This window comes from Sminthopsis crassicaudata, chromosome 2, assembly GCF_048593235.1.
Source record: "Sminthopsis crassicaudata isolate SCR6 chromosome 2, ASM4859323v1, whole genome shotgun sequence".
NCBI classification, from domain to species: Eukaryota; Metazoa; Chordata; class Mammalia; order Dasyuromorphia; family Dasyuridae; genus Sminthopsis; species Sminthopsis crassicaudata.
In genome coordinates this window covers 10647342-10719430 of record NC_133618.1, presented here as the reverse complement: position 1 = coordinate 10719430, position 72089 = coordinate 10647342, and the positions used below count along the sequence as shown (strand labels likewise).

The 72089-nt window shown below is 36.2% G+C and overlaps 1 long non-coding RNA gene across 1 annotated transcript; it reads right to left on the bottom strand.

Annotated features, from left to right (window-relative positions):
• Positions 1-35943: 35943 nt before the first annotated feature.
• On the bottom strand, positions 35944-55944 carry LOC141553103 (uncharacterized). The gene is made up of 4 exons (XR_012485282.1): positions 55763-55944; positions 52432-52485; positions 36486-36581; positions 35944-36302 (listed from the first exon to the last, which is right to left on the bottom strand). It is a non-coding gene; the product is annotated as an uncharacterized LOC141553103 (long non-coding RNA).
• Between the last annotated feature and the right edge of the window lie 16145 nt (positions 55945-72089).

The following is a 72089-nucleotide window of genomic DNA, read 5'->3' as shown; positions in this document are numbered from 1 at the left end:
ATGTTACAGCAGCTATTAGAAGATAGGTCCCATGGTGCATTATTTATTGGTAGCTCTGGTGTAGTACTGCATCTTTGTAAATTAATTTGCAGTTATGCAAACAAAGTGACTAGAATTGACCCAAGGACCCAAAGATTCCATTACTCAGATTATACTCCAAGGAAGTCTCTGACAAGAAGAAAATTTTCATAGACACCAAAATATTTATAGTCTTATTTTTATAACAAACAACTGGAAACAGTAGCTGCCCATTAGTGAATGATTAAGAAATATGATAAATGACTGTAATGGAAAACTATTATGCATGAAGAAATGATGAATGTACTGAATAAAGAGAAATATGGAAAGTTCTACATGAAGAAATGCAAAGTGAAGTAAACTGAGCCAAAGAAAATGGCCTACTCAATGATCATAATGAAAGAATGACCACATACACACATAAAATGAATGTTGCAAAATTAGAAAGAATAATCATGGTTTGAGAGAAGAGATATGAGAAGACTTCTCATCAATACTGTTGTAAAGGTGGGAGGTCTACAAGTATCAGACTTTTGTGTCTGTTTTCAATGTATTTAGCATTTACACAGAATTTTCTTCCTTTTTTTCTTCTTTTCCTTTTGTCTTTAAAAATACAGTTTGTTATATGGTATGAGGGAGAGAAACTACGGGAGACTTCAGCAATACACAAAAAAATCACTGCAAATTTACTTTTAAAAAAGAAATTATAATCATGACATTAAAATGGTCAACCAAGGAACATCATGATGGCCCAGATACAATATAGCCTATTGTGCAGAAATATATTATCTGCAGAAAGTGGCAAATAATTCATAAACTTAGATAAGAGGCTAGGAGCTCAGATTTCTCTCTCATTATTATTTCTTAGTCAGATGAAGTATAATTTTATTAGAAAACTTGAGGTAACTGAGCTTATATCCCAAAGAGATCCTAAAGGAGAGAAAGGAACCCACATGTGCAAAGATGCTTGTGGCAGCTCTTTGTGTAGTAGCAAGAAACTGGAAACTGAGTGGATGCCCATCAATTGGAGAATGGCTGAATAAATTATAGTATAGGCATATTATGGAAGAAGATTGTTCTGTAAGAAAGAACCAGCAGGATGATTTCTGAGAGGGCTGGAGAGACTTACATGAACTGATGCTGAGTGAAATGAGCAGAACCAGGAGATCTTTATATATGGCAACAACAAAATTATATGATGATCAATTCTGACGGATGTGGCACTCTTCAACAATGAGATGATTCAAACCAGTTCCAATTGTTCAGTGATGAATAGAGCCGTCTACAACCAGAGAGAGGACTGTGGGAACTGAGCATGGTTCACAACATAGCATTTTTCACTCTTTTTGTTGTTGTTTGCTTGAATTTTACTTTGCTTCTCTTTTTCTGACCTGTTTGATTTGATTTTTCTTGTATGACAATTGTATAAATATATATATATATATGCATATATTAGATATAACATATATTTCTACCATGTTTAACATATATTGGGCTACTTGCTATCTAGGGGAGGGCATAGGGCAAGGAAGAGAAAATTGGAACACAAGGTTGTGCAAGGGCTAATGATGAAGAATTGTCCATGCATATGTTTTGAATAATAAAAAGCTTTATTAAAAATGAATTGACAAAATAGAAGGAAAATTTAAGGTATCCCATATAGATATGAATTTAAGCAGAGCTGTGATCAGGAATGTTTATCCATAGGAAGCCAAGTAATACAGTGATAGAGTACTAGGCTTGGAGTCAGAAAGACCTGAGTTGAAATATGGCTTCATACACTTACTGTGTGACTCTGAATAAGTCACTTAATTTTGTTAGCCTCAGGATTTTCATCTGTAAAATGATCTAGAGAAGAAAAAGGCAAACCACTCCAATATCTTTGCCAAGAAAATTCCAAATGGGGTCATCAAGAGTCAGTCACGACTGAAATGACTGAACAGCAACTACTTTGGAAAAATGTCCAAAAAGCCGATGTTTAAGCACTTTTGGTAGTCTGCCATGATGCTGGCGGGAGCATGTGTATGAGGAGGTGTGTCCTGGAAGAGAACACAAAGGATAATATTACTGCAAGCCATCTTCTGAAGCCTCCCATTTTAATTAATTATTTTTCTCAATTCACTGTTCAGTTTCCAAGCTACCAAAAGACTGCAAATGCTATTAGCACCCTTTGAATTTTGATTTCCTGGAATGAGGTTGCCATAGCTGGGGACCCCAATCAAAGCTACTGCTTGCCATCTTTGGGATGGAAGGAAAGCTTTCTTTTTGAGTTAAGGAACTTGTATTATTATCAAGTAGGTAGAATATCTAAGTATAAGGGAATGGAGACCCTTTTTAGTTGCTGCCAAGATCACTTGATCTAGGAGAGAGCAGATATTCATTAGCAACAAAGCACTAGACCTTGTCAAGCCATTTGTGTGTCTTTGTTTCCTTAGCTATAAAATGTAGAGACTGGACTTGATAAATTCTAACATCTTTTTCAATTATCAATCACTGATCCTATTATCCTATGACATTCAAGTAGGCAAGATCCAAATTCAAAAATTTCTCCTGAAACTTTAGATCATGCCCAAATTCTTTAACTTATTGGAGCCTCAGTTTCCTTATCTCTAAATTGAGAACAACAATATTTTCACTACTATACATTTTTTTGGGGGGGAAACTTAAATGTGATAATATCTAGTTTAGAAAGACTGTTAGAGTAGTGTCTTATAGTAGTGTCACATGTCTTTTAGGAATTTTTTTTTAAATTTCTGCAAAATAAGGACTTGATTTACCATAATGATGTGAGTTATAAGATACCATAGTGCTAATAACCTTTGGACATAGAGAGTAACTGGTCAACAATGCATTCTGGCAGACCTTGCATTTTTTCTGCAGTAGGCCACTAAAATAATGTTCACATACAATTATTGTTGTTTGTAGTTATTTCATTATTGCTGATGGACTGCCTTAAATTATTGGATGTTGGAATATCGCAAAATAGTGAGACTTTCTTGATATTCAAATACACACAGTAGTGAGGCCCATTATTCCCATACTTATTTCCATGATGTTCATGATCTTCTGCAAATGACTTCCAGTTTCCAGTCTCTGTAACCATTCCCATATTATATATATACACATACACATATAAATATATAAATATATATATACATATATATAAATATATAAATATAAATATATATACACATATATAAATATAAATATATATACATATATACATATATGTATATATATTTATATACATATATATATATATATATATAAAGATACACACACAAAAAAAAAAAAACACACAATTCCCCTATGGCTTATTGTGGGCAGGATCTTTGGGACTTCAGGCTTTTCATTTCTAGAATCTCCTATAATATCAAGAAGCAGAGATTATTTTATGCATTATTAATCTGTATAGTCCTTTTAAGAAATATCCTCTTAAGACCCAAGACTGCTAGATAGTTAGATCCTCTCTAGAAGAGAGACCCTATGCCTTTGTTCAGAAGAATATGCAGTCTTTGTGAAGGGATTTATAGGATTGGTCATATTTGTATGAGATTTATAGAAACAATGTAATAAGAGTAGAAATTACACAAGAGCTGAAATCAGAATCCAACAGTCATATCTTCAGTAATTTAGACCTGGTAGACCTGGAAATAATCTAGTACAATTGCATTACTATGTAAATGAATGAACCGAGACCCAAAGACAGGTGTAAAGTAACTTGCCTCAACATTACATAGCTAATTAAGTGATAGGACAGGATTTGAACTTAGCTCACAAGTAGAATATAAGGTACTTGCCAACAAGATGTTTTGTTTTTGTCTTTCTATCCTCAGAACTGAGATTGATTTTGGTGCTAAATAAATACTTGTTCAATTGAAATATAGATAATTTTAAGTATTACATAGCAGTGAAAAATTGGAGGAGCACTTTGTGACATTATAAACAATAACACTATCTGGGATTTATATTACATTTTTAAGGTTTAGATAGGTTTTAAATATATTGTCTCATTTGATTTTTGCAATAGAATTTATATATTTTTAAGGTTCACAAATAGTTTAGACATAATATCTCCTTTGATCACCACAACAGTTATTGGTGTTATTATTATTATGCCCATTTTACAGATGAGCAAAGTGAAGTTGAATAAGGTTAAGTCCAAGGTCACACAGCCTTATATCCAAGGCTGATTCCAATTCAAACTCTTCTGATCCATTCCAATTACAAATAAACTAAGACTCATAAAAGAGAATGGCTTGTTCCAGGTCACATGGCTAATGTGTGGATGGGTGAAACTCCAACTCAGGACTTCCTACAGAAATTCAATGCTTTTTCCACTGCATCAAAGTAAGTCAAGATATATGTTAACACAAACTAAAGGATACTTTGGACTTAAACTGGTTATCTTAGTCCTACACCACTGGTTGAGGTCTAAGAGGTCTCTATCACTGGGTCCCTAGACATGGGGTTTAGAATCCCTTCAAATCTAAGGGCTTTCTCATGCTTCCTTCTTCTTTTGTCAATAGAATCTGCTTGTCTCTGAGGCAGACTCTACTCTGAGCAGATCTGAGATCTGCTTGAATATTTTCTGTTCAGCTTTGATACTGAATATTTTATACATTCTGTGAATGTTTGGCAGAGTCAGGATTTCAGCAATGATGAATGCATAGTGTGCTTGTTGGCAGCTGCCCTCAGCTGATTACTTCAATAAAGCAGTTGGGCAATTAGTGTTAGAAATCAGATTCCTAATAAAATCAACAAACAAACATGATTCGGAGCCAGCCAATAACTGAAGGTGGGCCTCCAGAGACAACCCTTCAGGGACATAATTAGGAAAAGAAAAGTTCCTACTAATACATCTAGGGGCTAAAGGGCCACTGAGTTCTGGCTTTCTGATTTTGAAAGATTCTTTTACTTACAAGGGAATAGAAAAGAAAATATAGTCAGGGAAGAAAGTGGCTGAAGAGGTAAATCATCAACCAGCAGGTATCTTTTCAACACTTGTTCTGGGTACTGTGGGAGGATCTAAGAGGTGTATTAGGAGTGGTTCCTCCCAGAAGGAGTTTCAAGAGACGAGACATATGGAAGCATACCAATTAGAGAACAAAAGACGGCAGCTTGTAAGTAGAGGCTAAACCACATGGTTCAACCTATGTGTGCCAGACTTCTGGAAACAAAGATGAACATTGGTTGGGACTGTCCCAGGAGCTTCCTAAAGGAGGCTGTGCTTGAACAAAAGGTGGGTATTGGGTATTAATGGGAGAAGAAAGGCAGGAGCATCCAGATACACACACACACACACACACACACACACACACACACAAACAAACACACAAAGATACACACACATCACTGGTCTCACTTATATTTAACTGTTTGATACATGTACCTAGTGCACAGACACCAGAAAATTCTTGGATATGGATTCCTATAATAGTGTTTGAAGTCTTGTCATTTTTCTTCCTCTTTTCTCTTTTCCTTTTTCCCTTCTCTATTTCCCTTGTAAAATTCCTCTTGGCTCTTTTTTTTTTTTTTTTGCTGGGTCCTTCCTCCCTTTTCTCTCCCTCTCCTTTGTGTCTTTCCCCTCTTCCTTCCATTCTCTTTCTCTCTTCTATTCTGTCTCTCATTAACCCCTTCTTTGTCTCTCTTCTCTGCCTCCTTTTTTTCTTTTTCCTTTCTCTTATTTTTTCCTCTACTTCTTCCTTTCCTTACTTCTCTCTCTTCTTCCTTTCTCCTTCTCTTATCTTTCCCTCTTCTGCCTTGTTTCTGTCCCTGCTCTCAGTTCTCTGTCTTATAGTTCTCTTTTCCATTCTTTTTCTTATTTTACTCTAACTCATTCCCTTCTCTCTTTCCCTCCTCTTTCTTTCCTCCCTATCTCTTCTTCCTTTCATCCCTTCCTCTCTCTTACTTTCTCTCCACCCTTATGCCTTAATGAAATTGCAAAATATGTGCTTTATCCCAAACCTGTTCTTCATGCATTTTTATAATCTTATTAATGGTACTGCATTGTGGAGATGAAAAGGAATGAGAAAGGAAAGAAATAAAGGGATAAAAGTGAAAAAGGAAAAGAAGGAAAAAGAGAGGATAAGAAGCTTAAAATGAATGTAATATGGTTAGAGATACAGTTAGAGTTAACAAAGAGGTTGGAAAGGGAGAGGAAGAGGAAAAAAGGGAGTAAGAAACAATCAGGGATCTTATTTTATAACAGATGATGCTTGGAATAGAAACATGGATTTACTAACACTTTACCTCCATATTCTTCAGCTGTTACTGCAGAAAAGTTAAGAACACACATAAATCCTATGCTCTATGAGGGGCTCAGCACAATTTGGAAGCTGAATTTCTATTCTACACAGTAGTGATTCCTGCCCCCATCCCCAACTGCTTTGCTTAGTATATTATGAAGATGAAGGGACCAACTGTACATTTTGGAAATGAGATTGCTTCAAAAGAAGGCATTCACAAAATAATTATACCTCGAATTTATATAATTCTTTTACATATATTAAACTTTACGTTGCAAACTTTAAAGTTTCATATAAATGTCAGCTATTATTACCTCCTTTATGACTTTTTATAAAGCTGTGCATTAGAAATGCAGGTATTGGTATTTCCATTTTGCTATAGAAAAGATTGAGACTCAGGAGTGGAAAATCATGCATTAATTAAAGGCCTATTATATACCAGATATTTAGATAAGTCCTGGGAATACAAAGAAAGGACAAACTACACATCTGTGTTCTCAAGGAACTTACATTTTAACAAAGATTTGGGTATGCATTTAAATAAGAATGCACAGAATATAATCTAAGTGATTTAGAGGGGAAGGTATTAGACAAGAATATCTTGTTTGAGCTAAGTCTTGGAGAAAGCCAGGACTTACAAGAAGTAGAAATGGGAAGATAGAGCATTATAAGCATAGGGAACAGTCAATGACAAGTCTTGGAGCCAGAACATAGATCATGGGTGAAAACATATGTGTTGGCATAGTGGATGGCCTACCAGACTGGAGTCAGAAAAATTCCTCTTCCTGAGTTCATATCTGGCCTTAGATATGTGCTAGCTGTGTGATCCTGGACAAGTCACTTAACCTTGTTTGTTTCAATTTCCTCATCTGTAAAATGAACTGGAGAAGGAAATGGCAAATCACTCCAGTGTCTTTGCCAGAAAAAACTCAAATCACAGAGAGTTGAACTGAAACAACTAAATAACAACAACATAACTGAACATAGAGTATAGAGACAAGCAATATACATATATATACATATATATGTATATATATATATATGAATATTAGAAACATAGGAAAGGGGTAGGTTGTGAAAAGCATTAAGTGTCAAATAAAAGATATTTGATATTTGATGTCACAAAAAGCCCCTGAAGTTTATTAAAAAAGGATATGAAATGGACAGACTTATGCTTTAGGAAAGTTACTTTGCCAGCTGTGTGGCTAGATTGGAGAGTGCAGAGACTTGAATTAGAGTCACCAATTCAGAGGTTATTGTAATTTTCTAGTTGAGAAGTGATGAGAGATTGATCTTGGAAGATTGTTGGATGAGTGGAAATGTGCCTCCACAGACAACCTTTTGGGGGCACAATTAGGATAGGAAAATATATGTAGGAACTAAGAGTCATTGAGTTCTGGCATTTTATTTCTGAAAGATTCTAAATGATGAGCAATGATAAGCAAATAAATTATATCAGTGGAATAGACTGCTGAACTTGGGATCACTAAAACTGAAGTTCAAATCTTATCCACTAACTTAGAAAACCCCAAGGAAGTCGCTTAATCTTTATGAATCTCCATCACTTCATATGTAAAATGAGAGGGGTTAAATTAGAGGACTTCAAAGATCTCTTTAGGCTTTTAAATTGATGATGATGCATGTGAAAGATGGCAGCATAAAAGTTCAAGCCTTGATTTATATTCAGGAAGAGTTGGGTTCAAATACTACTTCATACCCCTAGATAGATGTTTGAGAAAGATTCTTAAAATTAACCAGCACTGAACTTCTTTCTCAAGCTGAACTCACAAACATTCAAACTCTACTGTGGAGAATGCAACTCTGATGGACCAGCCACATTGTTCAACTTTCAAACGTTTGTTTCTCCAAGAAATTATTTTACAGAGAAATCATACAAGGCAAGCTCATACATGGAACCCAAAAGAAGAGATACAAGGAAACTCTCAAGGTTTTTTCTGAAAAACTTTGGAATCCATTGCTTGATATGACATACAATGGCAAAGGGCCACACAGCATGGCATACCTACATCAAAGAAAATGCTGTGTTTTATGAACAACACAGAATTGCAATGGCTCAAAACAAATGAGAGCTACATAAATTCCGAGACATCTCCACTCCAAATTCCAAATGTTCATGTGGATTATTTGTATGTAATTTGTGGCAAAGAATTACTGCTCCTTTTGATCTGACCAGGCATAGTCAAATATGCTGTACTATACTTTAAGATAGTGATGTCAATTTGGTCCTCTTAAAGAAAAAAACAACAACCAGCAAATTTAGGTGTGTGACCCTAGGTAAGTCAGTTAATCATGCTCAACCTCATTTTTTACCATTTTTAAAATAGCTCTTCCTTAACAGGGTTATTGTGAGAATAAAATGAAAAATATATGCATGTATGTATGCATAGTACAAATTCTATTTATATATTCTTTTGAAAACCTTGAAATACTAACATATTATCTCATGGAGTTATAGTGTGACTTGATAATGGTCCCACCTTCAATATGTGATAGAAACTAATACTATGTCATTCTTGAGTCTATTTTGATGAATCATCTGATCTATTTTTATGGTCATTTTGTTCTAGCTCAGTTCTAGAAATGGACCCCTGTGTGAGGCAAAGATTGGCCAACTAAAGCTGTGCAAGGACAGAAACATTAAGTAGCCTTGAATTTTACTCATCTTTGTAGGCAATTATATGCAGAGAGAAAGGAGAAAAATGCTACTCAGAATATTGTGCTGAAATAAAATTGGAATGTTCAAGCCACCCCCCTCTCCACGCTGGCTGTTTCCATGAGAGCTGTGTGGGAAGTTATAGTGTGCTCCTGGAAAGAGAGAAGATAGCAATCTCTTTGTCTCTGAGATCTCCTGGGTTATTGACCAGTGTGAAAAGTACTAAACCTTTCCCAGCCCAAGTTTGGTTCTCCATAAAGTAAAAATGTCTTTCTGTTGTTTTTCAATCATTTCCAACTCTTCATGACCTCATTTGGGGTTTTCTTGGCAGAGATACTGGAATGGTTTGACAGTTTCTTCTCTAGCTCATTTTACAGATGAGCAAACTGGGGCAAACAAGGTTTAGTGACAGAATCGCATAGCTAATAAGTATGAGACCAGATCTAAATTCAAGTCTTTCTGAACTGAAACTCTATCCATTGTGCTTTCTTACCTCCAAGTCTCCTGAACTTCTAAATGTATGATCCTATGATCCAAAGAGTAGACACAAGCCTCTTAAATAGACACAAACAGCTTTCTATCAATCAATCAGTGCCTATTATGCACCAGACACTTTGATAAGCTCTAGTATTCAAAGAACAAGTGAAACAATTCACTGTCTTCATGGATTCTCTATTTTATTAAGGAATACAACTCCTACATATACAAGAATATTTGTATTCTTTGCAATGTAATATGAGATGGTTCGGGACCCAGTGATAGTTTGGGACCCAGTGATAGTTTAGGGATTTTTCTAACATCTTGTGAGTGCTAGAGTCCCTGAGTTTTTGGACTTAGATTCAGAAACACCATGATTTCATTTTGGCTCTGTTAAGTCATTGTTCATGTGGTGCTGGCAAAAAATTCTTTCACCTCTTTGAAAGGCTGACTTTCTCTTCTGTAAGATGGGAAAAGTGACACTTGAACAGCCTACCCTACCAGGATCCTTTGAGAAATGTGTTTTGCATATATTTTAACATGTTTAACATATATTGAATTAATTGCCATCTAGGGGAAGGGGTAGGAGGAAGGAAGGGAGAATTTGGAACACAAGGCTATGCAAAGGTCAATGTTGAAAAATTATCCGTGCATATATTTTGAAAATAAAAAAAGCTTTAATAAAAAAGAAAGAAAAAAAAAAGATATGTTTTGTGATACTTCTAGAATAATAGAGATATGTTATTAAACCATCTATGTCTCTGACTGATAACTAACCTATCTATAAAAAGTCCATTATAAATGACTTAATCTGCAGTGCCCTTATGGGATAGTGAGGTTGACTCCAGTAAGCTCCCTGGACCTCCTATGTGTAAGCCATTTACTAAGGCTGATATTTGACTAAGGCCTTGATGGAAAAGGAGAAAGAGCTGCACTGATTGAGTTGAGGATAGACTTGACATCTGGCCTGATTAAAAATAGTTTGAAGATTGTGTGGTTCCACTGAATGCTGATTTCCTTGAGACTTCATTGGTCCATGTACTTCACCAGAACTGGGATTTTGCCTTGGAATGTCTTTAGTAGGTATAAGAAACAAGGCAATAGAATGGAGAGAGCACCAGATAGGGAGGGGAGCAAGAGAGAGGAAGATCAAAATCTGTAACTGTAAATAAATTCTTACGCAGAAATGAGAACACTTTCCCCTTTCCCTCTTCCTCTCCTTCTCCCTCTCCCTCTCCTTCTCTTTTTTCCCTCTTTCTCTCCCTCTCTTTCTGCATTTAATCTACGTCAAGGTCACCAATTATAGTTATAGTCCAAGATTTAGTATAGGGTTATTTCTACATACCTTTTTAATGACTTTATCAACTCCCCTGGATTTAATTAGTATCTCTATTCATATTACACACACACACACACACACACACACACACACACACACACACATACACACTCACACACACACACCTACAAATGTGCATGTGTATCTATCTATCTATCTATATGTTCACCTCTATCTATTATCTATCTATCTATCTATCTATCTATCTATCTATCTATCTATCTATCTATCTGTTTACCTCTATCTATAATCTATCTATCTATCTATCTATCTATCTATCTATCTATCTATCTATCTATCTAATTTATCTATCTAATTTATCTATCTATAGCTCCAGCTACATATGTTTTCTCCCAAGCTCATTTCTCTCATCACAAATTGTCTATTCAACAACCCAACTGGGAATTCTATAGGCATCTCAAATTCTATATGGCCAGAGCCAAGAGCCATTATCTTCCCTTCTTTCATATTTACCTTTCTTTTGAACTTCTGTTGAGAATTTACTTTTCTTCTTGTCAAGTTGATCATTATCAACTTTCTATTCACATTAATCTCCAACATACAATAGGTTACCAAATCTTTACTTTTACACTATCTTTTGTATCCATCTCCTTCTCTCCACTCACACAAGTAATCATTTATTTCATTTTCCCCCTTGCAATACACCTCAATCAACAGCTGCCAAACTCACTTCCCTTAAGTAGATATCTAACCACATCGCTCTCCTTCTTAGTCAAATTAGTTAGCTTATTTTATTAATTTATTAATACATGTTAGAAGCTGTGCCAAATACAGGTGATTCAAAGAAAGGCCAGATATAAACAAACCAATAATTTACACTCCTTACTCTCAAAGAATTCACTTTTCAATGAGGAAGACAACATGCATTCGGATCTTAGACTAAAAGGGATCTGAAAAAGCATTAACATTAACACTAGAGGAAATAGAAAAACCTTTTTTCCAAAAAGGGGAGTTGAACTGAGTCTTGAAGAAAGACAGATATTCCCATGATACCTTATGACTTTTAGAGTCAACAAATAACTTGTCTGTAACTTAGTCTTTCCAATACAATCATAGATTGCTACCATTACTACTCTCTAAAATTCAGCCAATCTCTTTATTCTTCATATATTTCTATTTCCAGTCTCTGCCTTTGGATGAGCTGTTTCCTATGCTTGGGATATAGAAGCTGCACATATAGCCTAGTAAAATAACTTGCTTCCTTTATAACTTCAATCAAACACCAGTTCTAATAACCCTTTCATCTTCATATTTATAATCCTGTGACAGATAACAGATATTTGATCTTCTCAGTTGCCACTGTCCTTTTCTTTCAAATCATCTTTTATTTTATTGAATATATATATATATATATATATATATATATATGTACATATATATATATATGTACATATATATATATATATATATATGTGTGTGTGTGTGTGTTTGTGTGGTGTCATTTCATGTGATGAAATGTAAGACCTTAGGGAATGGATTGGTTTGCTTATTTGTGCCTACTCCAAAACCTGGCACATAGTAGGTATTTACTACCCACTAACAAATATTCGTCGAATGATTTCAAAACAAATGTACACTCAATGATCTTGTTCATTCCTTGGAGCAGGAATACTGAAATACAGCTATTCTGCCCCCATTCCAACAATCCCTAATTTAGGTCCTTTAAAGTGATTGCCGTAATTAAAGTTTTTCAGGTAGAAGACAGCTAGACTTATTCTGTTTGCTCTAAGAGAACAGAATTAAGGATAATAGAAGCAGTAAATGTGAACCTTGATGTCAAGGAAAATATCTTCATCATTAGTGCTATTCAAAATAGAAATGAGTTGATTCTAGGGGTATTATCACTGGAGCACTCTAGTTAGGCTATGTGCCCTGTTCTCAGATGTATCAAAGAGGGAATTCCTGGAAAGGTATAGGCTCCAAGATTCATACACACACACACACACACACACACACACACACACACACACACACACACAGCCTTTCCTTTTTGAATGCAAAATCAGTAGTCTTTGAGCAAAAGCACCTTATTATGAAGAATATAGGTTAAACTAAAGAATCCGCTGTGAACTCTTTCTTCCATTATCTGTCTCTGTCTCTATCTTTTGTCTCTGTTTGTCTCTGTGTGTTTCTCTCTGTGTGTCTCTGTCTCTTTATCTCTCTATGTGCCTCTATCTCTCTCTATTTAAGGGAGTAATATCATTCCCTTTTTTACTTTCCTACTTCCTCTGATCTAGGGGAGGCATAATTGTTGTCATTTTTGTCATGTGTGATTGGACCCCATTTGGGGTTTTCTTGGCAAAGATATTAGAGTGATTTGTCATTTCCTCCTCCAAGATATTAAAACTTGCTAAATTCTCAGGGAAGACTTGAAAAGTGTGACCTCAGGTAGATTTTGAAAGCTTCATTAGCAATCTTTACCCTGAAGTCAAAGATATTTAAGCACTAAAGTGGACAACTGGAAGGAAAGGAAGGCCTAAATGTAAGCAATCATTTGGAAATTATGTTCCTCTTCTATCTTTCCTTCAGTGACTCAGTGAAGATTCAAGCCCTAATTGTCATCTTTTGCTTAATCATCACTTGTCAGGGATAATAGAACTTACTGAAAATATGGAGACGCTTTAGGAGAGCTGGTTTCCAATGAACTTTCCCACTGCTCTTTAGTCAATTCGACTGATAGTTTCAAAGATGAATGAAGGTTACTGAGGATGAAGGCAGACTAGCTTCCTCAGCTTAAAGAAACGCAATGGCTTCTCTCCTCCCTTCCTTCCCACTTCTCTCCTCCATTCTAAAGTGACAATACTTTGGAAAAGGGAGGGTATAGAAACCATGCGTTTATGTCTCTCAATTAAATGTGCAAAATTACATAGTGTAATTGATTACATAGAGGCTTGGACTTGGAGTAAGGAAGACCTGGATTCAAATCCCAACTCAGTGAGAGGAGAAAATTGCGTCATATAACAGAGCTCTATTTCAAGAAATTTATATTCCTTTGGACAAAGCACCTACATGTAAATCTATTCTCCATGTGGAGGAGGAAAGGAGGAATAAAGTAGGAAAAAGAAGAAGGTAGGTAGGAAGGAAGATAGGAAGGAAGGTTCGAAGGAAGGAGAGAAGAAAGAGAAGGAAAGAAGAGAGAAAGGAGAAAAAAGACATGAGATTATGAAAGAGAGCTGGAAAGGCATAGGAGGATCCAGAAGACCTAGAATAGATCTCAGAGGCAATTGAATCCATTTTATAGATTAGGAGACTGAAGGTCAGGGAGAGTAAGTGATCTGGTCCAAACCACAAAGATAGGAAGCATCAGAAGTGACATTTGTACCCACATCAAGCCAAACTCAAGCCATGAATCTTTATACTGTGTCATTTTGCCTTCTTGACTGTTTTAAACATCCCAGGTGAGTGTTAATTAAGCCTTTACAGGGGTCAGAGAAACAGAAAAAAAAAGAATGTGAATTCTCTTTACTCTTAGTGAACCCATATTGGCTTCTAGCTTTATTCTTGCCTTGGAAATGATGAAATATGATCCTTGGATATTTATCTGAGTCAATTAAAATGTTTGACTGCCCCCTGTTGGATGAATCTATGAAAATGTAAAGCATTGATTAATTTTAATTTTGCTGATTCACTTAAGCCTTGTCCAAGTTCCAAGTTCTTAGTTTGTTCCTGCCTGAATTTGACTGGATGATGACAATGTCATGTGTCAAATATCCTCAAGAGCACCTAAGAGAGTTTGGAGTTTAAAATCAGTCAGGAACATCCAGTTCCAGGAGTCTGCTGGGAGAGTCCTTTGTTCTCTTGGCTGCTGCCAGACCCATGGGAGAGTGGTAATGAGTCTTGCACATCACTCATTTCTAGTCCTGCATCCTTGGTTGATAGGTGGGTGGAGGTGGGAGCAGTGATTGGGCACAGTTTGTTCCTCAGCACTTTTCAGGTACAAAGAGAGACCTGGACTACTTGGCTCTGGTTTTCCCGGTTATGGAAATCTCAATATCAGGCAGAGCTATAAATAATGAGAATAACCTGGGATAGCTTAATACAGGGATTCATTAGTCCCTCTCCTGCCTCTCCTGTAAATCTTAGCACTTCCCATTTAGATAAACACCAAATGCTTTAGAAAGCATTTTGATCTCTTATGTCATCCTAATAATAAGCCAACCTCTGCCTTATGGAAGAGATTGAAAAGGTGCAGAAAGGCTGCATGGCTCACATACCATAGGCCTCCTACACAGGTCAAAGGATAAGAGGATCATGGATTAAGGGCGGGGAGAGACCTCAGAAGATCTCCAGTGTAGGCTCTTCATTTTACACAGGAGAAAAGGCACTTGTTTAAGGATGCACAGGGGGGACAGGCAAAGACAGGAATGGAAGCTGGGTCTTTGGACTCCAAGTTATTGTTCCTTTGCACATCATGATGAACTCAGATTATAGAGGTTTGTTCTTTTCCTTCCCTCTTCCTCTATTTTTGTCTTTCCCCTTTTTTTCTACTTCCCCTTCCCTCCATCTGGCTCTCTCCTCCCTTCTTTTCTCCCTCTCCTTCCCTCCCTTTTCTTTCCTCTTCTCCCTTCTCCTCCCTCCTCATTACCCTCCCCTCATCTTTCCTCCCCTGCTCTCTCTTTGTCTCTCTGTCCATCTGGCTCTCTCTCTCCCCTTCTTTTCTCCCTCCCCTTCCCTCCCTTTTCTTTCCTCCTCTCTCTTGTCCTCCCTCCTCACTACCCTCCCCTCATCTTTCCTCCCCTGCTCTCTTTTTCTCTCTCTCTGTCCATCTGACTCTCTACTCCCTTCTTTTCTCCTTTCCTTCTCTCTCCTCCACTCCATTCTCCTCCTTCTTCTTCACTCCTCTCCTCTCATCTCTTTTCCACTGCCCTGTCTCTCTGTCTTTGTCTCTGTCTCTCCCCCTTCTTTTCTTTTCTTCCTTCCTCCCCTTCCTTTCCTTTTCCCCCTCCCCTCTTTTCTCCTCCCACGTTTTCCTCCCTTCCCCTCATCTCCGTGCCCCCTCCCTTTGTTTATATCTATCTCTCTTTCATGCTTCCATTCTCCCTATATGTGTGCCTCTCATCATCCTTCCTCTCCTGTTTGTCTTAGTCATTTTCTCTCCTTTCCCCTTTCTACCCCTCCTTCCTCTCCTCCATCTCTCTCATTAACATGCATACATAAATTGCTTACAGCATTTGCAGATGACACAATATCAATTTGGATACCGAGTACACTAGGTAGAAGAATCAAGATTCATTTTGTAAAAAATTTACAGACTAGAACATTAGTCCAAATTTAATATATACCATGCAGTAGGAATGAGTGAAAAATCTTATATTTAGTTGGGAAAAAAAGAATAGCTGCACACATAATATAGATATAGGGCAGGTATAGCTTGACAAATGTTTACAAAATGAATTTGTTTTGACGTCATTATTATTGTTTACTATGAGTTTGTTTTAATTCAAAAGTGTGTCAGTGGATAAGAATACTAAGGCTGAATTAGGAGATCCATAGAGCACGTAAACCCACATTCAGAAAAGTAAAAGGGCATTTCATGGACAGTCAACTTTGTGGTCAGGAAAGCACGGATTCAAATCGTAACTGATATAAAATAACTGTGTGACGCCAGACGGAAATTACAAAGTCGCAGTGTTATAGCCACTTTTCTAGATTTTAGGTTCTGGATAAATTCTGTTAATCTGCCTTGATTAGAGGGAGTTTCCACATCAAGAAGCTCAAACACTAATGAAATTAGAAGTCCTGTTGTTGAATAGTATCAGTCATGTCCTACTCTTCATAACCCTATTTGAGGTTTTCTTTGCAAAAATACTGGAATGATTTGTCATTTCCTTCTCCAGATCATTTTATAGATGAATTAACTGGGGCAAACTGAGTTGACTTGCCTAGGGTCACATAGCTAGTCAGTGTCTAAGGTCAGATTTGGGCTCTGGAAGCAAAGTCTTCCTGATTCCAGGGCCTACATTATATCCATTGTGTCACTTAACTGCCCATAAGTAAAGTCTAGATCATTTTTATTTTGGCAAAAAAAAAAAAAAAAAAAAGTAAACAAAGAGTTAAGGACACGGGAAGTGATAGAGTCAATCTATAAAGCTCTGGTCCAAACACACCTGCAGCACTAAGTTTTGCTCTGGATGCCACATTTAAGGAAGAAAACTGATCATTTCAGAATTATCCAGGAAATAAATACTACAAAGGTCATGAGGGATTTCAAAGTAATTTCATATGGGGATTACTTGACAGAATAGAATAGTTTAGCCTAGAGAGGAGAAGAGTTAGGGATGATGGGATGATTGTTTTCAAGCATTTGAAAGAATCTCATGGATAAGAAGGAATATATTTGTTATGTTAGTCTTTGAGAGGAAGACTGGAAATAAATTGTAATAAATGATGTATATGATAATAATAATGGAATGACGAAGTTCGTATTTATACACTATTTTAAAGTTTGCAGAGCCCTTTAGGAATATTATCTCATTTGATCCTCCAAAAATTCATGGGAGGGAGCTGCCTTAATTATCCTCCTTTTATAGAGGAAGAAGCTGAAGTAGCCACAGAATAAGTAACTTGCCCAGAATCACACAACTAGTATCTATCTGAGACTGGGTTTGAATTCTAGTCTTCTTGATTGTAGGCCAGAAACTGTATCATCGCACCACCCAACAGCTTCTAGAAGTTGCCAAAAGGCCCACTTAAATTTTCTGTCAGGAAAATAAAACAGCCGAACTGAACAATTAGGAGTTACAATGGGATGGACTACTTGGGAAGAGCTGTTCATTATTCAAGGGCTTTATGCAAAGTCTGCATAATGTTTGCCAGGATATAGTATAAAAGGGATTCTTATTCAGATTGATCTCTGAGATCTTTCTAAATCTGTGATTCTTTTTTTAACCATAGACACCACACACACACACACACACACACACACACACACACACACAGAGAGAGAGAGAGAGAGAGAGAGAGAGAGAGAGAAAGAGAGAGAGAGAGAGAGAGAGAGAGAGAGAGAGAGAGAGAGAGAGAGAGAGAGAGAGAGCTATAGCTATAGCTATATATAAGGAAACCTTTAAATAATCTGTGAATTAGGGGACCATTGTGGGAAATGGTGATAATATTTAACCATATGGAATGAGGAGGGAAAATAGGATTTGAGCCTGAATTAGAACTACAAGTGAAAGTTGTAGTTGGGTTGTAGGAGTTAGTGGCTAATGGGGACAGTCCTTGCCTCAAAATAAGGAAGAACTATCCCATAGAAGAGCTGTCCAGCAAAGCATCAAAATGGGTTATTTCAAATAGCTGTGAGTTTCCACTGGAATGTCAAGTTTAGACTGCAAGGGACTTTCAAGAGAAGTTGAAGTCAAGTGAAGGTGACTTCTCCAACATCACATAAGCAACTGGTTGTCATCTAAAAATTTGGAGGTTCTTTGACTTCTAATAGCAACCTTTCTCATGACATTTCCTTGCTGCTACTATAATTAGCAAGGACGGAATGACCTTTCTGTCAAGGATACTGCGGAAGAAATGGTTGGTCTGTTGTGAGGTTGAACTAAAGTCCAGTGGTCCTCAAACTTTTTAACTAGGGGGCCAGTTCACTGTCCCTCAGACTGTGGGAGGGCCGGACTATAGTAAAAACAAAAGCTCACACTCTGTCTCCTCCCCTCAGCCCATTTGCCATAACCCAGCAGCCCTTAGGCCATAGTTTTAGACCCTCTGGACTAGACCCTACAAGGTTCCTTTCAATACTAACCTTGTATTTGGGGTTGTAGCTTTAAAACTTCTTTTAGGCAGAATTCATTAGGATTTCATTAACTTTTACTCTTTATTTCTGTTGTGGTCCAAAACATATTTATTGATTTTTTTTCAAGCACTGAGTTAGGTGCTAATGATCAATCAACAAACATTAAGTGCTTGCCATAAGCTATACACCAAGCTTGTCAAAGGGTAGATAATGGCAAATGAAGAATGAGGGTTTTTTTGAGTGGAACAAGCCATGTTCCCCAAACTAGGTGGCGTAAAGGACATTTTTCCTAGCAGTCAGCACATGGGATGAGCCTTGGAGGTAAGTGAGTATCCTAGGAAGCAGATTGAGGAAGAAATACATTTCAAACATGGATAAGAGACTGAAAAGACACAGAAGTGTGGGAGTTGGGCCATCATCTTCCATGTACAATAGAGTCCAGTCCATGCAATCAGCAAACATTTCCAGAGCATCTCCTGGGTATACAGAGCACTTTGCAAGGCATTGGGAAACCCAGAGCTTAGATGAGATAATTTTAGAGATGTCAGCACTCCTGCCCCCCACCCCCAAGGCAATCTCCATCCTACCTTCGCTGTCAAAGTTTCCTAATGGCTACACCTAAATGAATGCACTGACTTAACAGTTTTGAGCACTCTTTGCTCCCAGACTTGGGGCTCCTTCTTTGGCAGCAGACCTTTCATTTCCGTGTTTCCTGAGGTAAGGGGCATTCAGTTGTGGGAAATGGGGCCCAAAGGGCTTTGCTCATTCCTGTCCAGAGAAAGTACACTCCCTGCAAAGGGAGTCCTGGCAGATCTCCAGTCAGATCTGCATCTTATCTGCAATGCATCAGTAGTTTAAGGCAGGCTCAGTTTGCAGCACTGCCAGCAGCTGCCTAGATACAACCTTGTCCCACAAGGAATACTGCATTCATCTGTAACCATCCAATGCCATCTCCGTGACAAGCAGCCCTTTCCCTCTGCTGACTCCCCCTTTACCCAGCATTCCCATCCCTGAAAGGAAACTTTGCATGTCACGAAAATTCTTAGTCAACTTTTCCAAGGTCATTTAAGGCTAGCTCCTTGCTGAAGAGGGAACACTATGTTTCTATTGGAATGAGGACTTGGGGAATATTAGGCAGAAAGCAAAGAACACAGCCTTCCAGTGCTGTGATGGATAACATTTCCAGAGGGTAGAGATAGGTCTGCGATGGATTAAGCAATGTCTGCCTGAGATCTTTGGTGGAAATCCAGGGCATTCTGGTTTCTAAAAATTATCATATATACAATATTACTTTGGGGTTGATCTTACTAATGTGGATAACTGAGAAGTGAAATCTTCATGGAAAGAAATTAATTTCTTTTGTGATGATCTCTGTGTGAGGGGCAACAGAATCCTCTGGGCACTATTGTAGGCACTTGGGAGACAGAAGTCCAAAACATAATCATCCCATGCATGCATACTGGGGTTGCACCATAACTACAGGTATTCCATATGGAGCTGTCGTTTGGTACATATTCTAGTGGAGACATAAAATTCATTTGAAGCAAGTTTGAGAAACAAAGAGTGGATGAAGTTGGGGTAGAGCCTGGCAGGCAAGCATGTGGGAGGCACAATAAGCAAAAAGAAGATGGTCCCCTGAAATGTTTTGAATGGGGAGTAACTGGGAAGCCAATATGACAAGAGTACAGAGGGCAAGAAGGAGAGTAATATGAAGCAAGATGGATAAGACTAGGTTAAGACAGGCATCAAAGGCATCAAAACAGGGAAAAATGCCAGAAAAAAGTGATAATTGTGATGAAAACTATATAGAATTTTGAGTTAAGAAAGTTGATTTCAAGTCCCAGTTCTTTTCTTTACTTGCTGTGTGATTCTAGTGGGTCACTCCCTTTTGGGGCCATTAAATACAGTTTTGTCCAAGGTCATCTCTAAGTCAAATCTCTAGATTTGAATTTGAGACCCAGCTTTACTACTTACTACTTGGATGAATTTGAAGGTCACTTAAACCCTTTGTGTAAAGGGCTAGAACTGAGCAATGCACTTGGATAATGAAGCACATGAGACTAATTGCCAATTGGACAGTTCCCTATTAACTTGTTTGAAGGTTGACCCTCCCCAGCTGTTCTGTGCTGACTTGATTGGTGGGACAAAGAGGGGGAAGTGACATGTGTGTGGGAGGAGTAGGAGGAGGAAGAGGAATTGAGACAAAGACACTGAGTCAGTCTCTCTGGGTATTTGAGGCAGGAAGGTGTGTGTGAGGTTGTTAGGCCTAAGCCCCTGACCTTGACTGTAAAAGATCAAGAATAAAGACGTTTAGTGATCCTGACTCCGGCTGATTTCTGGGAAGAAAAGATGCTGAGTTCCAGCATCTTTGTCTCAGTTTCCTCAAATGCATTGTGGAAGAGAGGAAATAGATAAATCTAAGGTTTCTTGAAGTTCTAAATCTATGATATTATGACTTTCTGACTAGGGGATGGCTTGATAGGAACAAGATAGAATAATTTCACACTGGTGAGAGTAGGTGGCCTCTGAAGTCCCTTCCAATTGAGATTCTGGATCCTGCTCTTCTAGGTAAAGGCTCATGACTCCTTAATCTTTACTGAGTGCACTTAGACATGACATGCCACAAAATATTATTCTGATTACTTTTGTTGTGTCTCTGTCAATATTATTCCAGAGACTTTCTATTCACAGGGAGTGCACATATGATATATTGGATAATGGCAATTTCTTTATATTAAATGTGATTACCTGAGAATATTAAAAAACTCCAAAAATATACTTACATTTTTATCTCTCATGAAGCAATCTATCCTAGTCAGCGATCAGTAGCATTGACAGGTTCTAAAAGTTCATATGGTCCTGCCACATAATTATTCCCTAAGGAAACAGGCCCAGAGAAATGTCCACTTACCAAAAATCACCAGCAAGTAAAGAACATAACCAGATTCTGGACCCAGGCTTTGAGTTTACAGATTAATTGGTTTTCCCAACTTTTCTAACTCTCATATTCTTGAAACTCTAAGACTTATTTAAGGTGGTTCTATTGAGTAATTGGTTATATTTGGACTCCCAGAAGCCCAAGGGAAAATTCACTTTGCTTTTCAGATTCTCATTTTCTGGGTCTATCAAATGAAGTATTTTTTGCTAGATGGCTGTCTAAAATTCCTTTATTTTTTATATATTGATCCTATGTTAGAAATGACCATGATTGTTTCAATAACAAATAAGGACTGCTAAAATTTCCTTTTCATCTAGTGTAAAGTCTGGGCTAGCTCCCTGAAAGGCTCAGAATCATCCAGAGTCAGGATAAGCAAAAGTCCTTGCTCCACCTTGGGTGCCAAAATGTGAGGTTCTGTTTCTCTAGATTGCAATCATTCTCTGAAAGGAGGTTTCTTTGGGGAGCTTCTGGAGGCAGCCTTGGCTTTAGTTCCTGTGAGAATGTTTCCAGCCAGCTTCAGTCTCTAGCTCCCTCCGAATCCAAAGCCTCCAACCAGCACGAAGGTAGACATGAGAATGAATCAGACTCTGAATCTCCTAGAGTATGGGAATCAGACTCTGCCTATGAGAGTGTGGGATTCTGGGTTTCCCAGAGTTCAATCCTAGATGTGAATCTCCCAGAAGTCCATGAGCAGTCTTTTCCTTTAGACTTGTGAATCTGCTGGACTTGCAAATCCACTGAATGCTCACTCTGAATCTCCTCGAGCTTCCCTGAAGTTCCCCTGGGAAGTCTTCTCCTTGACCCAATCCAAACTGACTTCCCCATTCAATGTTGGCTCCTTATATCCTCCCAGAGAATGGGCTTGTGGGTACTCCATGGGCTTGTGGGAACTCCTTACAGAACCAATGAACAAACTACTTTAAAGGTGTAAACTCCTTTAAACGTGTGAACTCTGAGCTAGAGAATTGTTAAGTATCCTACAACCTAGTAATAATCCTAACAATCTAGTTAAATTTAACAAGCTTTTGATAAATACTTATAATATTCCATGTCCTGGACCAATACTGAGGATTGAAATCCTGTTTTAAAGTGGTGTTCTCCATCTTGAATTAACTTAATATTCTGATTATGTTCTATAGGAAAAGCACTTCATTGATCGAGTTACCACAAAAACTCTACAAGGAATAATACCCCTATGTAATGTTTGCTCTCCAATCCCTTTCTTTACAAGAACCTCCTGAAGGAGGACTCCAATTACTTTATTTCCATTTGTCTAAGTGGTACATTAGATAATGTGCTAGACCTGGAATTGGGAAGGTTTGAATTCAAATCTAGGTTTAAACACTTAATAGATGTGTTCTCTTGGGAAAATCATTTAGCATTTGTTTCCTGAAGTTTCCTGAACTGCAAAATGGAGATAATAAGAGCATCTCTTTTTTAGGGTTCCTGTAAGACCCAAATGAGAAAATATCTGTTTTGCATGGTGTTCAGCACATGGTAGCAAATGCTTGTTATTTCTCAAATTACAGCGCTTTCACTTACTCATCATGTGACATTATATATTTTAGTCTTAATGACAATATAAAATAAAAAACAGGAATATATCATCAAGGCTTTTTCCATGTATAATAATTAGTTTCTATAATCCAAAGACGCACTTTGCATCCATCCCTTTGCAAAGGTTTATGTTTTTCTTGGGCCAAAGTGTGGTGTCCCTCACCCCCTATTCCAAGACTTGTCTATTCCTTTCTGAGAAGTGTGGGCTCTTTGAGGTTTCTGTTGCTTCTGCAGAAATACAATTAGAGTGGAAATTATATTTGGGTATGTTAGGTCCTGCACTTGGGTTTTATACCTCCATAAAAGTACAGAGAAAGTTAGGAATTTAATTAGCACTTAGCTCCAAGCCAAGGAGTGAAGCTATTTCTTAAGAGCTTTATTGGTTGAGTAGATGCTCTCATAATATGCAGAAGGATTTTTTTTTATCTGTGCTTGGCATCTGAAAGGGCAAATGCAGAAAAAGAAAAAAAAAAACCTTACAGATGAATCCTCTGAAGACATTCATCAAAGTCCTTCTCCAATCTTCCTTTATGATACGGAGTTGACTCTTAGTAAGGTCAAGCTCTGAAAGTGAAAAAACTTCAGTTTTGTGTTTATCTACTAGGTAGGCTGAATGTCTGCCATCTGAGGGATAACTGGTCCAAGTTTAGAGTGAATCATTCTTAAGGTGGCTTCAGGATAATATATTTCTGGATATAACAATTCCCCAAAGCCATGTGTGTATGGGGCATTACTACATGGATCAGTGGAGGGATGCCATAAGTCAATGTAAGTGCAAATCTTTGAAATATCTGAATATCAACCAAGTAGATGATGAATAAAAGAAGAAATTGCAGACTCAGAAGTCATGACATTAAGTCAGTATCTGGACAAAGATGCCGTGGACATCAATCTCCAAAAATGGTCATTTACTTTTCCCCTGAGGCCCTCCAGTGATGGGGTCTCCATTATTCTACTGGGGACATAGGATAAACAAGGAAATACAATAGAATAGAATAGGGGCTGGACCTATTATTTTTTTAGTGGGAACACTCAAATGAAGAAACTCCCTTTCTCAGTCTCATTTGACACTTCTAATTTGTAATTTCTGAGTTACCTAGGCTACTGAGTGGTTAAGAAATGGGCCTAAGGACATATAGTGTATACAGCAACATGAATTAAAGATTGGACTTGAACCCATGTATTTCTACATCTCTAGCTTCTCCTTCAGTAACTAAATAGAAGAGAAAACGCAAGATGATTTTGAATATTACCATTCAAGCAGCATATGCTTAGCCCTATATAAACCAAAGGAACTCTAGGCAGGATGGTCTCCAAAAACTTTTACCACCCAATTCAGCTCAATTTAACAGACATATGTAAAATAGCAATTGTACACCAGGCATTCTCCTAGTCTCTAGGGATAGAAAGACAAATAGAAAAGGGGCTTGTCTTTAATAAGCACATATTCTATTGGTTAAAGGGAGAATATAAAGATAAGTAAATGCAAAGCAAAACAACACAAAAAGTTAAGTAGGAAATAATAATACCTTAGGTGTATATAATAATAAATACCTTAGGTGTATATATGGGAATCTGATTTAAGGATTTTAATGAGCGACAGGGAGACCACTTCTGCAGGGACCCAGAGGCCTTGTTTGATTAGAATTCTAGCAAGGAAATAGAAGATTTTGTTTCAAGCCTCAGACTCTCCCTCTCTGATCTTCAGTTTCCTTCTCTCTTAAATGAGGAATGTCTGGATTAGATGACCTTTAAAGTTGCTTTAAATTCTATCATTCTGTGCAAGTTAAGAATGTTTACTAATTGGGCTACCTTAAGTAAAACATTTGCCCTCGCTGAACCTAACTATACTTATCATCATATCTACCTCTTAGAGTAATTCTACAGATATTATCTTGAATACATGACAGCATTATAGAAATGTTGGTTGTGAGTTCTTATTGCATCTGGTTGGAGATAATTGTGGAAACTGGGGTTGTAATGATAGATAACAAGATGGGAAGTTGAAATTCTCAGTGTTCCAATTGAATTTTGTGAACTCCAAAATCCTTGCCAATTGAATTGCCTGGGACACAAGTGGCCTTTGGATCAGTGGTGAGTGGAATTGATCAATCCTCTCTCATATCGTCCCAACTGGAAAAAAAAAAAAATTAAGTAATTTTTGCCTGACTTTGTATGATCAATTAGCATTATCTATATGTTGTAGTATTCTAAGTCAAAGAATCATTGATTTTTATCCGGTTGGATCCATTGAGGATGAATGCAACTCCCTCATTTTAGCAGATGAAGATACTGCAGAATATTGAGTATTAGTTACTTCCTTAGGGTCACAACTTAATTGGTGTCTGAGGAAGGATTTTATTCCAAATTCTTCTGATTCAATGTTCTGAACGCTCAAAACTCTGCTCAACTCATTCATTCTACAAAGGAGAAAACAGGGGCAGAATGAGAATTAGAATCTTAATTTAATTTCTAGGCTCATATATATATATATATATATATATATATATATATATATATATATATATATTTAACTAGCTCCCATTTATGGCAGTTCTTTGAAGATAATGGGCTACCTGTCTGTTATTAAATATTGTAAATATTCAGCGCCACACCAATCCTCTCCTGAACTTCAGCAAAGATCAAAGAGTAGAAAACTACTCATATATATATATATATATATATATATATATATATATATATACACACACACAGACATTTACATACATACATATATATATATATATATACACATACACACATACATATATATATATATATATATATATATATATATATGTATATATCCTCTACTTTCCCCTAATAAAACTAAATTTTTAGAAGACAAGAAATATTTAATTTTTGATTTTATAATCTCCACAGGTATCACAGTGGGACTTTGGAAGTGCTCAATAAATGTGTGATGATTTATTGTAGAATGACAATCAAATGAACATTATCTCTGCTGCTAGTGTAATGGATATGGCTCCATCAGAATCCCTATTATTCAGAGTTGTAATTTTTTTGGGTGAAGAGTCCTTCACTGGCCACCGATTCCTGCTCTCTTATATGTGCGTGCCTGCATGCACACACACACACACACACACACACACACACACACACACACACACACATTATTCCCATTCCTTTCTTTTCTACTTTTTCCCTGTCCTCTGGAGCTCTTTTCCTATTGTCAACAAACCGCCATTTATTTTAGATACTTATCTTTTTCCTAGTAATTCCTTTGCATATACTTGTATTCAATTGTATAAATGCCTGTTGTTTCTTCCCTAATAGAATGTAAGGTCCTTGAGGACATGAATTATTTTTACTTATCAATGTATTCCTAAGCCCCTGGTACTCCTAGACACTTAATATATGGCTTCCAAATTGGATGAAAAGTTAACTAGTTTGGGGAGGTGGAGAATAGAACAAGATTGCCCCAGGGTTTGCTCCCTTATTAGTGTTTCTTCTAGAAAGCTACCTTCTCTCAATAAGCATAAAAGTGCTGACAAAATGGCTTATAGATTCCAGTGCATATTTCCCATAATATTCCTATGAGGTAGAGAGTGCAAATATTATTAAACCCATTTTAGAGATAAGAAAACTTAGGTCTAGAGAATTATTGAGCTTAAACAAATCACTTAACCTTGGGGAACTTACTTTTCTTTACCTATTTCTTGAATAAGTTAGATTAACTGATCTATACAATCTTTTCATATGCTAAATTGTGCTGGTATAAGGATATTCAGTTCATGAAGAAACTTGTCTTTATATGCTCTCCCACTCTATTTCATACTTATCATTCCCGGTGTCTGTTGTATCCCTCCCTTTTGCCTAAATAAATCTACCTCTTGCCAAAGAGAACGGCCATTGTGAATTCTTCACATGACCAAACCCCAAATTTTGGTGCCTCCCAACATCTGGTGTCTACATCATCTGCATAATTTAGGTGCTGAAACCCATATCAAAATTATTAACCAAGAGAGTTTCTGAGAAGGGCCTAGAACTTGCACCTTCAGAACTCCAAGTCCAGTATGCTATCTATCACACACAGCATTTAGCTACTTGCTTATATAGATGGGAAGTGTTTCATTTCCTGTGTTTTAGGAATGATATCTCACCTGTCTCCCTTTGCAGATTCTGTATTATCATGGTTGGGGAGATAGGGAGATAACTCTTGGCTGCAAAACATCAACTTAATTAACCAAAAGTATTAATGTGTGAGGGAAATTACTTGAGTATGGGGCTGCTGAGAACAAAAGAAAGATGGTCTTGTTCAAGGGAGCTTATATTCTACCATGAACATGTTCATAGAAAAGTAACTTTAGAAGAGCAGCTAGGTGGTGCAGTGGATAGATCACCAGCCCTGAAGTCAGGAGGAATTGAGTTCGAATCTAATCTCAGATACTTAGCTGTGTGACCTTGGGCAAGTCACTTAACCCCAATTGCCTCAGGAGGAAAAAAAAGTAACTTTAGAATAGGTTCACAATTAATTCCCTGTGGTACAAGAAGGAACAGCCTGGAGGAATTAGGGGAAGCATTCTTTTAGGAGCTAGAAATTACACTGAACTTAAAAGGAATTGGGTGTTCCATTGGATAGAGGTGAGGATTACAGACTTGACAGGAGAAAGCTGAGAGACCGGAGATGGATTAACATGTATGTGGAAAAAAACGCTAGTCAGTTTAAAGAAGGAATAGAACATAAGTAGCAATAATTTGTAATGATCCTCAAAAAGTAAGCTGATTCTTATTGTGAGAGTTTAAATTGCAAGCAGAGGGTTTTATAAGTTTTATAAGTTTATTCAATTTATTGAATAAAACCAGCATCTCCATAATATAATTGAACATGAAACTACAAGTCTTCTATGCCCAATTTATTATTACTTTCAAATCTACAGCAAAATTGTCACGTAAATTTTTTCTTCCCTTTGTCTCACCTCGCACCCTAGAAATGGCTACTATTATTCACAAGTGGGTATATAGACATATGTAAATGTAATATAAAATGAATATAAAATAAATTTAATATAAAATAATATGTGTACATATACATATATTTGCATACATATATATTTTTGTGAAATTATTTTATAAATAATTCTATTTATAATCCATTTCTATAATTATAATTCTATAAATAATTCTATTTATAAGTTTTTTATAGATATTATCTTTATATGTCTTTTATAGATAATTTGGGTATTAGTACCAGGCAAAATAACTTATTTGCCAAAAGTCATTCTTAAAACAATATTGCTATTACTGTGTGTAAGGTTCTTCTGGTTCGGTTTTTGCACAAACCTTTTCATGCTTTTTTCTAAAAACCTCTACTTTGTGATTTCTTAAGCACAGTAGCATAGTAGAATTACCCCATAACCTGTCCTGCAATTCCCCAATTGAGGGATATCCCTGTGACCTTCAGTTCTTTGCCATACTCAAAATATTCTAAACATTTTAGAATATATATATAATATACATATATTATATATATTCTTTTTCTTTTCTCCTAATTATCTTAAAACAGTTTTTTAAAATATTTTATCCTAGAAGCAATAGGGAACCAATTTCATATTGTGGTTAGGGGAATTTTTTCTATAATAGTTTAAGGGTCTTTGAATCTAAATCTGTGTCTTTGATTTCCAATTTTCTTCTTCCTCTCCTCTTGTGGCAGATCATGATGTTGCAAATTTCTTTCTTGAAGAAAAAAAAATGAATTTGGGGATTATTCAAAGATATTCATGTGAACCCAAAGGAAAATATTATGGACAGAGAATTCCTTCCCTATTCTCCAAAATCTGACACGTTCTAGGCCACAGGAGGATGGAAGGTGTCAGGTCCCTGTTAATATTTATTCCCTACCAGAGGGAGAGGTGATGGGGCCATCCCTAACAAACAGAAGCAGCAGATGTCAGGCATTCTGCACATCCCTGAGGTTGTCAAACAGAATTTGAAAATACAGAGGATGCCAAACATGCTCTCCATGTTCTTTAGTTTCAGATGGTTCTCCCAAACAGAGCGTGTCCTGGTAGCTGTCGACCTTGTCAAGATGAGGTTTATTCGGAGTAACAGGGCATGGCTCTTCACCTCACCATCCATGCTGATGGAAAACAGCCTTACTAGAAATGGATGAAGGATGAGGAAACAAGCTATCTCATCTGTTTCCTTTCTAGGAACAACAGCAAGACTGCAGAGCCTTATGTTACATGAAACCCTTGGCTGGAGAAACTAAATGATTTTTACAAATGTTGCTTCAAGCACAAAAAAGGATGCCAACAAAGACATGTGTGCCTGAGAAAAGAGACAGGCTGTCCTTGTGGCTGTTTTGATGGATTACCAATGGACAGAACAAATGTTCCATTGTTACCTTCCTATGTCAGGAGAACTTCAGCAAGATCCCCAGCCTGGATCCCAGTATGTGAAAAGCAATGTGACTCTTGGATAAGAGTCAGGATGGACATATATTGTTGGGCTGTTAGCTTGGTCATTGGATGGAACACTGACACTAATTATATTGTGAATCCATTAGAGTATGGGTATATAAATTAGTGTCAATTTGGACTTTGGCAAGCAACAAATTACTTATGGAAGAGGTGTCCATCCTATTTTCTAATGATGTCCCTTTTGCTTATACACTTGATAGTCTTTCTTCATAGCTAGGTTGGAAGCTTGCCCCATTGATTATTACTACCTCTCTATGTTACATGTTCCTATGAATATTGGCTCCATCCTTGTTCCCTACAAATATGTTTGTCTCCCCTAGTCTATAGAAGGAACAAGCAGAAAAAAACTCCCATTGACCCCAGCATCTTTAAACTATTGTCTATTCCCATCCTTTTTTTCGCTGATAAATTCAGAGTTATCCATATTTTTGGCCTCTAGTTTTTCACCCTTGCTCACCTCTCAATAATTCAAAATCTGGCTCCCTTTCTCATGGAATTGCTCATACAAAGTGGACCAGTGGTGTTTGAACTATAACATCCAAGGGCTTTTATTCCCTTTTTCTAGTTAGCAGTTGGATTCTGATGGCCTATCCAATGGAGTTTTGCCTACGTGTTTCCTCAGCTTCCTCCCAGATAGCTTAAATCCTTCTACTGGAGTCATTTCACTATTCTCTTTCTCCATTCTGTCCTCAATCCCCAATGCCCTCTCTGACTTTACCTTTCATTTACAAAGTTTCCTAAGTTGTTTGCCTCCCTCATTAGAAAATAAGAAATTTATGTCAAGGTCTATGTTTTTGATTTTCATCATTTAGCCAATTTTAGTACAGTGACCGGCACATTATGAGGACTCAATTAATGCTTCTTGGCTCACTGATAATGATCACATCCATAAAAACCTACTCTGAGTATTTTACCTAGTCCCTTGATTTGTCCCTTATTTGATTTCATTGCATAGTACATTTCTCCGGATCTCATAGGAAACTGGTTCTAATGCCTGTATGTGGCAGAGAAGGAAACATAGGTAGAGAACTCAGGGTTATGTAGTGAGTAAAGTTTGAGGCAAAATTGGCATTCAAGTTTTCTTGTTTCCTGCTTCCTAAACACTAAGACAATGCTTACATACTATATGGGACCTATATGGGACCTCTATCAATGAGATCTAGATATCTACTCCATTCTGACATTTCTAGAGATAGCTGATTGGGTAAAAATGATCAAAAAGAATTTTGAAAAGGGACTAAATTTGAACTCATTTTGAAAATGTAGATCTTGGGGTTCTGTGCCATGGATCACAAACTTTCAGAGTGTTTTTCCTTGTTAACAAGATAGCAAAATCCCTTAAGGTTATGTTTTAAAGTTTTGGGATAGAGAATAAGGTATTCTGAGAAGGGGAAGAGGCAAAAGGTTTTTACGAAATAAGAGACTGTAGGTTTTATAAACTAGAAAATGGAAAAAAAAACCATGTTCTACTGAATTCTTTCAAATAGTTTGTTTAATGTCATCTTTAAGGCATAGTAGTATACTTAAGGGTTTTTTTCATACTATATAATATTAGAAAAAGTCTTCAAGACTCAAAGGCACAGGGCTCACTTTGCCGAAACCAGTTAATTTGTAAGATTATACCATTAAAATGCATTAAAGTGAGTATTCCATGGAGAAAAATGAAATGATTTCTTTCTGATGAAAATATCCATGAGTATGTTTCAAGAGATTCCTTTTAATACTCAATGAATGGTTATGCCTTGCTATGGACTGCACTGAACATTACAAAATGCTAATCACATTGCTTCCATTTTTAAAAGCCGGTTCCTTTCTTTTTTAAAAAAGCTTTTTATTTTCAAAACATATGCATAGATAGTTTTCAACATTCATCCTTGTGTTCCAAATTTTTTTTCTCCATTCCTTCCACCCACCCCCTCCCTTAAGATGGCAAGTAATCCAATAGATGTTAAACATGTGCAATTCTTCTATACATTTTCCCACAATTATCATGCTGTACAAGAAAATCTATGAAGAATGTCAAGGAAATTTTCTGTATTATCTCATATTTGCTGATGGACATGCAGTCTTATTGTGACATAAGGCATATCCTTCAGCATTGTGGGGAGGTTTCTGCAATAGGGATTGGGGTAATGGGTAGCATGTTTTCTGTATGTTATCTGTGTTCACTATTGACTTTTCTTATTGCACCTAATAGTAGTAGTCTTCCTAAAATGGGTAGAATTTGAGCTATATCTTAAATAAGGAGATGGAATAGGGGAGAGGGAAAAGCATTACAGTGGATAAGAAGAGATCAATTACATCTGACAGTGACATGTAATAACTATGTACATTTAAATAGTTCAGTTTCTTTCTTTGGGCCTAGTTTCAAATAATGTTAGATGAATGATTATTGGATCATAGATTAGGGCTGGAAGGGACTTTTCTGACCATTTGGTTCAATCTTGAATTTTGTAAATGAGGAAATTGAATCATATAAAAGTTATTGCTCAAAAGATTTAGTCAGGTGGGCAGCTAGTTGGGGCAGTGGATAGAATCCCAGTCCTGAAGTCAGAAGGACCTGAGTTCAAATCTGAACTCCAACACTTAATACTTCCTAGCTGTGTTACCCTGGGCAAGTCATTTAACCCCAATTGCCTCAGGAAAAACAAACAAACAAACAATCAATTTAGCCAGGATCACTCAAGTACTAAATATCTGAGGCAGGATTTGAACTTGAATTTTTTAATCCAAGTTAGGAGGTGGAATGGATAGAGCATGTGAAGTCTAGAGGACCTGAGTTTGAATCTGACCTCAGATCCTTACTGGTTTGTGATCCTGGGCAAATCACTTCACCTTAATTGCCTCAATTTCAGCATCTGTAAAATAAGTTAGGGAAAGACAGGGCAAAATACTCTAAAACCCTTGCCAAGAAAACTCCAGATGGAGTCAGGAAGAATAAGACAGGACTGAAACAACTAGATAACAACTTCCTAATTTCAAACCCAATGGCCTTATCCATTGCACTACCTAGCTGCTCTCTGATATTTTATACCTTCCTTTCCTCATTTTGGAAATTAAAAAAAAATTTGTAATGTTTAGCCCTCCACCCTCTCTTGCCTCTTTCTGACATGAGACCCTCACAATTACTCTGGGTTCTTTGCTGGTTCAATTCTGGGGAAGCTGGCAACTTAGTTAACCTACCACCTACTACCTGAATCTTCTTCAGCCATCTTTCTCACCCCTTTTCCATAGACATCTGAAAGCTTTGTTGTTCAGATTGAACTTCTGGAAAATGAAATTCAGCTCCAGCCTGTCCTTTCCTTACCTTAAATCTTTTAATTCCTTCAGAATTGTGGCCCTGCATTCTTGTTCTTGTCCTACTCAAACTGCCTTTCCTCTTGAATTGATCAGCCTACTCCTTGGCTTTCCCTATCTGCTGAATATAGATGGCCAGGATATTAAATATAAAGGAAAAAGAGTTAGGTTTCAGAGTTATCCTGGGATCAATTTCTGACTTGGCTATTTTCTACCTGTGTCATGTTGGGTTAATCGGTTAGATATTTGAGACATCAGTTTCCATATTTTTAAAATGGGAGGTTAAACTAGATGACATCTAGAATACCTTCCACATTAAAATGGATGATCTTAAATCAAGAAAACTTTAATTTCAGTCTCACTTATGGTTCTTATTATTTGGATAACCAACAATTGTCCATGTGTGACCATGGACAATTTCCTCAACTTTTCTGTACCTCAATTTCTTCATCTATAAAATAAAAGGTAGCTTTGATTCCCTCTAAGGTTATAGAATTATAGAATTCAGTGTTGGAAGGGTCTTGCAGTGCCTATCCAATACACTCTATTCAGAACTGAGAAGAAATCTCTAGTTCTACCTAGTGATCATTCAGCCTCTACATGAAGATTTTAGGGCAAAATCTGTTACATTTAGAGTTTCCTCAATTCCATTCAACATAGATTTATTATTCAGTTTCTGTTGTGTATAGAGTACTCTTACCTATTTCCCTTCTCACATTTACTACATATTTAAGGTGGTGCCCATGATTTATAGATAAGCTTGGGGCATGTGCAAAGTGCTTCTCTTTACCATGTGGAAAACTAGGATGACATGGAATGAAAGTGCCTTGAAGAGGCATAGGATCAATATTCTGTGACTGACTTTGCTCTACTCATCTCATGCTTAGGAAAAGCTGGAGGTGTCAGGGTGTCTTTAAAAAGTAGAAACCAATCACAGTGTTAGCCAATCTCTTGGCTGCATGCTCAATTAGTGGGGCTTCTGTGGATAATCTGAATGCTGTGATACCATTGGACTTTATGTTCATTCCTTCCCTTGGAGATTACCTCCCATTTACATCACTTATTTTTATATGCATTGAGTATTTTTTTTTCTTTCTTTCTCCTCCATTCTTTTTCCAGGAGAATATGAGTTCCTGGAAAGCATGGCCTATTTGGGGTTTTGTTGTTTATTTGTTAATTTGTTTTTGTTTTGTGTCTTTTTTTTTTTTTTTTTTTTTTTTTTTTTTTTTTTTTTTTGTTCTTCCAGCACTTAACACTGAGAGCCTGGGAAGTAGTAACATGTAATAAATGCTTATTGCCTGACTAGAAACTTCCAGGTTCGGTGTGCTCCTAAATAAAATTCCTTGATAATTAGATTATTTTTCTTGAATGCTTGGATCACTTTTTCCCCTTTTATGTGAAAATTTTGGATTTTGATGATGGCTTTTCTATGACATTTTCATTTTTTGACTTATTCCAGCAATTGAATACTGGATCTTTCCTATATTTGTTTTCAAGTTCTAAAGGCACCTTTAATTATTTCTCATCTCCTTAAGATGTAGTTCTTGCATTAGTTGTTCTTGATATTAGATATATTTTCTCTTTTTGGAATATTTTATTTTTTCCCCTATTTTTTGCTGTCTCATGGAATCTTTGACTTCTTTTTTTGTGAATTCTAGATTTCAAGTACTCTGTTATTTGGGTAAAGCTTACAGCATTATCTTCTAAGGTATTGATTCTCCTTGTATATAACTTTCCTTCAGAGTTTTCTTTTTTTTTTTTTTTTTTTTTTAACCTTCTTCCATCTTCTCCTTCCATGTTTTGATGTGATCTTTGTGGAAAATCCTTTCTTTGAATATTTACTTTTGATTGTTAAATAGCTTTTTATTCATTTTGGGAGAAATTTCCAGATTTGTAATTAATTTTAAAAATACTTATCAGTTTTTTTTTTTTTTTTTTTTTGTTACTTTTAATCATTTTGTCTTTAGCTCCTAAACTGAATATGCTGCTATGGGCAGACTCTCCTTCAATAGCACTTTTGAATATGAATGGTTAACTCTGTTGCCCTGATTCATCCTGTCCTAGTTCAGAGTTTTCTATACTAGCTTCTATGTTTCAGGGTTAGAAGTAAGTGGATTTTTTAGGTTCAAAGTGCTAGGTCTCTGGGCTTCTAATATATTAATATATACTGGAACTCTGTCTTCCCAGAAATCAGCCTGAGTCAGGATCACTAAACGTCTTTATTTTTGATCTTTTACGGTCAAGGTCAGGGGGTTAGGTCTAACAATCTCACACACACCTTCCTCCCTCAAACACCAGGAGAGACTGACTCGGCATCAGTGTCCCAATTCCTCTTTCTCCTCCTACTTCTCCCACACATGTCACTTCCCCCTCTTTGTCCCACCAATCAAGTCAGCACAGAACAGCTGGGGAGGGTCAACCTTCAAACAAGTTAATAGGGAACTGTCCAATTGGTAATTAGTCTCATGTGCTTCATTATCCAAGTGCATTGGTCAGTTCTAGCCTATATATATGTGTGTGTGTGTATATATATATATATATATATATATATATATATATATATATATATATATATATATAATATATATTTTAACACATAACAAGAGAGGCCTTAGAGATTGTGGTCCAGTGATGTTCTGGACCCAATATTGTAACACCAGGCTGTTCATGGGTCTTGGACAGCTGCAGTTCATTTGATTTCCAAGTTTCCCATGCTTGGATTCCCTGAATGCTTTGAGACTTTCTCTAGGGAATCTTTGCTCTTTTTGCTTCTAGAAGAGGAGACTTGAGGATTAACTGTGATCTTGCCTTGTCTTGTTATGCTGGGAGGCTTCCTTGCTTTGTGCTAGCTCTACTGTGGGTCATCTTTCCTATTGCCATTGGACTTCTGGTTGGGGGTGGTGGTCTTAATAAAGTTCTGGGACAGAAATCCTTATTACAATTTCTTATTGAATTTATTAATGATTATTCAATCAAATGAAAACTAGGATTTTGAGTAAAGATGAGTAAAGGTTGTCTGTTGACCATTCAAGCCACCTTTTGACTAGCCATATTCCCACATCAGGCTTGATTATAAATTTACTGAGGCTTAGTTGAGTCTTTTTGTCTGAATATGCATCTCCATCAATTCCTAATTCAATGATTTGAACACAATTAGTCTAGCAATAAATTGTTTATTAAAAATCTATGTGGCAGATTTGATGCTAAATGTTGGAGATACATAGACAAAAGTAAAACATTTCCTGTGCTTAGGTGTTTATATTTTAATTGAATACAGTAGGTAGTTAATACATTTGTTAAGCGATAGATTTGTTGAATTTAATAGATTCTGATAACTAAATGACAATGAGAGATGAAATAGGAGGAGAAATCCCAAATGACAATACCCTTTTCCTCGATTAATCATCCTTGGATCATCAGTGCCCTCAGAACAGGTTATGTCCATCGACTTTGTTGGTCATCTCTGCTTGAGAATTCAGTGCACAGAGCTTCTTGTCTGGACAATCACTACTTATTCCTTCCTTGCCATAATGAATGAACTTTTGAAAGGTCATCCTGCCAGGAAAAGGAAAATAGAATGAGTTGTTGTGCAATCTTGTATATAACAAAGGAATGCTTGGTTTGTCCTTTTGCTAAATGTTTTTGAAGCAGTGCATTAAGGGAACATAGCCATGTTGAACACTGTGCTAAACATGCATCAAATAAAAGTCAGAAAGTATAGAACTGGCTACAACTTACGTCCACTTAATTCCAGAATTTCTGAGTTTGAGTATGTATAGTCTGAGTAGATAATGCTGAGTAGTATAATAAATGACTGATGGGAATCATAGAACCCTGAGAAAATAGAAAACAACATTAATCTCCCTCTTCTCAAATGGCTTATTAAATCCTCCTATGCCATCATTCACTCCCTCCTCTTTAGCTCCAGTGTCTGAGGAAGATACTTCTTATTGCCAACATTAAGCTTCCTATTTATGCCTCTTTTTTTCCTCCCCATCTTTCTTAACTTTTGCCTCATTCAATTACATCATTTCCCCCTAATCTTCATTTGTTATGTCCACTGACTCCTTTCCCACTACCATAAACATGTCCAGGTTTTCCACATCTTTCAAAAATCTTCATTTAATCCTAGCATCCTATTAAGGCGCAGTTCTTTACTGCCTCTCTTTAATCTTATTTTTATTTATTTATATTTATTATCTCCTTTTCTTCATTTTCCATTTTCTTTTAAATTCTTTACATTCTGGCTCTCAGTAGGCTAGCAACAATCTTATCATTGCTAAGGCCAATGTCCTTTTCTTAGGCTTCAACTTTCATGGTTTTTTCCAACAACTTTTGAGACTGTTGACCACAACTGAAGTAGATCATGGGTATTCTCTCTACTCTGATTATTTCTAACAATGGTTTCCCTACTTACCTGCCTATCTGTCTAACTACTCACCAAACTCCCATGACAGATTGCTATTGATGCTACATCTATTCCATATGGCCACATGGTTTATGACATGGTTCTCCTTTTCATCTATTTTAATGTCCTTTCTTCATCTCACCTATTCCCATGTGTTCATTGACAACCTACTCACATCTACCATCCAGATCTAATCTTTCTCTTGAGTTCCCATCCCTCCTTCCATATTCTTGTTCTTGGGATATTTAAAGATCTTCCAAGATTGACACCAGTCTATCTTTTTAGGCTAAATGTGATCTCTGTTATGCAAATTACAACCATAACCATGTACTTGTTTTTCTCCTGACAAAATGCTCCATGTCCTATTTCAGTTCCTAATAACTGAGTGTCCTTCATCCATGGAGTACCTTCCTTTTTTACTTCTACCTTTCTGATTTTCTATTCCTCTTCATGATTCATCTCTCCCCTCCCTACAAATCACTATGTTGTGTTTATTTTATATTTGCTTTTCAGGTTACCCATAATATCCCACAAGAAGAGCATAAGGCTCTTCTGAGCAGGACTCTTTTGATTTGGGATTTTATGCTAATTATTTAGCACAATGCCTGGCATTCAATAGATATTTACTTATGAGAGTTTTGTAAGATGAAATGAAGTAAAATTGATTAAGGAAATGTAGAAGTACATACAGATCTTTCATTTTATCCATATATTTACATAAGGGTTAGGCTGTGGGTGATTGGAACCAATAGAGTACCTGGTACTAGGGAGATGGAAGGATTAACACTTGCCAGTTGTAAATGTTGATATATGCTGATTAAATTAGGTTGTCCAGCTCCTTGTTGAAATCTTTATCATTATTATTTGTAATCTGGTATAAACTTAAGAGTCAGGAGACTTAAATAATGTTATATATTTCCTCATAGATCTCAATTTCCTCTTCAGTGAAGTGCACATTTCTAACTAAGTATAAATTGTACTAAACTTATAGGGCTGTTGGGAATTAAGTCCTCTCTAAACTAAAAAAAGAAGTGAGAGGGCTTGACTAAAGCAATCCCTGAACAATTTGATGAGGATTTTTTGTTGTTTTTGTTTTTAGTTCTGACCAAATAATCTGCTTCACAGATAGGCCCAAAACAGAAGTACAAACATTTCTCCCAATACCTTAGGACACATTCTCTCCTATATATCCTTGGTATCTGAGAAGAGTGAGCTCCGACCTAATTCCATTTCTACATAGCATTAGTGCCATCAAATTCATGTCTAATTTTGGCATTACTACCATGAGAAGGGTGTTAAAAGTCAGTCTTCTTCTTGTCTCAAACCTAGGCTGTTTGCAAAACCCAATGTGGAGTGGATTCCTAGATTTCCTGGTGATATATCTTCCTGATTTTTTCAAAACTTACAAACTCATAGTCATCCCCTTCACCTAAAATGAAGGGAAAACACTAAGGCAAAGAAACAAAACTTATTGTTAGGATTACTAAGTGAGAACTGAGGTTTTCTGGACAATTACAAGGTGAGAACTCAGGTTGACTTGATAGAGGGGGCAAGCTCATTGGCTGGGGTGGTTCTTCCCAGAAGCCCTTGCATTATCCCACGCCCATTCTCTGGGAGAATAAAAGAGGACTCTCAGAGATAGAAGAGGAGACTCTGAATTACATCAGGCTTGACGGAGCTCTCTGCAGGAAGGGAAATCACTTCTTTGGACAAGAGTTAACAGCAACTGCCTGGAGACAACGGTTCATTACAGGAAGAAGAATCTGTCGGAGAGATTTGAGTAGTAGACACAGCAGATCTCTTCCCAGAGAGCGATCCAGCAGCTTCTGGAGACGACAGCTCGCTACAACTTATGGTTAAAGTAAACACATCTGTCTCTGGATGGGAAGGGCTTGAGTCCTTTCTCCCCACAGTATTGTCTTTTCCCTCAGAGTATTGACAATAAGAAGAAATCGGCCAAAGAGAAGAGCTTGAGTTATTCAACCATGATATCACAAGATGTAATCCTTTGTTTGGGAGTGTGTAAGGATACCATCCCAGAGAATGTAGATATGCCTACCAAATGCCATTCTAAGGGGAAGAAGGGAGCTCCTAGTATTTGACTGAAACTCAGAAGGGCAGAACTTCATGGGGGAACTCCATAGTTTATAGAAATGATTTGGTAGGCCCAATGTGTTCTTTTCAACTTCTTTGTCACCTCTCATCATCCATAAGACAGACCATTATGTATTATGATGGACCTGTGTTTCTTAAGCTGGGACACCTAATACAATCTTAAAGTCTTTTTTCTTCTCTGGAAATATAAATAGGAGTTATATGTGCTTATTGTTAACCTGAGGAGTTCTGAGAATGGAGTTTCTCAGCTTCAGCAGAAGCATGTGTGGAAACAAAGATGGTCATCCTCATTCATCCCAAAGGAGGCGCTGCAGACTTGAGGGCTATAGATAAGGATCACCAGGACCAAGTGATATATGTTATATATGGAGCCATCAATTGGAGGATCCAACTTTGACAATGTCAGCCCTAAAAATCATTGAGGGATGTTGAGTCTGACAAAGAAAATCCATTTATTTTATTTCCCCAAATGTCTATGAAGAACTTAGTACATGTAAGACCGTGTATATTAAAAACAAAATAGCTCTTGCCTTCAGTAAGTTTATATTCTAACCCAGAGAGTAAGCTAGAAAAACAAGGGCAGTTGCATTAGGGCATTTAAAGGCATTTAGGACAGTCATTACTTTTTTATGTTACTCTTGAATGCAAAATGTAGTTGAATGAATGAATTAAAAAGCATTTTAATTTCTTATTCCCAGCTCTGTGTTAAATCCTGAAGATTTAAATACAAAGTGAAAGCAGTTCCTATGCTAAAAATTTATATTTTAAATGGGCAGAGAGCATACATAGGGGAGCAATAGTCAGGAAGGAATATTTTAGTTTGAAAACCTCCAGTGATGGTGATTAGAACTATAGAAGATAATGACATACTTTTTTCCAGTAGTTATGGAGGTACTAATTAGGTTATAATTCTACATCTGTAAGGATGGGTTGGGAAAAAGAGGATTGAAGAGTGCATGTGGGTGATGGCCAGAAGATGGTATGAGAATGAAATGAACCAGGATGTGAACATGTAATCTATGATAATGGATGTATCAGAAATGAATGTAAGGAAAAGAAATCAAATGCTAACCACTATTTGTCAAGTACAGTGACATCAGAGGGTATATGTTTTAGACAGGAGGATTTTGTCATTTCTTTTTAAATTAACATTTGATTGAGGTGCCTGGGGCAATGATGAGTTCTCTGTCACTGGACGTCTCAAATAAGCTGTATCACCATGTGTTGGTGATGCCTTAGAATGTCTCCCTATCTTTGGTAAGAGTTATATGTATAATAACAGCCTTCTAGTTTGTAGTGTTTCCATTTATACAAATTATTTTTCTCATAGCAATCCTTTGAAAATCCAGTATGTGCATAATTACTGGACTAGCACAGGTAAAGTGTCCCAAAACACAGATTTATTATATCAGACCAGATTTCTAAACTTAAAAGTCCAGTTTCCTTCTGGCAGTACCATGGACAGTGCAAAGAGTGCTGGCTTGGAATCAGAAAGTCTTTATTCAAATTTTTTCACTGGCACGTAATACCTTGAGACTTTGGCAGATAAGTTAACCTCTGATCTTCAATTTCCTCACATGTAAAATTAAGATGTTATAATAGATGGATTCTAAAGTTTCTTTCATCTTTAAAACCTACTTAATTTTGAGATCTTCTACTCTAATCAGGCCATAGGCAATAGTAAACTTTATTATCTTTCCTGCATCAACCTGGGATGCTTTCCATGCTATCAATCATGTTGGTGAAATTTCTGCTTCTAATTTAATAGACAGGGCTGCAAAGATGAAGGGAAATCTTCTTGGTTCAGTTGTATAGGATAACTGGAGATAAGTTCAACAATTGGGACAAAGTCTCTTTAAAGGCGATCTGATCAATGACCTTTCCTAACAATTTCAATGGCTATTCTAGTGAAGAGCAAAGTAATGAGCCTTTTTAATGTCATGGTATTCAATAACTAAAAAATTTTGCAATTATCTCCACGATTTTTCCCCCATTTGCTTCCTCATTAGATGCATTTGAGAAAAAGCAAGATGAATCATCTATCTCTAAGAGATATGCATTATTTTTCATATCTCTATGAAGGTTCAAATAATCATGGCTATAAATTTTCAGATCAGAAGTTCCCTTGTGTGCTAGCATTTTAGTTGTTTGGCATTTCTGTACTTTGGTTGACATATTTCTAGCTGTTATCCTTTACATCAATTGCAGGCTTTCTTTTCAGAGAATTCCCAGGAGGTCTCTTTTGATTAAATTGACCCAGTCAATGGTCTCATTAAAAAATAGACAAGCTTTATATCAAGAGCAGAGGTGCAAATACAAGAAGGTGCATGGAATTTTTATGTTTGTAAAGAAGATGATATTTTATGTATATATTAACTTAACTGAAATGCAAAGTATATAAAGAATATTCAATATTAGAAAAATAGATAAAATTTAGATTTTGGAATCTCTAAGACCAGGATGAGTAGTTGAAATTTTCTCCTAAGGCAAAAACTGCTGCTGAAGATTTTGTAGTTGAAGAGCAACTTTTCTGTGTTTTACACAATTGAATAGAAGATGGATTAGAAAGACAAGATATTAAGAAGCCAGTGACAATTAGAAAGCAATAGTAATTATCTAGTCTAGGGGTGATAAGGAACTGCATTAATATAGATGAAGAGGGAATAGAGATAAAAGGACAGATGAAAGAGATATTTCAACAGATTCGCCATAGATAGGCCAATTCTAAAGTGGAAAGAAAGATCATGGCAGACAGCCACTGCAAGGTAATAGAGGTAAAGATTGTGTATCCCATAAAGAGACAAGTAGGACAATGAAGTGGGCTGTAGGATGATCATGTGAAATCAATTAGAAAGATTAGCTTGAGTCAGATTATAAAAGTTGTAATGGAAAAGTTTATATTTTATTTTAGAGGAAATAGGGAAACTAAGTAATGCAAAGATTATGGTGGTGGGCATAGAGTTAGGAAAACTTGGTTCCTGATTTCAAATCTGGCCTCAGACACTTATTAGTTATATGACCCTAGGCAAGTCACTGAATCCTATTTGCCTCAGTTTCCTCATCTATAAAATGAGTTGAAGAAGGAAATGACAAATCACTCCAATATCTCTGACAAGAAAACCCCAAATGAGCTTACAAAGAAATGGACATGACTGAAGAATGACTGAACAACAAAGGGAGATGCTGGAGCTTAAGCAAGGGAGTAACATGGTCAGATCTTTGAAAAAATCCATATAGAAGATACTTTATAAGTTGAAAGTCTAGATCAGGGGTTCTCAAACTATGGCCTGGGGGCCAGATGCAGCCCGCTGAGGATGTTTATTCGGCCCTCTAAGTTATAGCAAATGGGCTGAGGGGCAGAGACAGAGTGTGAGTTGTTGTTTTTATTATAGTCCAGCCCTCCAACTTTCTGAGGGACAGTGACCTGGATCCCTATTTAAAAAGTTTAAGGGCCACTGCTCTAGATAAAGGAGTGCCCAAGAGGTGACTATTTTAATAGTCTAAGAGAGAGGCAATGAAGATTTGAACCAGAGTTATATCCATTGGTGTAGTAAAGGGGATAGATAAAGAAATAATAATAATATAAAAAACCTTTTCTGTGCCTATCTTACTCATAATAGCAAATGTCAGAGTTAGAATTTGACCCCACAACCATCATCTTTTTTTTTTTTTTCCAGAACCACAGAGATTCTTTGTTGGATTCTAGAAAAGAAAGTTGAAAACAACAGAGTCAGCCTTAAATGTGAGAAGGTGACTTTTAGACACATCCATCTGAACAGAATGCAGTTGGATTTGTCCAAGGGTAGAACACCCCCCCACACACTTCGCAAAGCTCATGACCTTCTAGTCAAGGACAGAAGGAAAGTGGCATTTGGGCAAACACATTTCATTAGCACTTTTCAAATCCTGATTAAGACAAGATTTCATTTTCCCAAAGAGTCTTTTAAGTCATTGCAGCAGAACATATTTGATTAGTCATAAAAGCATCTCACATAGGCTAGCCCTGATGGCTGGGACAAGGAGTCTGGGTGGAATTCAGCCTAGATGGAAATGCTGAGATTTGCATGCAGCTTGGTGACAGTGGCTTGGCTGCTGATGCATCTGTGCATTATATATTCATAGGATGCATATGGCAGTTGAGGATGAGTGGTGGGTTAGGAAAGCTGGGGTTTCTGGATTCAATCAGATCTTTCCTTTGTGATAAGAAGATACAAGATAGCTTGCTATTCATTAAAATCAATCTCTTTCATTGTAGTGAGACATAAGCATTAATTTCCTATTATGAAATTAGGTTTGATCAGAAGTTAGGGCATTGATCTGCATAATATGCTTTACAAAGCTTAAAACACAAACTATATCAATATTCTGAAGGCAAAGTGGATAGGGAATTGTCCCAGACATAAAAAAAAAAAGACTTAGGTTTAAGGTGTGCCTCTGACCCCTACAGCATGTGTGATCCTGGACAAGGTTCCAGAAACTCATTAAGGTCATTCATTGAAAAATAGTTTGGATTTGTGTTGATGGAGGGTCTCACTGAGAATTCCTTCTATATCTGAAGTTGGATATCAGGTGTTCCCTCTCCTTGTTCAGTCAGTCAACACTCTAATGAATTTAGGTATTTGCTATGTCCCAGGGTACTGTGCCTAAGTGCTGGGCAGATAGGCAAAAAGAAATATGGCTGTTGTCCTCAAGTTGCCATAATGCTAATTCAATCTGCTGAAAATTGTGGGGGAAAGGGATGGTAATGAAGTCTAGAGAGTCCAAAGCAGCTGGGACAAGAATAATGGATGGTTGGTTTAGAGTCCTTTCTCAAACTGGAGCTTTAGGGAGAAAATCACCAAAAGGAGAAGTGGAAAAGGGGTAGAAGAGAGGACCTAGATCTAAGGGATTTTGAGGGCGAGAAGGCAGCTGGAGTATGATGGCAAGAGTGAAAGAGGAAGAGAGCTGGGAGGCAAATGGTAGATGATTGGTCTGGTGTTCTTCAAAATGGTGGTTTTAAAGGATTTTACCAATGAGAGAAAGAAACTTTAAAAAATAGAGTAATGTTTTAGGGAGAGATAGATATACAAAAAAGGCAATATTGACGATTAAGATTGACCCTTCCACTCCAGTCAGTGGTTTACCAAAATTTGATGTGACTCCCCGCCAGCCCACTTGCTATCCATATAAACTGAGAGAAGTTTCTTAAAGCATTATGCTTAAGCATTGAAGATACAAAGAAAAAAAGGAAGACCTTCAGGCATCTCTTCAACAAATTTACATTCTACTGGCAAGACAAGAGGTATATATATATATATACATATATATATATATATATATATATATATATATATATATATATATATATATTTACATGCACATATAGGCATGCATACACTTGCATATATACACATATGCTGTTAGGATTACAAGATAATAACTCAGGTTGTCTGGGCAATTCTCTAGCTCAGAATTCACACCTTTGGTTCGGGCCTTTAAGGGGAGTTTACACCTTTAGACTTCTAAAAAGGAGTTTACATATTTAAAGAAGTTTACACCTTTAAAAGGAGCAAGTTCATTGGCTGTAGGAGTTCTCACAAGCCCTGTTGAGTTCTCACTAGCCCAATCTCCTCGAGGATAAAAGAGGGCAGCATTGGGTCTGGAGAGTAGTCTGACTGGGAGATTGAGTTTAGACAGTGGTCCGGAAGGAGAGTCTAGGCTGGGAGAAGAACAAGACTTTTGGGGAGAACTTCAGGGAAGCTCAAGGAGATTCAGAGCCAGGATTCAGGAAGAAGAGGATTCAAGATTCTACCTTCATTCTGGCTGGAGACTCCAGAAGCTTCCCAAGAAACCTGCTCACAGAGGAAAAGATTTTACAGAAAAGAGATCTCCTCCTAGAGAAGGATTATAACTTAGAGACAACAGGATCTTTACATTTTGGTGCCCAACATGGGGCCAGGACTTATTCTGAGCCCTTCAGAGGAGCTAGCACGGACTTCACAATATGCATATATATTTTTTTCTTTTCTGTGCATATATGTGTGTATGCACACACATATAATCACAGAAGGCTAACTACAGAAGAATTTAGAGGAGAAAATGCTGAGTTGGAAATCAGAGGACCTGAATTTGTATCCTGACTGTCCCCTTTACTAGTTATGACAAGAAACAATATATATTTAAGCTCTCTAAGCCTCATTTTCCCTATCTGTAAAATGAGGAGGTTGGCTCAGATGATCTTTACCTTTAAGGTCTTCTCCAATTTTAGTTCAATGCTCTGCCTGGCTAATTCAGTTTCAAGATTCCTGCTTCATTTCCTCTGAGTGATGAGAAAGGCAATGCTTCCACTGAATTCTTTTATTAAATGCACTGAGATGTTTTGGCAATTTATAATCTGTAGCTCTAGGGAAGAAAGAGTCCATCTGGTGGGCTGGGGATGGCGGTTTGATGAGAGGGATATGGCTGGCAAGAATGTTCAATTACCACAAGAATTAGCAAAATTCTTTATGGCCCATTAGGGCAGTTATTTTTGTTGCAAAAAGTGATTCCAAATGGTTCTTTTGAGTCTAATTAGCAAAAAATAGGAGAGAGACCAGAAGTCTATATTGAAGACCCACAGTCACAGGGTTATCCAAGATGAATCCTCTCCTTTTCTCTAGTTTGGGGATTTAGAGAACACATTGCAAATAACTATATAGTAGATGAGGCAAGATGAAATCTGAGATATTACAGGCTGGGTTCCAGGAAAGGTAGGACTCAGACTTAGGAATCGAGGCTTTCCTTTCCTACCTCTGAAATAAACTTTATGTATGGCAATGGATAAAATACATGCACTTACACATGCACATATACACATACATATATTTTATATATTATTATACGCAACAAGCCTATCTCAAGTGTTTTAAACCTGGGAGCCTAAATCATTTTTTATTGATAGTTTTTAGGGGGGGTTATGATCTCAGTTGGAAAAATTACATCTTTAGTTTTTTGTTAATAAAAATGGCATTTCCTTCAACAGTTAAAAAAAATCAAGAAGAGATCCCTAGGATTCATGAGCATACCAAAAGAACCTTTAATATAAAATAATATATTCATAGATGATTAAGAAATCTTGATAAGGCTTCAAATTTTAAAAGAAAATCTGAGTTAAATACATACCAGGAACTCTTCCCCCCCCACCAATAATCAATCAAAATTCATTTATTTATTAAGTATCGACCTTGTACCAGGTAAAGTGATCCTAGGGCTGGGAAAAACATTGTCTTCTGGGAGCTTTTACTCTAGGACTAATCAGAGATTTCCTCCTCTCCCCCCAAAATTATCCCAACCAAAAACTAGTAAGTGCATACTTATCATTTCATATAGGGATCTTCCACTGAAGAAATTCCCTTTACCAACTTTTCTATATCTTTGTACCTTACTCTCCTTCTTATCAAAACTAGAGTGTCTCTTTTACCACAAGGATCTCTCAGTTGACTAATTTAATCTGCTCACAGCCTGGCCCTTTTCTATGTTTTCAGTTTTCTTATATAAGTTATTTCTTATATGTTATGGCCATATCAACTTCTTTCCTGGGCCTTCCTGGGCACAATACTCTATCTCCCATCCGGTGCCTTTGATCTAGCAGTCCCTCATTATGGAAATGTTATTTCTCCTCACACCCCCATCTATTGAAATTCCCCTTTGCTTTAGAACAAAATTATCCCTGAAGGGATTTCCTGCCCCACTCTCCATATGCTAATATATATGTTCTCCTTTTTGTATTCCTTGTCTCCCCTATGAATGCATATATCTATGCATTTATATGCTATCTCCCTCTTAGAATAAAAACTCCTTCAGGGTATCACTTCTTTGGACTTTTTCAGTGTATCCCTACTGTTTAGCAAAGAGACTAGCACATAAGAACCTAATAAATAGTTGTTGGTTGATAGATTTATTGACCCAAAAGAAAGTTTAAGTAGCACAGAAGTTAAATGAGTGCCCAGGGTCACCCAGCGAGTATATTAGAAGGAGGGTTTGAGCCTATTAGGTCTTTATCATGTTTTCTAATCACCAGGCTTCTCATAATAAAACACCATGGCTACCTGAAAGAAAAAAAAAATGTCATGTTCCTCCCAATCCATCCCCAAAAAGGTCTTTGTAAGGAATTAAACATTTGAGTCTTCATTAACTTTCATACAAAACTTTCATATACAATTTTATATTCTTTCTCCAAGAGGAAGAATATCATTACAGAAATATTACTAGGGGAAATATTATTAGACAAAGATTTGTAGCATGAGGGAGGGATATTGGGTGACAAGCTCCCATCTTTTACCATAAGCTTTCCCTGATTTTTAAAAATTCTAACATCTTCTCTCTATTAATTAGTTCCCATTTATTTTACAGATAGCTTGTTTTCTTTGCATGTCCTCCATCCCGTTAGATTGTAAGCTCCTTGAAGGCAGGAATTGTCTTTTGAAACTTTCACATCCCCAGCTCTTAAAAGAGTGCCTGCCACATAGTAGAGTGTCATAAATGTTCATAAATTTGAATGAATAAATGATAATCATGTAATAATGAGAAATCAGGAGATCCTGAAACAGATGTACAGCATGTTGGGTATAGTTTCCATGGGCAGGAGATAGGAGAACATGGACATTAGTGTTTCTTTTGGGCTATAATCACAGATCTTCAGCTTTGTTTAGAGTATCTCAATCTGAAGGTTATGGAGGCATCTCAAATCATGTCACAAATGAATTTATTTTCTCTCCCTCCAAATTCCCTATTATTGTTGAGAACAATATGATCTTCTTGGTCACTGAGGCATTCTACATCATCCTCAAACGCTCATGTTCATTCACCTCATCTAGTTTATTCATTGCCAAGTCTTGTTGCTTCTAACTTCACAATATTTCCCCTATAGATTCCCATCTCTCCATTCTTATGATCAACATCCCTGCTCAGACACTTTTCATCTGACTATGGCAATAATCTTCCAACTTATCTGCTTTTCCATTTTGTAGATTGGAAAACCAAGGCAAAGAGAGAGTAATAGATTTTTCCCAAGGTCACAAAACTAGTAAGTATTAAGACCAGGAGTGAACTCATGTTTACTGACAGGAAGTCTATTCCATAGATTTCACTGCCTCCAAGAGATCTTAAACATCATCTTATAGTAGTTATATGACTTCATAGATAGAGCACTAGGCCTGGAGTCAGCAAGACTTTTAAGACTGAGTTTAAGTCTGGCCTCAGACACTTACTTGTACTGAACAAATCACACAGTCTCTGTCTTAACCCACTAAAGAAAGCAATGGCTTTGTATTTTTGTCAAGAAGACTCCATGGATGGTCACGTGTGACTGAATGAGTGAATAATACAACAATGTCAAACAACAAACAACTGCCAATTTAGCTGTAGGGGAAAAAAAAACAAACAAGTTTAAGTTAAATGACATGACTAAAGTCACAAGACTTGGTGAGAATCAAAGGTAGGAATATAGCCCAAATTGTCTGACTCCTAATCTTTTCTTTTCTTTTCTTTTCTTTTTTTTCTGAAGTAATTGGGGTTAAGTGACTTGCCCTAAGTCACACAGCTAGGAAGTATTAAGTATCTGAGACCAGATTTGAACTCAAATCCTTCAGGACTGATGCTCTATCCTGCATGACTTAGATGTCCCCCGCCTTTTTTTTTTTTTTTTAACACAATGTAAAATCAGCAATGAATTAAAAGAAATCTATGAACTGAATAGAAGACATGGGCCAAAGATCAGATATTTGTCACCAGTCCCTTGTGTTAATGAAAATGGGCAGGTAAGAGAGCTCTTGAGTGTATGAGCTACCTTGAGGTCTTGCTGAGAATGCAGCTGCTGGTTCTATAAATAGATTTAATTATGATGCAGAGAGAGAAAAAAAGTGCATGCTGAACATACTGCAGTAATAAGATTACTGGGGTTGGTTCCAAACCGAGGCAGTCAGGTCAGATCGATAGTTGCATTTGTCTTCCCCCACAAATGCCAAGCCCTTTAGAATGACTGATGTATTCTATGGTCAGGGATCCGGGTCATCATCCTGTCTATATCATGTCACCCCATAGCATTTTGAAATAAAAATTCTGACCCAAGATGAATTCTAAAGAAAGACTAAAAAATTTCTAATTAAATCAATACTTGTCATTTTTCTCAGACTCAAGACTTTTTTTCCTCTTTAAAAAATGACTTAGCCAGCTTCTGTGGTTTGAGATTATAATGTTATCTTTCTATCTGCTATCAAACAAAAATGTCTTTTTCTTGTAAAGAATAATATATGGGTAATTGAGCTGCATGCCCCTGTCCTCCCTGATTCTTCAACTCTTATCCCCCTTTTAAGCCTCATTTCAGAAGCCTCTTCCTTCCTGACTCTTCTTGATTCCTTTCATGGATAATGCACTTTCTCCTCAGCCTCAGTCTTTTTATCTATAAAATGAGAAAGTTACAATGAATTTGAAGGTCCCTTTCAGCTCAAAACCTATAACTGTTTCTATGATCCTATAATATCAATTTGTATTTTGCCTTCATTTTTCTAAGTTTCTATCTCTCTATCCATTATACATTTCCCTATTACTTACAAAGATGCCCAAGTCATTTCCAATAAGTAAGAACTATCAATGTCTCAATCTATTTCCTATACCTCTCCTTTATTTCATATCCAGAATCACAGGAAAAACAAATATATACATATATATATGTATATATATATATACGTATATACGTATATATATATATATACATATATATATATATATATACACACATATATACGTATATATATACATATACATATATACGTATATATATATATACATATACATATATACGTATATATATACATATATACATATATATATACATATATATGTACATATATACATATGTATGTATATATATATACATATATATGTATATATATATATATATATATATACACTTATGATCTCTACTTTTCTATCTTCCCAAGCTTCTTCAATGTGGTTTCCTGCCTAACTACTCAATTGACAAAGATTTCTCCAAGATTATCAATGATCTCCAAATAATCTTTTGGTAGTGGGTATCTTTCTTGATTTTTCTAGAACTTTTGGTACAATTGACCATGTCTTCTTCCTGGATATTGTCTTCCCCTTGAATTGCCTCGACACTTCTCTTTTCTGGTTCTTCCGTAAACAATTCATTTTGGTCATCATTCATGATCATTCAGATCATCATCCATGTGCCACATGTTTTGTGAGGATGTATCACAACATTTTGGTCTGGATTTTCTTTATATCTTTTAGTCTCATTATACTCTCTTGGAATTCTCATCAGTTCCTATGAATGTAATGGTTATCCTTGTACTAACTATATCCATTACCTTCATGTGTAATGCTTATTTTTTTTCTGAGCTCCAGGCCCCCATGATCAACTCTCTGATGGACTTCTTCAAATTAATGTTTCCTAGGCAACTCAACATACTTCAGAATGAACCAATTATGTCCTTCCCTCCTAAGAGTCCCAATTTCCTGTCTTTCCTATTTCTATTGCAGTCACAACTATCTTTCCAGTCATTCAGGGCTGTAAGCTTTGGAGACATCACCAAACCTTCCTTTTTTTCTTTTCTTACATTACATTTTTATTGATTTTATCAATAAATTATTTCTCACAATCTTCTCTCAACTCACACAGCCACACCTAATTTTAGTCCTTAATTACATCTCTCTAGGACTATTTCCTAGTCTCTTAATCTCCCTTCCTTTGGTATCATTCTCTTCCAATGTATCTTCCAAGGAACCATCAAATTATTATTAAATATGAGTTTGGGGCATAATTTCTCTCTGGTGCTGAAGAAAGTCCAATGATGCTTATTGGCCTGTAGATAAAATATAAATAGCGAAGGTTGGCAGTAAAGCACTCCATCTCTCAACTCAATGGACACAAGTTCTCCTATAGGACTGAAATGAACTCTACTACTTACTTCCCATGGAATCCCTACCTTGCTTCAAGGCTTAGCTCAACCACTGTCTCCTAAATGGTATGAACTCACTCTACCAGTTGCTGGCACCCTTCTTGTTGAAATTATTTTAAATTGATGTTATATGTATGTATACATTTTAGAATTTTTATAGCATATCTTGTTTCCATCAATAGAAGATAGCATTCTTAAAATCAGACACCTTCACTTTTGTCTTTGTCCTCAGGTACTAGCAAAATGTCAGGGGCTGAATAAGTACTTGTCAAATTAATTAAAGAATAGAACTATATTTTAAAACTAATCCACAAGATATTAAATGTAAACCTTTGAACTTATTTTTGAAACATATGGTATTCCCTCCTCTCCCCCTAAAAGTAGCTTGAATACATCCTATAGGTGAACATACATTTAAAATATATTTCATTATATGGATTTGCTTTTCATATTCAACCCTCTTTGAGTTTTTTTTTTTCCTTCTTTAATGAGTACAGTTCACCATCATTCTTTTTCCTTTCTACTTCAGGCTTGCTAAAACTTGCTGACAAATGCCACAAAATGAAATTGTCGATCTATTAAAATTGTTGATTATATAATCTCAGAAGAGTCCTAGTTGCTACTCAGTAGTCTTTATTGATGTTTTACATAATTTCTATATTGTTTACTACAATTACTTCCTTTCTCCACTCTCCACCTCATATTTAGAATAGGTAATCTAGCTTTTTGTTTCCTTAGGTTATTGAGGACATCAGCTACCCTAACCCATTCCCTCTAAGATGTACAAAATATGGAAAGAATAGAAAATAATGCTTACTTCCAACAGCATTCCAAATAACCTCCTCAAATCCCAATCCATTATCCAAGTCATGTATGAGAAGAATGGAAGAAGTAAAGTAAGAAAATGACATCCAGGATGATAAAAAGTGGCTATAAAAATTTGGCATGAACTCTGCAACATGGATCAGTTGGATTCTCTTGATACAGCAATGGGGTTAGCAAGCCAGTTAGTGTAACATGACTACTCCCATGAATCTAATATATATATATATATATATATATATATATATATATATATATATATATACAAAATAACATAGAAATGGTAGGCTGGCTCTGCTTAAAACCATCATGATTCTTGAGCAGCTAGGACACAAAGTGGATAGAGTCCTAAACGTGCAATCAGGAAGACCTGAGTTCAAATCCAGTCTTGGCTACTTACTCATTATATGATCCTGCCCAAGTCATTTTTATCTCTTTTGACAAGTTTTCTTACCTGTGAAATGGAGACAATAATAACAAGTAATTCTCAGGATTGTTGTGAAAATGAAATTAAACAATATTTTACTGACATGTGCACATATTAAAATACTTTATGAATGATAGATATTATTATTAATATTTTATCTCCACTTGATTTAGAGAACAGATAAATGCATAGTCCACACATTTATGTTTCAATACCCTAAGTAGGTAAGATCTTTTGGAAAATATTAGAAATACTGATACCTAGAAATATTAGAAATACTGATACCTAGAAGTATTTTGGTTCAGTTATTTTGAGCATTAAAACAATAAATTCATAAGAATATATGAAATTAACTGAAGATATTATTGTTCTCAATGCACAACATTACTATATTGTAACAAAATTTAAAAATAGGCTCTACATATTAAAGGCAAGAACTTCACCTTGACTTTGGTTAATGGTATGTTCAGCTCCAAGTAACACGGTGTATTGCCAGCCCACAGGGCAATACTAAGAATGAATTTCTTTGCTAAACCTAATTACATTAAATACAAGATGAAGTCAAGAAGTTGCCAAAATATGAAGAGGGAACATTTGAGAAACCTGAGGCCATCAAAAGAATCTTAAGACAACTGAAGACAAACTTTAGAAGTTATAATTAAGAAAGCAAATGACAAAAGTAATAGTTCTATTTGAAATGGATTTGAAAAGGGGGTGGCTATATGTAGATTGGAATTTTGAAAATATATTTGAATTTAATGGAATGAATATGTGAAACAGACCAAAGATACCAAATAATTTTTAAGCAGAATATCACTATATTATCATATGATAATATTTAATATGATATTTTAATATCATAATTTATTATAATATCATTTTATTATCATAAATACTATATCTTTCCACACAGAGATAATATGGATATTTCAATATATACATGCAACTGTACAAATAGTGGGTATTTTCATGGAAAGAACTACAGTTTGGACTGAAGAAAAATCTTAATAAGAGTCCACAAATGCCAAGATAATCAAAACAATTGGAGTGAGCCACTAAACAACTGCAGATGGCATTGGGAGGTTCCATTAATATCTGACTGCTGTGCTAAGTAGCAAACTCAAATCCCTCTTTGCCCAATTTAAGACTGCAAAAACCTTTAGGGAAGAGAATCTGTAAAACAAAATCATGTCAGAAATTCTAAAGTTTTGTTACCAGCAAGTTAAAGTAACAGACAAAAGGTTATGGCAATAACAGAGGTCCAAGTACTTTGACAATCTAGATGGTGCTGAGCATAGAACATTGGGCCTGGAGTTCAGAAGACTGATCTTCCTGAGTTCAAATCTGACACTTATTAGCTGTATAACACTGGGCAAGTAACAACCCTATTTGTCTCAGTTTCCTCATCTGTAAAATAGCTGGAGAAAGAAATGGCAAATCACTCCAATATCTTGGTCCAAAAAAACCCCAAATGGGATCATAAAGAGTCAGGCATGACTGTAGTAAATAACAAGTAGTGTCAAGAGCAAATTTTTTTTAAATAATGTTTTTTCTTCAGGGGAGTAAGAAGTTAAACAGAAAAAAAATAGAGAGAAAACATGTAAAAAGAGGATGTGGAAAATTTTCATTTGTATATTTTGTCCCATGAAATCCAACACAATGAAAACACAGTGACTGCCAATTAAACAGAAAGTTTTTGATATTATAAACATAATGAACAAAATAATTTCCTTATGTTAAGGAAGCTGAGTGAAACTAGTTTCTTTTACAAATTGGAAGAGTATGACTAGATGAGAGATAATTATTGACTCAAAAAGTTTCTACTGATGCATAAATTTGTCAAAGCACTTAATTAGCTTCCTCTTAAATGAAAACCTAACCCCACCTGCTAAGCAGAAGGTATCATGCAATTATAATCAAAAGATGAGGACACAAGTTACTTCTCCAAATGTATAACAATTATATGTTTATGGATTTTATCACTAAATTTTTTCATTAAGCTTTTTAATAAAGAAATACCAAGGGGTAAAAAAATCTATGCCAAAATATTTCAGAGATGGAAAGAATGCCTTATTACTTAGCACCAGTAATTACTGAATCACCACCTAAAATAGATATATAACAGTTATATGATCTTTATAGATTATTACAAAGTCTGTGACTCAGTTATATTCTCATAGCACACTAACTTTTTGCAAATATGTGAAAAAGACAAAATATATCATTAAACTACATGTATATTTAATATTCACAGTGAAAGTTACTCACTACTTATACCACAAAAAACAAGAACATCGTGAAAAATTGACATAATATGCACCATTTTTTCAGAGAGATAGGTTCAACCCATGATGATTCTATCTGGATTTCAATCCATTGCCATTTTTCCCTCCTAAACAAAATTATCTCAGCTAATAATCTGATAGCAAAGAAGCATCAAATAATTATCCAAACCTTATACATTTATTGATGGAAAATGAAGTTACATGATATTTCAGGACTACATTATGCTCATAAGAAATTATAGTAGCATTTGTCTATAGTAGTCTAGATACTGCGATCAAAGCAAATATTTAGCACCTACTGAATACCCAACAAGATGGTTCTGTTGGCTATAATGATATAGTAAAAGCTTTCTAGGTTTCATCAGACTACAAAACATATTCTAATTATGGATAGTAACTAGAACTGGGATTTCCTTGTAGCAGACACTTTGATGAGAAAGTTCCCTCTCCATGTTATATCAGCAATCTATCTGAAACAGAGTCTTAGAAATGTGCTTAGAAATGGGGTTAAATGGCTCTCTTAGAGTTAAACAGTGAGCTTGTGGTAGAAATAGAAGTTGAAGGCAGATCTTCCTCGTTTTGAAATCAATTTTCTACCCACTGTCACACTGCTTCTTTTACAATATAAATACAGAACTTCAATATCCTGGATTTGAAACCAATATGTTCTATTGGAATCAGGACAAGTTGCCCACAATCACATAGACATAACATTGAGCCACAAGCACCTAAGAATATTATTTAATAGATGTCACTATAAAAATATTTGTAATACACAAAATACGAGTTACAAAGATGCAGAAGAGTTGGTAAAGGGAATACATAAAATATATTGAAAATTGAACAAAAACTGTCAAAGAAGAGAGGAATAGCTGGGAAGATTGCAACCAAGTAAAAAGAAAATAAGGTACACAAAATCCCTAGTGTCCCTTTGCTGCTGAAGTTGTACTGAGGAAGCGTTCAATGATTCAACATTGAGAAAAGATTAGCTTATTAACTCAAAAGAGAAGTTACTTTACCAGTTCAATAATATACTCAGAAAATTGCTGGAACTCTTGTCTTCCCAGAAATCAGCAGGAGTCAGGATCACTAAATGTCTTTATTCTAGATCTTTACCGTTGCCTCCAATGCCAGGTCACGAGTGCGAGTGAGCTGTGAGTTCCACCACCCAAGTTTTCCTTACTCTTCCCTCACAAGTCACTTCCCCCTCTTTGTCCCACCAATCAAGTCAGCACAGAACAGCTGGGGAGGGTCAACCTTCAAACAAGTTAATAGGGAACCGTCCAATTGGCAATTAGTCTCACGTGCTTCATTATCCAAGTGCATTGCTCAGTTCTAGCCCTTTACAGAAAATGAATATAAAAGAATAGTATCAGAATAGGGATCCATCTCAAGATTATTTCTAGTTGTTGTAGTTCAGTCATTCACTTGTGTAGACACAGCTTGGGACACAACATGTATCAAATTGAGGTTATTATGAATCTCCCAAATCTCCTCCCCTTTCTGACTTTATAATTTCTCATTATGACACTATTATTCATTCTTGTCTCCTTTTTTTTTTTTTTTTAAACTGGAGGTTTTTAGAGATGTGATTACAAGTTTGTAGTTAGATATGTCAAAATCTAGCAACTCACTTCCTTGCTTTGAAACTTTTAGAAAAAGAAAATGGATAAAAAGGCCAAGGAATAAATGATGACCTCTCCTACTCCTGCAATTCTCTGAATAGAATTTGACAAGACTTTAGGATTTTGCTGTGAGATTATAGCCTAAAGATATGATAGATTTTAGATCATTATTGTAATCATTCTAATGAAACAAATCCCCACTTTGTCTCTGTCCAAAAATATATGAAGTAATGATTGTAATAATAATATGAAAGATAGCCAGCATTTACATAATACTTGAAGATGAGCAAAGGATTTTATAAATAATGTTTCATCTTAATCTCATAATAACCCTGAGAAATGAGTGCTATTTTTATCTCCATTTTCCAAATAAAACAACTGAAGGAAACAGAGGTTAAGTAATTTCCCCAGCTAAAAAGTATCTGTGCCTGAATTTCAACTCAGGCCTACTTGATGCTAGTCCCTGCACTATATCTATTCCAGTTTTTATAGGTGAGGAAATAAGCCACAGAGAAATTGAGCCGTCTAAATTCACAAGTAGTAAACAGAGCTGGGATTACCCTACAGAATCATTCCATTTAAGTAATCTTTTCGGATTTAAATGCAGCTTTTTATACAAATGTAATATGATTTTTTTTCAGAGAGTCCTTTTGGGGGTAGGGAAGCCAGATATGGCATCTTCATTTCTCAGATAAGCAATCAGAGACTCCAGAGCATTGTAGACTGGGAGCCCCCATGTTCACACTTCAGATCCCAGGCCTTTTACACTACAGCACACTGCCTGCCTATGCCTGCTATGGATTTACTTTGTCCTAGAACTGAAAACCTAATTTAGCAGTGGTGAATCCAGGGGAAATGAAAATTTGCTTCTCATCCTCTATCTATGTCAAATTTTTCTTAATTGTGCTATTAAGCTCTTGGATTCTTTTCACTCTCCTGATGACTAGTTTTTAGCCACTGAAACCTTCCTGTGGTCCAATTCACCACCCAACTCCATACGGAACATATGAAAACAAGTCCTTATCATTTCCCAAATAGCTCATCTCATCCCAAACAATTCCATTGTCAAAATGGTTTTAATTCTCTGTGGGAAGCAAGTCATATTCCATTTTCTTTTTCTAAATCTTTGGTGCAATTTGGGACTGGTCTACACTGGACTCTTTCAATCTCCTCCATTTCCAGAAACAACACCCAGAAACACAGAGAAATGATTAGATAGTGGAACTGCCCAGCAGACAATTGATTACTGATGCAGACTGCAGCAATCCTGCAGGGGCAGAGAGCTTCCTTTTCCGAGTAAGACATTATTCTTGTCTTAAAATTCATAGCCATCCCATTTAGTAATTAGATGGAACTAGTTTTACTGTCTTCCTTGGAAAATATGAAATGTATTCTGTTGGCATTTCACACTCTGATACTGGGTTGTCAAATCATTTCCTCTGTCTGGATTTTAGTTTTCTTAACTGTAAAACAAAAGAATTGGGTTTGATTATTTGAAGGTAACTTTCTATTCTTACATTTCATGTTTCTATGGTCTAGAATAAAAGTTTTACATATCAACCCAGTATAGGGAAAGAACCCAGATCGTCAAGTGCCAGCCCTGGGAACATTGGGTCATAAGACCGTAGTTTCAGAACTCAAGGAAATTAAATGACATTCATTCTATCATATTATGTTATATTATGTATGTTATGTTATGCTATATTATTTTACATTATATTATGTTATATTGTATTATGTCGTGTTATGTTACATTATATTATATTACATTATAATATATTAAATCACATCATATTATATTAATTTCATTGCATTATAGTTACATTATATTACATATATCTACATAATATATATTATGTTATATAATGTAATATATATGTAATACATATATATATATATATTCCATCACATTATGTTATATTATATTATGTTATAGTATTATATGTTATATAAGTGTATTATATTATATTATTATATTGTAGATAAGAGCAAAGAGAATCTAGATCTCTTTGAATGTCATGTCTTTGACACCCTACTTTTAAACTCCCTGAAGGTGCTAAATATGTAAATATCCTATCACTATTTTTGGGTAATTTATCAGAAGATAACTTCATGAGGGCAGAGACCTTGGATTATGAAAACTGCACCTCAAACAGTGCCTCGAATAGTGCTCTATAACTGGGAGGTGCTTAAAAAACTTTTATAGTTAAAGACTTTAAAATTATACAGAGATGAAAAACGTCTTTTTTTTTTTTTCTCAGAGAGCTTGTCATGGGGCAGAAGAAGAGTCAGATAAGACAAATAACTAAACTACAAATTAGAATATGATTAATTACATTGGAAATGTCAGAATGGGATGAGAGATTAATGGACAATGGAGTGCAGTGGGGAAATTACTAAAATTGTATTTAGGAGAGAGCTAGATTCAACTTCCTTTCCTTTCCCAAGGGTGTCTGCCTCCTTTTTTGTTATCTCTGCATCTCTTGTGCCTGTAGAAAAAAATAAACAGAAAAAGATGGTCAGTGTAAGGATATTTTTAATGGTCTAAGAGTCTCAGGATGGCTATATTAGGAATGCTTTTTTTTTTCTGTTTTTCTCTAGGAGAATGCAGCACAGTTATTGCAGCATTTGCAGGTACACCAAAACCTACTTTATCCCTTTTCCTAAAGGGTACAGGAATAAACTATTTAAGGATGGGATAGAGTCACAGAAACACACAAGATCAAGGAAAGCTTAGCATATCTCTGTGTGGAAAACTACTAGGTAAATATGCTTGGCTGAAGTGAAGTGGAAAAAATACTGGACTTAGGTAAATGGCAGGGGATCTGAGTTCACATTCTGGCTCAACTACCTACCTTGTGTGTAACCTTGGGCAAGACATTATCCCTCTACAAATCTCAGTTTTCCTCATCTGTAAATTGAAAGGTGTTCTGAGGTCCTCTCTAACGCTACATTTGTGATCCCTATGAATTTCCACCTCCAACCCTTAGTTGTATGAATGTGAGCAAAATACTTATTCTTTTGATGCCTGTTTCCTTATCTGTAAAATAGAAATAATATGCCTATCTATAGTATTTACTCCAGCAGTTAATGTACTAAATATAAGTTGAATAAGTTGAATGATTTACAAATTTCAGCTTCCTGAAAAGGGAAAGAATCTTCTGGTACTTTCCAGGGGTCATTAGTGACATTCTGGTCTGGATTGTTTTAATTGGCTAACAAGACATAAAGAAGAAAGAACCTTGTAGAAAGACTGTCAAAGATGATGGAGAAGCAATTGGTGCCCAGAGATACAACAGAACCACACCTGTGCTCTATAGTTGATATTAGATTTGTGAAATCAGGTGATAATCCATAAATGTTTTATAACCTTTCCTGTGACATAGTATTCTCTGGAAATCTGAGGAAGCTTCTGTAATCCTTCTTGGATTTGTTGTTCTTCTGGTTATTTGTCCTTCATTCTTTTATTTTTATTTATCTATCTGTCAACAATATAGATAGCTATCTATCTAGATAGCTAACTATTTATTTTCTGGAGCAATTAGGGTTAAGTGACTTGTCCAGGGTAACACAGCTAGGAAGTGTTAAGTGTCTAGACCAGATTTGAACTCAGGTCCTCCTTACTTCAGGGCTGGATCTCTATCCACTGTGCCACCCAGCTGCCCCTTGTCCTTTATTCTTTTTTTTTTTTATTTCCTGAGGCTGGGGTTAAGTGATTTGCCCAGGGTCACACAGCTAGGAAGTGTTAAGTGTCTTTTCCTTTATTTTTAAAGAGAACCATGACATCAAGGAGATGGTGCCCTAACATGTTAATGAAATGGATCTAAGTGAGGGAGGACTGTGCAAGGTCATCAAACTCACTCTCTCTTCCAGAGTCATCTGGGTCCAGTGGCAAGGTATAGAAAAGAATAATTAGAAATTGCCTAGGATGCAGTGAGAGATCTTGGCCCTTTTAACTTAAGGTCTTTACGAGGTCTCAGTTTGACTAAGGCATGTCCATTCAGTAATTAATGCTCTTTAAGGACATAAAATGAAACTCATAGGATTACAAAGGAAACCAAAATATTGAAATTCAGTTTATCTATCACCTATTTACCTACCTACCTGCATACTTTATCTATCTATCTATCTATCTATCTATCTATCTATCTATCTATCTATCCATCTATCCATCTATCTGTCTGCTTGTCTCATTTTTTAAAGGTCACAGACTACAGGCTAATAACTACTGCATTGGGCTTGAAGAAGAGTTTTGTTTTTTGTTTTTTTTTTTCAGTGCTGGGATGTAGATATGGATAAATATACAAGTCAGACTTATCTACTGTGACGTTTCTGAGACTCAGAAGCCATAAGTCAAATCTTGCTATCCTGTATATTTAAACAACTACAATCCAAATCTCCTGTAACTTATTTCAAATTCTGTGTGAGTATCCACCAGCCGGGTCTCTTTCCTCCTCTCCTAGTAAATGGTGGGTTAATTATAAGATCCAGATCTTCCCAGAAAAGAGAGGACTTGAAAAGACTGACATCAGGGAAGGGAAAATACATAAATAATTATCGGGATGTTATTAAAATGACATTTGTTGAAGTATGTATGGACTGGGGGATTGGAAGGAGACAATATAAATTTCCATTAATTAAAAAAAAAAAAAACACACCAGGATTAAAAGAAAGATGCTCATAAGACCTGACAGAGAGCTTGAAGGAAATGTTCATGGGCCACTAGATCTAAGCAAAGGGCGAAAGAGTAGCAAAAGACAGACTTGTATATGGGTTTTCCAATACTGGCTTTAGCCAGTGCTACAATATGACATGGCTCTTTTTCCTCTGCTACTTTGGAAGTTGGAGCTTTCTTAAACAAGGAAATGGTTTTAATGAGATAGCAGATATCCACAAGAAATGGAAAAAAATCACTGTAATAGAATAAAATTGGGAAGCTTTTATTTCCAGATGATTGATTGCCCTTTGACCTTAAACTAGGGCTTGTCCCTGGTGGGGCTTTTACTTGGCAGATTTCCCTAATTGGTGTCTGGCAGACTCCAGCAGTGACAGTGGATGGTAAAGAAATTTATTTCTCTTGCTTTAGAGTTCAATAAGTGGGCTAATCCTTTGAAAGCATCATCAGGAAGGAAATGGGGATTGGATAGTACAGAATCTAAAGGACTACCTAGTGCTGATGGTGGAGCACTAAGGTCATGATTATCATGGTGACCATGGGCTTCAGAGACAATCTTTGGTCAGGAAGTGAAGGCCTCCTTCTACGGTAGCAGCTGGGCTCCCCTGACTGGGGCCATAATCTGGGGCTAGAAGCCAGAACCTCAAGTGACTAGTCAATAGCTAAAAGAATAATTATCCACCAATAACTATTAAGGTTCTCATTTTTCTCCTAAGATTCTCCAGGAACCTGTGAATCAAATTAAACAGCACCCATCCCCAAGATTTAGATCAGAAATCATGGGACACTGTGGCAATAATGGTCTTGAAGAAATTTCTTCAAGAAATCATATTGAATAAAAACCGTAGAAGTTTTGTTTTATTGGAGCATTAGGATAATACCATATCATAACCACCTTATATTGGGCCTTCATTACTTAGTGGGACCATTATAAAAGGCCCCAAATTGTTATCTGTACCTCACCTCTCTCCTGCATCCAGGACACAGCTAGAGAGTTGATTTGCCTAAAACATAGCTCGAACGATGCTATTTCCTCATTCCTAAAGCTTCAGGTGTCTTCCTTGTTGTTCAGATAAATGGACAACTCATCTGTCTGACAGTTAAGACCCTTCCTGATATGATTCCACTCTTTCTTCCGGGAAGATTTGACATTTCTCCTTCTCCCACTGCATGGCCAACCAATGCATTTACTTGTTCCCACTACAAGAAAGTCAATTTCTCACGTCTCCCTTCTTCTCCTCTTTTTCTCTTTTCTTCTTCTTTCCTTCCCTCCCTCCTTCTTCCCTATCCTACTCCTGCCCCTTTTCCCTCTCCTCTCTCTCTTCCTTCCTTTCTTCTTTCTTTATTCCTTCATCCTTCCCTTTGTTTCTTCCTTCCTTCCTTCCAAGTAGTTTTTCAGTCATTGTTCTAAGTAGAGGAAACAACCTGAACAAAGATGAAAAGCATCTTCAGGCATCTTCAGACAATTTTGAACAGCAGAAGGCTCACAAACAGAGGAGCAGGAGACTGGGGCATCATCCCTAGAAAGCTTCTGCTATCATGACTTCATCCCTTCCATTTGCACTTCTTCTCAGATCCATTTGTCAGAGTTAATTTAGCAGCTGAAATGTTTGCTGCCTTTGCCACTTTGGAAGATACAGAGAGCCCCAGAGGGAGAGACAAGAGAGACTGGCTCAGTGAAAGCCTTGTATCACCGAGCCCTGCGATATAGGCCTCCTTAGTGTGAGAAGATGGCAAAGGGAGGGTGAGCACCTAATTCCAAGAAGTCTGAGACATTGTTATTGAGTCTTTTGACAATCCAAAAGACATTTCCTTCCATTTCTTCAGCAGAAATATGAGAGGTTCCGAATAGATCGCCATTCAAATCCATTCCCAAGTTCTATAATTCTACAAGTCTTCAGAGGCAGGACTGATTTCCTTGCCTCATAGGATAATTGCCATGAATATGATGGAAAGCAGTGGCTCTCTCCCTTCTTTAGCATGGTCTCCTCCCTTTTTGCCTGGGCACTCCCCAGAATTTATTCATTCATCCATCATAATGATATCCCTACTAGAAGTTACTGCACAAAGCACTGGGGACATAAAGATAAAAATGAAAAGTTTGTTCCCTTACAGGCCTTACATCTTACTTAATGTAAGCTTAACCATTCAACAAATTCGCACTGGTGAAGGACTGGGCTGCTGATCTTGGGTGCAACCCCACCCAAGGAGGAAAGCTTATTTATGATTACAGAATAAAGAAAATCTAATCTAGGGGAATTCCAACTCTTTGTTCAACTACATAAATGTTCTGGGTAGAGATAAGATTGCTTTATCTAGATTGTCCCAGGCAGGGGTAATATGAATAGAGATAAGTCTTTTGTCCAAGATTGAGGAGAACAGAATGCAGTCTCCCAGCATTTCAATAGAATATGTCTTTCTCTCATTACAATATTAATTTGCATTACTTATTGCCTAAACAGAGATGATTTCTTCTGGTCAAAGACAATCCTTTCTCCAAGGGTATTTCAGCATTCTGGGACTTACAAGATTTTTGTCTGGTTTTCGAGAGGATTTGACTTTATTTTATTGATTATTTGCTAGCCATAATTAATAAATTGATAATTAATTACCCAGAAATTATGTCTCTCAGACTTGTCATTCATCACAGAAAAACAGTAGCACTTATCTCTAAAATTGGTGCAAGTATAAAATGAGGTAATATTTTATAAAGTGCTTTGTTAATCTTAAAGTGCTTTATAAGTACTAGTTATTATTGTTGTAATTGTTATTATTATTATTATTAAATTAGGGGGAAAGGAGCACAGACATCCCAGGAAGCTGAGGCAAGACTTTGTGTAATTATAAAGTGCACTAGGTATTCTAAGAGGTGAGGTGAACAGGGAGTATATCCCAGGCACAGTGGGCAGCTAGTGAAAAAGCATGACTTAGAAATGACATGCCGTGTTTGGGAAAAGTAAAATTGGATGGGATTATTTGGTTTTATTGAATTATATTTTCCATGAAGGAAAACAAGAAGAAGAGTTATGTAGTCAATCCTAATTTTTAGGGAATGTATCTGGCTTCTATGTGAAGGACGAATTGGAGAGTAGGAATAAGATTGAGTGTAGGCACTAAATAATGGAATTCAGGTGAGTAATTGCCAACAAATGTTGGGGTTCAGTTATGTGATGATTCACACTGGTCTTTCTTCTTTGCCAAAATTTTTATTTTTATTTTTATTTATGAGAAAAGGTTACAGACAAAATGTAGTGAGTGGTACATATGAAATAGATTTGGGAGAGCAATAGGATTACCAAAGAATGGAGTTTGGAAGAATCCATTAAAATAATATGCCATGAGGACTGAGTATGCCAGTAACTGGCAAGTTAAATTCATGGAGGAGTCTAACAGACCAACCAGAGTTAGCTATAACAAGAAAAAAGACACCATGAAGCATGATAGGGGATGAGAGGAAAGACACTATGAGGTAGAGTGCTGCAGCACACTAACCCTAAAGAGATTATCAAAGATGGTATAGGTCATATGAGATTTATAGGTAAAATATAATCTTAGAGGAGGATGGGAAGTATCAGGAAATGTTTGATAGCTCAGAAGAAAGATCAAGGAGAAGCTAGATGGAATCCACAAGGCTGATCAGGCCCCAAATTTGTCTAAAGATATACTAATGAGGAGACTGATAAAGTGTTCCAATTTTAATTATAATTCTATAAGAAACAATCAGCAGGATGATTTTAGAGAGGCCTGGAGAGACTTACACGAACTGTTGCTGAGTGAAATGAGCAGAACCAGGAGATTATTGTACACAACAAGATTATATGATGATTAATTCTGATGGATGTGACTCTTTCCAACAATGAGATAGTTCAGGCCAGTTTCAATGATCTCGTGAATGAAGTGAGCCATCTACACCCAGAGAGAGGGCTGTGGAAATTGAGTGTGGATCACAATATAACATTTTCACTCCTTTTGTTGTTGTTTATTTGCATTTTATTTTCTATTCATTTTTTTTCCTTTTTGATCTGAACTTTCTTGTGCATCAAGATAATTTTACAAATGTGTTTACATATATTGAATTTAACATATATTTTAACATGCTTAACATATATTGGATTACTAGGTGAGGGAGTAGCAGAAGGAGGGGGAAATTTGGAACCCGAGCCTATCTATGTAAGGATCAATGTTGAAAAATTATCTGTGCACATGTTTTGAAAATAAAAAAAGCTTTAGTAATTTTAAAAAAATCCATTTTTACATCACTCTATACAAACAGGATAGTTACAGAACTTGCTTATGTCTGATAGTAGTTGAATGAGCTTCTTTCTGACAAGGGATGAGAGTAAGCTCATTTCAAAGTCTAAGTCGGGAAGACTTGAGGCAGAGAGGGACTGATGCTGTTGCTCTTATAGTAGGCCAGATGAGAGGTGATGAAACTCTGATGGATGCCTCAGGCTGATTGGAAAAGGAGGCAGATGTCATAGAGATGAAAATGAGAAACTGTGGGCATGTGGAAGAAGTGGGAGTGAGGAGTCAAGGATAAACTGATTTCATGATATGGACACTATATATATATATATATCTATATATCTATATACATATATATACATATATATATACATATACATATACATATATATATATACATATACATATACATATACATATATGTATATATATGTATATATGTATACACACACACAAAGTAAATGCCAAATAATACAGAAAAAGAAGGGTGCTAACAACTAGTGAAAAAATGGTGGAAGGTAATTGTCTATTTTTTTCCACGGCCTGAGAAAATATATGATGGCAGAAAGTTAGCATGTATTCAGTAATAGTCTTAAGTGATTTTATTTTTCATTAATCCCACCAACATTTACATATATTTGACAAGTGAGACATTTTTTCAGTCATAAAAGTTGTTTGTTTATTCTTCTGTGGAATCATTTAATGAGATGAGTGTCTTACAATAATCTCCCACTCTCCCCCACTCTCTAAACAAACAATCATAAGGGAAATAATATAGAATGAACATGAAATTTGGATTCAAAGGACCAGTGTTTAAATCTTGACCCTGGCAAATTTATTCTCTTCTTCATATCTCAGTTTCTAATCTGGAAAATGGAGGGGTTTGATTAGATATTTATCTCTAAGGACACCATTTTCTCTCTGCAAATAAGGATTATCACATATAACTGGGATATTTTGCAGGCTTTTTGGCCTTCCTGGGCATTGGATCAATGACAAAACTTTTTCAGGGGATTTTTTTTTTTTTTTTAGTTACTATATAGTAACTATCATTTGCAAAGATCTTTAACATGTTAAAATTCTTTTATGTATATTACCTTATTTGAGTCCCACGAGAATCCTATAAAGTGGGTGAGATATATATTGTTATCCCCACTTTACAGATGAAGAAATTGAATCATGATGATGAGGAAATGACTTCTCCACAGTCACAAAGCTAGTAAGTATCAGATCTGAGCTCAGGAATTGTGGACCTCAAGTCCAGCATGCTATTTGCAATGCATATTGCTTCTAGCTAAATTGGTACACACTTTTAAAAGACAGCTGATCCCTGTCTTCCTGTAACTGGTTTGTAAATTAGATTTTCCTATACTGAATTGCCTTAAGTGAGGATTGCCTGATGCTCACAGCTATTAGGTGAGAGCATGAGCACTCATGCAATTTCCCCATAAGCGCGGGAACACAGGTGTAGAGCCTTTGGAGTTTATTAAGTTACACTGACAGTACCATTAAGCATTTGGGCACCTAAATACAGCTTTCTCAGGAGCTGTGAATCTACAGAGGCAAAGAAATGCTGAGCTTCAGCTCCCAAAATTCTATCTTGAGTACAGTTTGTGTTGACCTCTACTTCCTGATGATGATATTTTCCCAATATTCATCACTTGCTGTCAGTTACTTTATTGTTGCATACTATGAATATCTTTTCAGGGGAGGAGTCAGCTTGAGAGGAGAAGTGGGAAATGAGGGGAGCATGAAGAAATATCATTGAGCAATTTTTCCATCTCATGTATATTTTTATACCTGATATCTTTTGTTTTTATACTAGTATATCTTATCTGACAATCACTCCTGAATCTTCTCTTGGAACACAGCAAAACAACTCTATCTGATGGAATATGCAAGATCTTTGTCTGTAGTTCCCTATTTTTCTGCCAAGAGGAAGGAGGATAGACATACATTATATAGATAGATAAATATTCAGACAGACAGACAGCTAGATGGTAAGATGGATAGATAAATGAATAGGTTGAATATCATGAAATGTTTACTTTGCACCAGACAATGTTGATAAGCCCTGAGGATTCAAATGAAAACAAGGAAGATAATCTTTGGCCTTGAAGAACTTCCATTCTATATTATTGTTCTGTAAGAAATGACCAGCAGAAATGAATACAGAGAGGCTTGGAGAGACTTACTTGAACTGATGCTAAGTGAAATGAGCAGAACCAAGAGATCATTATACACTTCAAAAACAATGCTATATGAGGATCAATTCTGATGGACGTGGCCATCTTTGGCAATGAGAAGATCCAATTCAGTTCCAATTGATCAGTGATGAACAGAACTAACTATATTCAGTGAAAGAACACTGGGAAATGAATGTAGACTGTTTGAATTTTTGTTTTTCTTCCCAGGATAATTTTACCTTTCTAAATCCATTTATTTTTGTGCAACAAGAGAACTGTATATACATGTACATATATATATTGTATTTGAGATATACTTTAACATGTTTAATATGTATGAGACTGCCTGCCATCCAGGGGAGGGAATGGAGGGAAGGAAGGAAAAAGTTGGAACAGAAGTGCTTGCAATGGTCAGTGTTGAAAAATTACCCATGCATATGTTCTGCCAATAAAAAGCTACAATAATTTAAAAAAAATAAAAAAAGAAAATAAAAAAGAACTTCCATTCTAATGAAAGAATACAACATTTTAAAGGTAGAGACAGAGTTCAACTATGTGGGCAGGAAGTGATATAGGTATCTGTTTTTTGAGAGAATAATATGAGTCCAGAGTGAATTGAAGTTCAGAGTCCAAATTCAGAATCCTTAGAAAGGGGACAGGAATGATGAGCAGAATATTGGAGGTAGTATTTGGAAGAGTTGTGTTTGCCACTCTGTTCTTCCAGAAGAAATTTGAACATTGCAATAAATCCATGTCCAGCTTTTTAGTGATGGTGTCTTCATTTAAATGATTACAGCTTTTGAGCATACTATTCTCTAGTTTCTGCTTATTTCAGTACCAGTCTCCCCCTACCTTCTTTAAGTTCCTTATTATGTTTTGTTTCTCAGCCATATTATTCTGACATAAATCTACAATGTGTTCCTAAATGATGAGCAATTGCTTTGTTTCCAGTTTTCACCACCCAAAAGTGCTTTTAGGAACATTTTGTTATAGATGGAACCTTTGTGCCTTTGACTAACTTGGATTTCAGAAATAGTTATGGATCCTCTGGATCAAAGGATGAATTTTCTCAAATAATTGAAAATGATATTCCACAATGGTTAGACCAAGTAGGAACAACATCTACAATGCATCTGTACCTCAAAAAAAAAATGGTAATTTCTCTTTTTTTGGTTATATTGCTCATTTGAGCCCCATCTAACACTTTATTCCTATAGTTATATGTTTATTGCACAAAGGAAATGATTGATAGATAGGTCTTGGAATGTGAAAAACAGAACTTACGTTTAAACTATATAAGTACAAAAATGGAGGATTCCTTCACCTGGGCTGGAATGCTGTTGATCATCTTTTTCTCACTTATACTTTAAGTCAACATCCTTCCTGGAGAATGATAGGGCATCTAAGGCATCTATAGTCTGTGCCACTTTCACTGTTCTATGGTTAAGCTGATGATGAGTCACGATATTCTTAAATAGACCAGTTCTCAGAATATAGAAAGTCAGCCTAGCCTTGAGTTTATCTTAGTAGGATTTCCACCAGAGAACCTAGGTGACACAGTAGATAGAGCATTAAGCCTAGACTCAAGAAAAATCATCTCTGTGTAGACCTTAATACTTACTAGCAATATGACCCCGAAGAACTCATTAACCCTGTTTTGCCCCAATTTTCTCCTCTTTAAAATGAACTGGAAAAGCATCCATCATCTCTGCCATTTTAAAGTGAGTTGGAGAAGCACCCAGAATCTCTGCCAAGAAAACACCAAAAGGGATCATGAAGAGTTGGACACAAATGAAAACAAATCCCCACCACTAAAAACTACAACTGCTGGAGCTTTTGTTTCATAAAGATCTTGGGGGTGATTCACACAATGGAAAAATATTGTAGGACTTCAGTTGAAGAACGCTGATGGTCATAAAATAATATTGATATCATTGATGATTACAGACATCATTTGTATTGCAAAGAATATCACATATATTATTTCATTTGATCTTCAATAATTTGGGTAGATAGATGATAATATTATGATTGCCCATTTCACAAATGAAGAAATGGAAATGGATGGGGTTAAGTGGCTTGCCCAGAGTCATACAGCCAGAAAATATCCAAGATCCTATTTGAATTGAAATCTTTCTGATTCTAGACCCACTGTTCCATCTACTGCCTCTAGGGGAAGATATCAATGGGACTATTGAAATAATAATCACATCAATATTAAAACTAAACCCATATAGAAACAAAATCTAAAAGTAAAACAAATAATTTTTTTAATTTTAATTTTATTTTATAATTATAACTTTTTTTTTGACAGTACATATGCATGGGTAATTTTTTTTACAACATTATCCCTTGCACTTACTTCTATTCAGATTTTTTCCCTTCCTCCCCCAATCCCCTCCCCCAGATGGCAAGCAGTCTTATATATGTTAAATATATTACAGTATATTCTAGATACAATATATGTGTGTAGAACCGAATTTTTTGTTGCACAGGAAGAATTGGATTCAGAAGGTAAAAATAACAGTTTACATTCATTTTCCAGTGTTCCTTTTTCTGGATGTAGCTGGTTCTGTCCATCATTAATCAATTGGAATTGGATTAGCTCTTCTCTATGTTGAAGAAATCCACTTCCATCAGCATACATCCTCATACAGTATCATTGTTGAAGTGTATAATGATCTTCTGGTTCTGCTCGTTTCACTCAGCATCAGTTGATGTAAGTCTCTCCAAGCCTCTCTGTATTTCTCCTGTTGGTCATTTCTTATAGAACAATAATATTTCATAACATTCATATACCATAGTTTACCCAACCATTCTCCAATTGATGGACATCCATTCATCTTCCAGCTTCTAGCCACTATGAAAAGGGCTGCCACAAACATTTTGGCACATACAGGTCCCTTTCCCTTCTTTAGTAGTTCCTTGGGGTATAAGCCCAGTAGTAGTAGGGCTGGGTCAAAGGGTATGCACATTTTGATAACTTTTTGGGCATAATTCCAGATTGCTCTCCAGAATGGTTGGATTCTTTCACAACTCCACCAACAATGCATCAGTGTCCCAGTTTTCCCACAGCCCCTCCAACATTCATCGTTATTTGTTCCTGTCATCTTAGCCAATCTGACAGGTGTGTAATGATACCTCAGAGTTGTCTTAATTTGCATTTCTCTGATCAATAGTGATTTGGAACACTCTTTCATATGAGTGGAAATAGTTTTAATTTCATCACCTGAAAATTGTCTGTTCATATCCTTTGACCATTTATCAATTGGAGAATGGCTTGATTTCTTATAAATTAAAGTCAATTCTCTGTATATTTTGGAGATGAGGCCTTTATCAGAACCTTTAACTGTAAAAATTTTTTCCCAATTTGTTACTTCCCTTCTAATCTTGTTTGCATTAGTTTTGTTTGTGCAGAAACTTTTTAATTTGGTGTAATCAAAATGTTCTATTTTGTGATCAATAATGGTCTCTAGTTCTCCCTTGGACACAAACTCCTTCCTCCTCCACAAGTCTGAGAGGTAAACCATCCCATGTTCCTCCAATTTATTTATGATTTCGTTCTTTATGCCTAAATCTTGGACCCATTTTGATCTAATCTTAGTATGTTGTGTTAAATGTGGGTCCATGCCTAGTTTCAGCCATACTAATTTCCAGTTTTCCCAGCAGTTTTTGTCAAATAATGAATTCTTATCCCAAAATTTGGGATCTTTGGGTTTGTCAAAGATTAGATTGCTATTTTTATTCACTATCTTGCCCTGTGAACCTAACCTATGCCACTGATCAACTAGTCTATTTCTTAGCCAATACCAAATGGTTTTGGTGACAGTTGCTTTATAATATAGCTTTAAATCAGGTACACTTAAACCACCTTCCTCTGACTTTTTTTTCATTAGTTCCCTTGCAATTCTCGACCTTTTGTTGTTCCATATGAATTCTGTTGTTATTTTTTCTAGGTTATTTAAATAGTTTCTTGGAAGTCTGATTGGTATAGCACTAAATAAATAGATTAGTTTGGGGAGCATTGTCATCTTTATTATATTCGCTCGGTCTATCCAAGAACACTGAATGTCTTTCCAATTATTTAAATCTGACTTTATTTTTGTGGCAAGTGTTTTGTAATTTTGCTCATATAATTCCTGACTCTCCTTTGGTAGATATATCCCCAAATATTTTATACTATCGACTGTTATTTTGAATGGAATTTCTCTTTGTATCTCTTGCTGTTGGATTGTGTTGGTAATGTATAAAAATCCTGAGGATTTATGTGGATTTATTTTGTATCCTGCGACTTTGCTAAAATTCTGAATTATTTCTAATAGCTTTTTAGCGGAGTCTTTGGGGTTCTCTAAGTATACCTTCATGTCATCTGCGAAAAGTGACAATTTGATTTCTTCATTTCCTACTCTAATTCCTTGGATCTCTTTCTCGGCTCTTATTGCCAAGGCTAGAGTTTCTAGTACTATATTGAATAGTAACGGTGATAGTGGGCAACCTTGTTTCACTCCTGATCTTACAGGGAAAGGTTCTAGTTTATCACCATTACATATGATGTTTACTGAAGGTTTTAAATATATGCTCCTTATTATTTTAAGGAATAGTCCATTTATTCCTA